The sequence below is a fragment of the Daucus carota genome, chromosome 7 (genome assembly GCF_001625215.2).
Source record: "Daucus carota subsp. sativus chromosome 7, DH1 v3.0, whole genome shotgun sequence".
NCBI lineage: Eukaryota > Viridiplantae > Streptophyta > Magnoliopsida > Apiales > Apiaceae > Daucus > Daucus carota.
In genome coordinates, this window is record NC_030387.2 from 5243548 (window position 1) to 5310505 (window position 66958).

The following is a 66958-nucleotide window of genomic DNA, read 5'->3' on the forward strand; positions in this document are numbered from 1 at the left end:
ACTTCTTGTGGGGGGTGATGCTGTGTTTGCACATTTCTTCGTCAAAGGTAATCCACATAACGCGGAGTTTTCTAGATAAGAATTATTGTTAAATGTGTTGAACTGTCCTTTCTGAGGAATCTCTCCTCTATATTGGTTTCCCGAGAGGTTCAAGACCTCTAAAAATATCAATGTAGTTAGCTGAGGTGGAATAGCCCCTGTCAGTTGATTTGAGGACAAATCTAAATATTGGAGTTCTTTCATATTTCTCAGCAATGATGGGATATGTCCTGTTAGACTATTATGAGATAAGTTGAGCAATGCAATCCATCTATGCTCTCCAGTAACTTTTGGAATTTTTCCTTGAAATTGGTTGCACGACAGATCAATGGCTATGTAAATATGAAGGTTATTTCTTACTTTATACTCTATTCCCTTCATAGTTAATGAGACTGATGTTCCATAAGAGTATAGTTGTTGTCCTTGTGTAAAACTGAAATAAGTTTTATACACGTTATTGGTTGCTTTGATATTTCTAAGGTATTGAATTGGCAAATGGCCCGTAAATTGGTTGTTAGAGAGATCCAAAATCCTCAAGTTGGGGAAGGAATGTTTTGTGATTTTTGCGCTTACTATCCCCTGAAGTCTATTTGATCGCAAAACTAGAACTTCCAACTCTCCAAGAGTATAAAGCCATGACGGAAATGTACCAAATGTACCACCTATTTTGTTGTTTCCGATATCAAGAATTTTCAAGTGCTTACAGTTTCCCAAAGATTGGGGCAACAGTCTGTTGAAGTAATTGTCGTACATATTTAAATATGTTAGCTGACACCTCTTGGAGAAAGTTTTCGGTATCAATCCTCCAAACTGATTATTAGCGATATTAACAGAAAGCAACTTATCATCAAAATTTCCCAGACAACGTGGGAGTGAACCGCTTAATTCATTATATGACAAAAAAAGAATTAAAAGGGAAGTGGCATTGCAAAACATTATTGGTAGCTTACCTGTAAAAATTGTTGAAGCTCTGGTAAAGTGTAATTTTTAGATTACTATCATTCAAGCATACAAATTAAAGGAAAATATATAGGGAAAAGCTGACTTGTAAAATAGTTTCCACTTAAATTGATGTATTAGTATAAACTTTAATCTCAAATTTGAAATTTGAAATTTCAATTGTTAAAGAATGAGAAAGTACAGCTGAGTGATGTACCTGCAGCCGACAGAGAGTTATCTTCTTGAGAAAGCTTGGTTTCAGTTTGAATTCGTAGTACTGCACATTCATTTGGGAGCAATAGCAGTAATTGTTTGTATTATATTTGTATTGTAATTGTTATTGTATCTATGTATACTTGTGTGTGTAACTTGCCAGTGCACATGAGTATAAGCTGGTAAAAGTACTACTCATTATGGTTGATAGGCTGAAAAGTGGAGGCAACATACGTGTCAACAGATGGAGACAGAGAAAGTAGTGGCAAGAACTGTAATATGAAGGAACTTGAAGGGCGGAAGTTAAGCTGTGAAAAGTTACTGTTCCAAAGAGACAACATGAACTATTATATGTTAAACCTGGAGGCATCAACGTGAAAGTTGTATATATCTAATATATATTTCTCAAATAACATGAAAAAGGAGTAAGCAAAGAAAGGAATACTACTAAACAATGCTTTATGAAAGAAAATTACATTAAAACTCACTTCATCCCTCACTGACTTTGTGACTTGTACCTCATTTCATTTCTAAGCATACACACTCTGGAAATAAATATGTAATTTCAAACCAACATACAAATACATGATCAACAAAATATTACATTACAATTAAAATCTACAAATATAGCCACATAAATATAAAACACACATAACCACATTATTATATTTGTTAAGAATATAAATGTTTAAATCATAAGAATTAATAAGCTCAATACGACAAAAGTAGCGTACCATATATAAAAGAAAGAGTTAAAAACGACCAATTTATCATTTTTCTCTTTTAGACAAATCATCAAACACCTTGCGAACGAAAGTTTAACCTGCAATTAAAAAACAAAGAAGTTTAGGAAAGTAAATTTTTCTGTCTTAGACAAATCATCAACATTTTATCAACGAAAGTTTAACCTGCAAACTAAAGAAAAAGAAATTGTTAGAAAAGTATTAGTTCAAATACAGATTATAGAGAAGAATTATTAGTAATAGAAATGAGAGAAATATAAAAAAGAATTAGAGATTACATGAAAAAAGTGAGAAGTGAATAAGAAGGAGCAGAAAATATGGAGAGAGCGTTAGTATAAACTTTAATTTCATATTTGAAAATTGAAATTTCAATTGTTAATGAATGAGAAAGTACAGCTGAGTGACGTACCTGCAGCCGATAGAGAGTTATCTTCTTGAGAAAGCTTGATTTTAGTTTGAATTCGTTGTACTGTACATTCATTTAGGAGCAACAGCAGTAACTGTTTGTATTATATTTGTATTGTAATTGTCATTGTATCTATGTATACTTGTGTGTGTACCTTGCACTACAAGAAAAATGGATTTTAGCGACCGACTATCAACGACTAGGCTTTAGCGACGGAACCCGATAGCTGAAAACTGTCGCATATAATCTCATCTCTAGCATGCACTCCAGCGACAACCTTCAGCGACGGACTGTTTAGCGACGGCTGTTGACGACCGAAGTTGTCGGTAGTCTGAGTCAGAACAGGGCTATCGAATTTCACGTCGCAGCGACCATTTTTGCGACCGATGGTCGCTGCTTTTTGCGAACGACATTAGCTACCGCCTGCCGTTGCTATCTGTTGCGACGGATTCGCTACAAAATTTGTCGCAAAAGTTAGCGACCGATTGGCTACGGATTGTCGTAGCTAATACAGCTACCGGTATTTGCGACTGCTTTTAGTCGCTAAATTTGGGAGCTTTTGCTACCAGCATTGGCTATTGCTTGCGGTCGCTAAATCCATTTTTTTTTATTATTTTTTTGTTTTTTGCAGATTTACATATAATTTCAGTTTGTACCTGCTTTTCCCACAAACAATAACAACTTTGTCTCAACAATTTCACGATGACCTGTATTTAAATTGATTGCATTGAATAACCCAACAATAGAAGAAATTAATCCTAATTAACATCAAAGTTTACATCAATATCCTTAAAATTTCAGCAACACAACCATATGTTCCAAATATCATCCAAGCAGTACAATATTAACAGCTAAATACTCGAAGATCCTCCAACATCAGCATCCTAATCAACATGATCACCCTGTCAATGTCATTTGAAGAAGTGAATCTACGTGGCATATAAACAACAGAATATGAAAAACAGATTTCAGCTGTTAATAACGCAATTGAAGTTTAACTATTAAATAGATAATATACCTTACGACCATCACTTTGTTGATACACTAAGATCCTCCAATATCATCATCCTGATCATAATCATCAGCATCCTAGTCATCACGATCACCCTGTCATTATCACATTATTTAAAGAAGTGACATCTCAGTTTTATATGAACAACAAAATATGAAAAACAGACTTCAAAAATTAATAACAAAGTTGCAGTTCACTACTAAAAAATTATATACCTGCCGACCATCACTTTGCTGCGATGCTGCAGCCTCAGCCATAGCACGAGCTAACTCATCAGGATCCATAAGCCCAAGATGTCCTCTGATCCTAATACACGAAGTAGCGCTCGATCCTGAAATATAGCTCGAACATAGTCAGCAGGAGTATGAACATGTGGATGACTTGGTGACTGTGAAGACTGTGTGCTACAGGTTGAGCCGTAGATAGATGGGCGTCTTTGTTGTCCCTGACCCTTGACATAGTTCTTCTTCACAACAGAGGTCATCTCCCAAAGCTCCTAATCAATATGCGGGGGCTGAGTGCCCTCTGGAAAGCGCTCAGCAAGTAAAGTGCGATACTTTTTCTGTCATCATATTTATGATTAGTTAGTTAAAACTCAATTTTGTAAAGTCTAGAGGATTATGCTAATATTATATGCTTAATTATATATCATACCTTTATGTTAATAACAACCATACTAATATCACCATAAATTATTTTTTCTTATATTCTATTATTTTGCCAGTGCATGTAAGTATAGGCCGGTAAAAGTACTACTCATTATGGTTGATAGGCTGAAAAGTGGAGGCAGCATACGTGTCAACAGCTGGAGACAAAGAAATAGTGGCAGGAACTGTAATATGAAGGAACTTGAAAGGCGAAAGTTAAGTTGGGAGAAGTTACTGTTCCAAAGAGGTAACATGAACTATTATATACATAGATATATAGAAGTATATATAATAATTAAGAAATATTAAAATCTTTACATAAAAATCTTTATGCGTACATTTTTTAATGCGTGTACATTTTTTGTTTGATGAGAAAGCAGAGGAAATTTCCTTTGCAAGAGGAGTGGAAACATCTCTATACTCCAGCAATTTCTTCCTAAGAAATTTTTTTTAATTAAAACATCATAGACCCTTTTTGTAACGCAAAATATTGTGATATAAAGGAATGTATGTAATATTCTCGCTAATCTCTAACTTTACAAGGGGAGTTCTATCTACAATTTTGAATCCGTTATTATAAGATCTAAAACTTCAAATAGAACCTCTAATTATTAGTTCTAGATCGTTCCTTCTTCGTGGACTTTAATCTTCTTGGGTTGGAAGTCCAAAAAGATGTATTTCCCTTGTTTTTTATTTTTTTTTTCCTATTCTCTGTTTTCACAGAACAACATTTTCATATTTTATGTTTTTTATTTTTAATAATTGCTTTATAAGGAAGCACAATATTTTTTCCGAAGCCTGTTTTCCTTTAACAGAAATAGAAAATAAATTTTAGTTATGAAATTGAACCTTGATTAAATTTTTTGCAGTATAAGGTTGGCCGGTCCGTACGGTTTTAAATTCCAATTTGATGAGTCTTGCAATGTCGGTAGAAACTAGAAAGTGATTCGCTTTTTATTCCACATTTAATGCAAATCTAAAAACGGCTCCCCATGCATTTGATTATCATAAACGTCGTACATTAAGCATATGCAGCACGGTAGGCACGCCTAGAATACATTTCCTTTGTTTCACAACAGATCTCAAGCTTTAATTATCATGCATAAACCTTAATCTTCATTTTTGATTGCAAGTACTTGGTTCTTTTCTCCATCATTCACAATTCAACTCCTGAGGTACAAGTGTTTGTTTTGTTTTGTTTTGAAATTATGCCTAAAGAGCTACACACTTGTCTCCTCTCTATACTATGCTTTGCATTATGGGCATTTCCATGCGACTCGTATAACGTGGTTCACTTTGGTGCAAAACCAAATGGACGATCTGACTCCTCACTTTCTTTCCTCCGCACGTGGATGGCCGCATGCAACTCAGTGCGGCCATCCACGGTGTACGTCCCGCGAGGAACGTATTTATTAAGGCCTGTTACCTTCAGTGGCTCATGCAAGAATAGGGTAACGTTCCAGATTGAAGGAACTCTTGTAGCTCCGTATGATTATTGGTCCATGGGAAACTCCGGCTACTGGATTTTGTTTAAAGAGGTTAGTAGAGTGTCAATTCTTGGTGGAAAAATAGATGGGAGAGGTGCTGGATTTTGGGGGTGCAGAAGAAAAGGTGGTAATTGCCCCGTTGGTGCAAGGGTAAGTACACTACTACTCCTGCATAACTCAATAATCAATACACAGTTCATTATACTTTTCCTTTGCCACGTCTACCTTATAACTTAGAGCAAGTCCAATAACTTATCTAAATTAACTCATAAACTTACATTAACGTAATGTATTAAAAAATATTACTCGAACCAAATTTGCTTGCCATTACCTATTTTTATGTAACCTCTGTTCATTACCTATTCAATATTTATGAATAAAAAATTCATCTACCTCCTTCTTTCTTTAACTTTTCTCTCCTTTCCCTCAAATTTATTATTAAAATAATATTTGGGAACAAAAACTTGGAATTGTTATTGAAATTGACACTAAAAATAGATTCTCTAAATCTGTAGAACATACTATGACTCGCTATTTTATATTATTAATAGACAATGAGATAGTACACGCACTAAGACTCATTATTAACAGGTAACCTATCGGACTAGCTATTGACTTTTACAGGCACTTTGTGAGACTTAAGTTACCTTAATTTGTAGTTAAATGCTAGCTAGTGTAACTAATTAGTTGCTTTGTTAAATCCCATAAATTGAGTGCCAAGAAAGCTGTAGTTGCTGCATGCATGAGATAAATTGAAAGAAAAGACAGCATAAGAATAATTATTTAAAATGAACGTACAAACTTGCATGATACTCCGTATAGAATATTGACTTGAACGAAATAGTAATATAGTGAATGGGCAATGTGTGTGTGAATGCAGTCGATATCATTCATGTGGTGTAAAGACATATACGTAAGGGGATTGACCTCAATCAACAGCCAAACCATTCATATGGCGATTGGACAAAGCAAAAACATGAGAATCGAGTACACGACCATCAGAGCCCCAAGTCGAAGCCCAAATACAGACGGCATTCATGTGCAACACTCTTCAGACATTAGCATCAGAAGAAGCATTATTAAAACCGGAGATGACTGCGTTTCAATTGGTCCAGGCACCACCAACATGTGGGTCGAACGCATCGGTTGCGGCCCTGGACACGGCATCAGGTACTTTTATTCATACTATATTAATGCACAAATACATGACCCTTGATCATCAATCTCCATACAATCATTTTATGATAACTATGTTTGGATATGTAGTGCTTTTGCTTTTACTTTTTTCAGGTAATTTTAAGAATTTTGAACACACACGTTTGAAAAATATTATATTTAAATTGTTTTTGTGAATAGAAGTTTTTTTTTTTTTGTTGTTGAGAAATGAGAACAGTGAATAGAAGTATTAGTGTCATATTTTTATTAACAAAAAAAGTTAAGCGACTAAAAGTTCCAAATAGAGGCAGTAGCAGACCGTAAAAAAAATGTTGTATATTAATGTGTCATTGTAATAATCTTACATAAATTCTTTTTTGTGAGACATTCAGAAAAAAATTGTAGGGGCCGTTTGGATGAGTTTAAAATAAGTGTTTTTTTCTTAAAATAAAAAAGTGAAGCAAGTTAAGACTTATAAGTGATTAAGGTGTTTGGGAATTCCTAATTTTTTATAAGTGCTTCTCGACTTTTTATACAAACGGATAAAAAAATTAAAACCGGATTTATTACGGAAAGAAGCACTTCTTTCCGGTTGTCCAACAGACATGAGAGCTAGAGTATAAGTTGTTTAATTGGTGATTTGAAGATTAATTTCAACATTTAGCTTATTACAAAACTTGGTGTTTGCAACATTGCAGCATTGGAAGTCTAGGAAATGGTATCCGGGAAAAAGGGGTGCAGAACGTGACCGTGACATCGTCGGTGTTCACAAAAACTGATAACGGGGTGCGGATAAAGTCATGGGCGAGACCCAGCAGCGGATACGCAACCGATATTCATTTCAGAAATCTTGTTATGCTAAATGTGATTAACCCTATTATTATTGATCAAACCTATTGCCCCAATTATCAATGCCCTCATCAGGTACGTATACTAATAACCCAAAAATATATATCTTTTTTTCCTGATTTAACCGATATTATAATGCACTTGAAAATTACTCCTTCCGTCCCCCTCATTTGTTTACATTGGGGAAGGGAGACTCGGCACGCATTCTAATCTCTCGTAAAATGTAGTTTGATAATAAAAATTTGATGTTTAAATTTTCAAATTTTTATAAAAAAAGAAAATTTTTAAAAATAAATTATAAAACTATGTTTTATATGCGCCTTAAAATGCGTGTTGAGTAGTGTAAAAAAACCGTAAGGAAATGAGTAACAGAGGGAGTACTTAACTGAAATGTGTTCGTTATGTAGAGTTCTGGAGTGAAGATAAGCAGAGTAACCTATACAAATATAAGAGGAAGTTCGTCAAGACCAGAAGCAATAACCCTGGATTGCAGTCCGACTAATCCCTGCACGGGAATAAAGCTGCACAACATTAGGCTTTCAACTCCGAATAGAGCCACCAGAGCAGTTTGTTTCAATGCAGGTGGGTATACTAGAGGCCTTGTTATCCCCAGGAGTTGCCTTCGAACATGATACATGGACGGGAATATAGTGTCAAGATAAGTTGTTGACACAAATTTTTCTTTATATTGGAAGTGGTGCAAGTGTTTGCAGCATATGAAAAAAGAAGTGTCCCCGAATCACTACTTTTCAAAACTTTTAAATCAAAAAATACTCGTTTTCCCCGACTCATTTTTTTTGGAATAAAACAGAGCTTGCATTCCTTAAATCATATCAGTGTCTAATACAGGTTTAATAAAATCAGGAGGGGTATCAAACCATTCTCCTCCGTCACGTACAATAGGCAGCTTTTGCTAAGGACTTATACATAAATCTAACTAGCACTGGATTTATGTGCTTCAACAACTGAATACAATCTTTTACAATTGTATCAAAATAAATTTCTCCTGGACCTCCCTTACACGCGTCAACAAGGACTTGTCTCAATAATACAATAGGTCGGCCTTCGAAATAGCACCCATGATAGGGCTTCCTTCATTCCCCTGGCTTCTACTCATTTATATATATATTTATATTGGCTACATATTTTAAGAAAAGTGCTCAAAATAGTATGAAGAGTTCTAAAACATTGGGGTTAAATATCAAATTGGCAGAGGTCATGCACTACTTTACTCAAAGGATGTAGGGTATCATTTGATTGACTTTATATCATTTGAATCACTAAAATCATAATAATTATTAAAATATATAATTTTAAAAATTTATTCGGAGACTAAAATAATATAAGGGGTGTATTCTTTTTTTCTTTTTCTTTTTTGTAGATGAGAATAAATCTCACAAATTTGAATCGGCAATTCACTGTGATAATTCTTTCATTCAAGAAAGCTTATTATCTAACCGTCGGACATGTAAGATGACCGGGGAAATTTAGACAATAAAACTTTAATGTCCGAAAAGAAAAACCTTTCATCTTCCAAGAATCCTGAAAATTAAAACAAGGGAAACAAGAATAATATAAGTCGATATATATAATAGATTATATATATTATAAATTAAAATATCCAATAATTAATTATAAATAAAATCACGTGTATGCATGCTGATCAAAATATACACACAATTATGACAACTCATAATTGAGACAATTAAACTCTTAATTAAGGCACAATTAATAAAATATTAACGCGCTTAATTAAGACACAATTAACGCCCTCAAATAAGGCACAATTAAAGCCCTCAATTAGGAGGCACAATTTACGCCTCAATTATGAGGCAAAATCAACGCCATCAATTATGAGGCACAATTAACGCCCTCAATTATGAGGCACAATTAACGACTTCCTTTGTGAGACCGGATCCATCCCGAAACTATCGTCGCTGTAACCCTCGGCCACCATTGCTACGCCATCTCTCCCACACACGACCGTGAAGAGGACGATGACCACCCGAAGTATATCCATCAGTAGATTTAACATACACCAAACCTCAAAGCCTCAAACGCAGACAACAAAAACCTCGAATCACTACCAAAAGAATCAATATCGAAAAATCAAAATAATCCCTACTTAAACAAAACTCCATCATCAATCTATTCGCATTATCATTGGTAACCACCCAACAAATTCGACAAAACCACGCTATGTGAAAATCATCCGCTTCATTAGCAAGCACAAAATCAGCATCAACTTCAACCAAGTAACTCAAAGAACGGATGTCGCAGCCACATATTGCATCCAGCACTCGAAACTTGTCGTTTATACTCTCTTTTAATAAAAGAGAAAAACTGAATAATAATTAGTTAATAAAAAATGGAAGAAAACATAACAAAATTTACCAAAAAAACAGGTTGAATAATAGATCGGGAAGGGGGTGTGTAAGCCAGAAAGAATACAAAATCTGGGAAAAGAGAACGAGAGAAAGGAGATATTGAGAGAGGGAGAGAAAGAGACTCTAGAGAAAAATTGTAATTTGTGTTTAATATAAGGGGTGTATTTAATTGAGATTTTAAAGAATTTTTTCATTCTATACCGCCTGGTTAGGGTCAAAGTGAGATGGAAGGAGCTTGACCTATGTGCATTAAGCTCCCAACCGTATCAATATTGTTAGTCACCTCCTACCTAATGGCTAACTTAGGGTCGATTGGATGACGACTCGTCCCGGACATCTTTGTCCTTTAAAGACATCAAGAAAGAATATAGAGAAACAAGATAGCAAGAAAAAGAAAATAAGAAGAAAGCACGTTACACACTCGCGACGGCACTCGTAGATGGGGGATTTGTGGTGGGGGGTGTTTGACTTAGTGAACCTGGGCTAAGGGATCGTGTGAGATAGTATCACTATTTCATAAGCTTGCCTAAAAATAATTATAGGCCTTGCTAAACGTCACTTACATCAACAAATATCTGAATCAATTATAGGTTGTATGATATAATGTGAGGAACATGCAAGTAATATATGCAAGCATCTCATAAGATCAAATACAATGACGAGATGAAGAGTCATTTACATCTTGTCATTTACCATGTTGTGATGGCGAGGATGAAGAATATTTTGTGGTTGTTGAATCGTCAGGATCGCGTGGCTTCATCAAACATACCGTGATAAGATAGAATCCGGATTCACTAAACCGGGGTCCTACACAAGGACTCCTATTCTGGAAAGCTACCAGCCACATCAGACAACTCCCAGTCCTGCCAGGACACACAACCCGGATAGAATTATGAACCTGGGTACCGTCTAACCTATCCGTCGCCCGGAGTCCATATAAGGCCAAACCGACACTTGCTGCGCAAGTCTCAGACTGACACAATATGGACCACTCGCAACGGTGAACTACTGAGAGATAGAAACAAATGGAGGAACATTTCAAAAGACTATTCTCACGCTGACACCTGGACACGTGTAGAGGATCGATCCCCTACACGTGTAGGACCAGGATCCAAGGTACATCCCCTTAAACCCTAATCCCTGGCCTATAAATAAACCAAGGAAGAAGGGTTTAGGGGTTACATTCTCTCTACACATTCATATATTGCACACACCTGAGCACTCAGCAAATACATAAACACAAAGCCACCCAGCCACCATAAACAACCACCATACACCACCCTTCCACACACATAGATGACTCATTTTCTAGTCTTGTCTCTTCCAAAGCCAACTCTTATTCTCACGCCGGAGGCGCCGCGGGGCTCAAACCCCCCTCCGGCGTTGTTTTGTAGGTGCCCTTCCAGCAGCGACACCTCAGAACAACCACCCACGGCGGAGGAAGGTCCAGACCGGGATTTGGCGTTATCATACCGTGTGAAGAATCGAATGTTACTAAATCATTAGGTAAAATACAAGAAAGATTGATGATTTGTTTTGAGAATGTGGACAACTGATTGAGAAATTTTCATATATTTGTAGATATATGAGAAAAAGTGTGGCTTCAAACACGTGTTGTGGCCTCATTAGCTGCCCATTCATAAATGGGTGGCAGTTTTCAAGCACTAACAGGTATATCGGGCTTTCCTCGCTAGGAAGCACAAAACATCGAAGAGTGGGCTCGCTCTAAACAAGCTTCGCTTCGTTCAGATCCACATTCATCGTGCCATCTTGATTCCACTTCGCACTGCTGATGGCGTCTAGAAATTGGGGATATATAATTGTTATACCTAAAATTGCACCATGACCTAGACAGGCCCCCACTTGAAGAATACACTCAAATGATGAATCTATCTACAAGCAATTTTAAATATCGTTTGGGCTTATAGTTATAATGAACCACACCATTTCATGATTGGGCAGCTATCCAGAATAAGATCTAGCCCCACTCATGGGATCAGTGACCGCTGCCAACAAGCTCGCTAGTCATTGGTTCGCAAGCCTCGGGCTCGCTTGTCTTGGGTACGGTGAACTCGGGCTCGTTAGCCTCGGGATTTTTATCCTTGGGCTCATCAGCATGGGGCTTGTTGACGGCGGGCTCATTATGATGGCATTGTTTCCATTTCAAGAAGGTCCTGACTGAGGGGTAGCATATTTTATACACTCTCCTATAGACTCCTCAAATGTATATTCTCTTTATTATTGGGTTGCTCATGACTAGTCCACCTTGGATCGCATGAGTATAACTTGGTCTTTTTGAAGGCATATGTTAGTTATCTCGAGGCCTCTGTCTCCTCTCATTGTATCACCATCCACTCTATTTGACATAATCCAAGGAACCTTTATAATTACCTAGGCTTGGATCATGTGAGTTGTGGGTTTCTTGATAGCAACTTCACTACATCATAAAATGCCTGCAAGAACACACAAAAAATGATATCATAATCGCAGAATATGTTGCAATAGCCCAAAAAATGGCTATTGCAACGTAAAATTCAAGTTGCCTTTTTCGATGTTGTCTTAGGCGCCCACTGCAATATGCTGCCCATCTAGGTTATTTGTTTCCGAAGAACTATGTGATAGCTTGAAACTCTGAAAATATTGAATACGTAAGCCTCTTGTTTCACTTCCATGATTTCTTGACTAGCAACTAGGGAATACTTATCTTGCTCTCTAAAGGATCAATTACAAGAACAACTACATTCTCCATCATTTTATGTCACGTGTTCTTAATGATATTCTCTTTCGAAGATAGATCCATCAATTGTTGTTAGACACTTTCTTGGTTAACATGTATAATTTTTTTTGATTTATTTGTATATGTGAAATTTAAATTTTATCTTAAATTAGAAAAAGTAGTTGAATAGTACTCGGTACATATTCATGGATAATACATCATTGACTCTTGAAACAGGGGGAGTACGGTGCAAGGAGAAGATGTTAATGATTGGCATGGCAAAAATGCGGTAGCTCCGCCGCTTTATGCTCATCCGCCGGAACCTCTCATGTCATGTGCCGTTGTCAACTCTAACTAGGATTTTTTATGCGACTCTATATATATAAGTCTAGTAACAAGTATTTTTTATCAACATCAGAAAAAAGTTAAAAGTCAAATCTGAGCAATAAACTTCAGGACAAGTGCATGCACTTATCTTTGCTTTCATTCGAAAAGATTAACTGAGATCCATTACTTTTGACGAAAAATCATAACTTTCCGTTTTTTCTGTTGATGAATATGATCAAAGTTGCAAGTTACGGTACATTATAGCCGGATATTCCTAAGCTTAAACTTTTTTCTGGAATATCTCCGATTATATGCTTAAAATTTTAGTCAAATGCTTAAAGAGTGATTAGTCACCCTAATACTACTTGAGTTAAGAAAAAATTCTGCAAAATGTAGTGCCATATTCTATCTTGTTCTCTTGTAGCAGAATCTAGCAATCATTTTTCTCTCCAGAATTGAAAATGCTCTGATCTTTCCCTTTTCATTGCTAACTGTTAAATGGGCTTATCGGTATCTTATTATATTTGAATATTCTTCCCACTTTCCCACTCGAAAACCCATTTTTCAAGGAGTCAAACTCGATTCTCTTGCGAATCTAAGCTTTGATATCATATTAAGTGATCAATTCTCCTAAAACCTCAAGGCGTAAGGATGGTTTTCCAGGATCACATTGTATTACAAGAATAATCTCGGCCATCATTATAAATGAGGATGTGCATTCTCGATCAAATAATAATCTGTGATAAAGTCACAGAAAATCTGAGCACCACATGTACCAATAAATTGAGGACGATTAGAAGCAGATCTTGATAAAGACAAAATAGATGAGCGGAATAATTATGCGTGAAGTAATCTCGTAACAATAGAATAAAACGCCTGATCATGGATCCAGAGATATATTATTATTATTGTTATTATTATTTCTTTCGTGAGGAACTCTGCGTTACTGCATGATATATGCGAACATGCTCTTCGTATTTCTGGGTTTATCACATGCACTCCCGTAGTACTTATCATAACGTGAATATGATAAGTCGATAACGTGAGAATTAATCATGACTTTATTCCCATTGTTTCATTTTTCAATTCTGTGTAACTGCAGAACAAGTCAGTTATAAATAGCCCTGTGAGCTTCATGAATCTTCACTACAATCCACTAGTACAAGATACAACTAAATTCCAAGAATGGCTAAGCTAATTCTCTCTTGCATTCTGTTTTTTACATTCACAGCCCTGTTTTCTCTCTCAAATGCAGCTAATACTATTAATGTGATCAAGTATGGAGCCAAGCCTGATGGCAAAACTGATTCTACGCAGGCATTCGTCAAGGCTTGGGTGGCGGTATGCAACTCGGCCCAGGCGGTGACGATGTATGTCCCACAAGGGCGTTTTGTCATTAGAGCGGTGGAGTTCAGAGGACCATGCAAGAGTAAAATTAATGTTCAGATAGATGGAACTATAGTTGCTCCTGGTGATTACCGCGCATTAGGCAATACCGGGAACTGGATATTGTTTATTAAAGTTAACAGAGTTAGTGTCAATGGGGGAACTCTTGATGCCAGAGGAGCTGCATTTTGGAATTGTAGGGAGTCTGGAAAGAATTGTCCTGAAGGAGCCAGGGTATGTTTTAGTAGATTATTAAATTATTTTGCATGTGGTTAACTAGACTTGCATTTTATAATAAACTTGCAATGAGTATGTGAGCCTGATAAACAGAACAAAAATTTCAGTCAATAACCTTCAACTGGGCGAATGACATAAAAATCAGTGGTCTGACATCGATAAACAGTCAGGCGGCTCACGTGGTGATCAATGGATGCAACAATGTGATGGTTAGTAATCTGCGGCTTAATGCCCCGGACCAAAGCCCAAACACTGATGGAATTCACGTCCAGACTTCAACAGGTGTTACTATTACCGGAACTACCATCAAAACGGGTGATGATTGTGTGTCAATTGGTCCTGGTACTAGAAATTTGTGGATGGAACGGATACAGTGCGGCCCTGGACACGGTGTCAGGTAATTCCTTCTTTATTTTTTGATGTTTTAGGCAAATACTTTTTGCTCTGACATAATTTGCAAAAAAAAAAAAATCTTCTAAATTTTAAAGTCCGCTGATGGCAATTCTTACAATTACAGCATTGGAAGTTTGGGAAAAGATGCGAATGAAGCTGGTGTCCAGAACATCACGTTGATAAACTCGGCATTTACAGGTTCAGACAATGGCCTGCGAATTAAATCATGGGCTAGGCCTACCACTTCCTTTGTCAGAAATGTTGTTTATCAAAATATTCAGATGAGAAATGTGGAGAACCCTATCATTATCGACCAGAACTACTGCCCCAACAATCAGAATTGTCCTCATCAGGTACCAATTTATATTTTTTACAATTCTAATAAATTTGGCTGATCATATAAGTTTCTTTCTATTGCTGCTTTGTAATAATAATGTCAAATAATTTTTCATTCGGCAGACTTCTGGGGTGAAGATAACTGGAGTGACGTATAAAAATGTTCAAGGCACGTCGGCTAGCAAAGTTGCAGTGGCTTTTGATTGCAGTCCTACCCAGAAGTGCACGGGGATTAAATTGCAAGACGTGAAACTCAGTTATCAGAATAGAGATGCACGCTCAACGTGTAAAAATAGTGGAGGAACAACCAGCGGAACTTCAATGCCAAATAGCTGCTTGAAATAGTTGTGTAGCACTTTCATAGTTATATATATACTAGTTAGCTAGGTAAGACTTCTGTTTGAGCTTCCCAAAGATGAGATATCTAACCGGTGAAGATCTGTAAAATTGCTTCCATTTGATGTGTCAGTTTGGCTGTTGAGACATTTTCTGATTGTGGAATATATGTCAACCTTGAGCCAGAGGCGCCAAGGATTAGTATCTTGTATCTCATGAAACAGTATACTTATAATTTAATCAGTTCACATTCAAGTGGTATGACTCAAATCAATTAATTAACTTTCAAGCTATTCATTTTGTCGAGTTTTATACCGAAGAGCCGGGAGGCAGAAACTAAAATATTTAGGAAGGACTCGACATTTAAAGCGATTCCTATGCCAAGTTTCTACACAGACCCTCTTCCAAAAGTTGAACTTTAACCACCTTCCTCTGAATGCACTACTCTAATGTTGTGTTTGTGGGATAAATGGAATGTAATGAGTGAAAATAAAAAGAAATAATAGAGCGTAGAAAGAAGAACTTGATAAAAATTGAGTGAAATGCAAATTTTATATGATGAGACATGGATTGAAACTAGGTATGATAAGAGTGCAACATTCCTTCATAAAATGAGGTGTTTGAGCTCTAGTTAAGGATCATCAGGAGCAAAACCAGGATTTGGAATCCACCTGGGCTCGTTAAAAAGAGACCGTAAACAATTGACAACCTAATACTTATGTATAACATATTTTTGCAAACCTGTATTAAAATATAAGTATAAAATTAAAACACTAGTTTATAAGCAACTCTAAAATAACATAAAGACATTGTAGACAAACTTCTAAATGCAAGTACTAAATAAAACAAAACAATAAGAAAATATTAAAGAAAAACAAATCTCAACAATGCAAAAGTGAGTATAACTGTCTAGTCAAGACAGAAAAGTGACTTCATTCCTGACAAACAACACATACAAACAATATAGTATGCAATCAGTTTATTACCTGAAACAAATGTAATCAATTTCTGGTTTTGAATTTTAAAAAACAAGTGTACTCACATTATTTAAAGTAAACTGATACTTAACGGTTGTGCTAACGGCAATTACAAAAATGCAAGTTTTTATTAGTTCAGTTTGTGGACTGCAAGTGAAATCTAGTTCAATGGTCCGTTTGCAAACTTTTTGAGTTCAGTGACCCAACTGCAAGTTAGCCGTGAGATCAGTGATCTTTTTGCCTATTCACCCCATTCTTTAAGGTGAACTCGTCGACTTTTTTTAGAATAACTCCCTAAGGATCAATCTCTTCAGCATACTCTCATTTAAATGTTAAGAACCATAGTGTCTCTCAAATACTCATCTTCCATTTTATTTCGAAGAATGGTCTTAACTAGTTTCATCGTTGAAAATGCTCGCTCTGTGGTAGCTGTAGAACCGAGAGAGTCAACACAAGATAGATTAACCTGTAGATCATACTATAATGTTCCAACTTACTTGTGTCAACTAGCTTGCAGACATAAATCAGTGAGAGTTGATAAATCCTGAAACTTCTCATGTATAATAACATCAATTTTGTAAAACTCAAGTTGTAGCCATAATTGGTGCAACTCTTATTGATCAAAATCAGCAGGACACTCATTCCATTATTGTGTGGGAAAGAACAACTTCCAACATGAATCAAAAATGCACATCTTTCACCTTGCAGTATCTTTTTCAAGTAAGAAGCATGGAAAACAAAAGGTTCCATCTTTCGAAACTGAATATTCCAACACTGAAAATTGATTGAATCAAGTGCATTCGTCGATGTTGAATTCCAAACACATTAGTTCGATACTTTTCTCTGCCCATTATAGATTTAAATTATCCCAACTTTATGTATGCACACCTAATCTCATCACGAGCATTGTAAGGATATTTTCAAATCGGAAGACGTAATCCCGGATCTCGTTCAAGAGATAATAGCCACTTCAATTCATTAAGAATCTGAAGTGTGAACGTGAGTTGGTTGATTATTACTTGCAACATTCCTTATTTTTTGATCATTTGTTGATGATAGAGATGTATCCGGAGCAACAATACTTGACTGATCATTTTTCAATTTAAAAATGAAAACAACGTTTTTGTTCTCTTTCGATCTTGAATCCTGCATAGATAATAATATTTCATAAATATATAACCTGAATCAACATGTATATCAATTCTAGATTTGAAAATTAAACCGAAATAAGTTTACAAATTTATATCAAATTAAACCCGATTGGACGGAGAGAGTATAAAATTATCAGCCACTTGTATATTTATTATCATTGACTAAACGCATTATATATTTATTGAGGAAAACTAAAAAGTCAAATTCGCGTATAGGCCATTTGCATGCACGAATTGTTTATTTCACTTGCAATTTTAAACACAGAAAAACTTTTTCCCGTGGAATCAATCAAGGTATCAAAGTGCAAGTTACAGTACATATAGTTAAAGCAAAATGTCCCAGAAGTTAATTACTCAATCTGAGGGCTAGACGTGTCCCGGAATCTTGTCAAGGAACCAGTTACTCTAAAACCTCAAAGTGGCGTTCATCTTTGGAGCATTAATTTGCCATTCGTGCCACTATAAATTGTGAGAATATTGGGGGTGGCAGGGGCTCGAACCCGAGACCTCCCAGAAGTTAATTACTCAATCTGAGGGCTAGACGTGTCCCGGAATCTTGTCAAGGAACCAGTTACTCTAAAACCTCAAGGTGGCGTTCATCTTTGGAGCATTAATTTGCCATTCGTGCCACTATAAATTGTGAGAATATTGGGGGTGGCAGGGGCTCGAACCCGAGACCTCCCAGAAGTTAATTACTCAATCTGAGGGCTAGACGTGTCCCGGAATCTTGTCAAGGAACCAGTTACTCTAAAACCTCAAGGTGGCGTTCATCTTTGGAGCATTAATTTGCCATTCGTGCCACTATAAATTGTGAGAATATTGGGGGTGGCAGGGGCTCGAACCCGAGACCTCCCACAAACCTGGCTCTGATACCATGTCAAGGAACCAGTTACTCTAAAACCTCAAATGTTAAAGAATGGCCCTTTCCGGGATCTTATATTCTAACATGCGCCTCCGTATGTCCGTCATAACCTCTGATGCAACTAAGATTCACTGCGCTTTACATATTAAGATTTTCAAGGTTTTCAGAAATCTTAGTTGCGCTTGCTAGAGCTCAGAACAAAGTGACCGTTTGGATAAGTTTCTTGCTTAAAGTAAAGAACTGAAGTAGAAGTTAGAAGCAAGTTAAGACTTATCAAACTTATAAATCAAGAAGCCGGACAACATTTTTTAAAATATGATACTAGGTGCCATCAACAATTTGGTCTAAACCAATAGGTGATTCTTCGAACAGTTAATACTCTGAAGACTACATAAGATTCCAGTTTCTGTCAGATTAATTATGCGTCCAGTGCTGTTGTAAAAATTGGTATAGAATGCCCGCTGACAATCCTTTCTTTCTTGAGAGGACCTCTGCACGACATATGCGAACATGCTCTTCGTATTTTCAGGTTCATCACATGCACCCTAGTACTTAAATAACATGAGCACTAATGATGACCTGTAATTCCCATTGTTTTGTTATTCAATTTAGAGCAACTGCATAACAAAACAGTTATATATACATTTCAGTCAGCCATGCATCTTCACTGCCATCCCCACTAGTTCAACAACTGCTCTTACATTTCCAAGTAATGAGTAAGTTCCTTCTTTCTTGGATTGTCCTTTTTTCATTCCTAGACTTCCTTAATCTCTCAGATGCAGCTAGCATTGTCAATGTGATTAAATACGGCGCCAAGCCTGATGGCAAAACCGACTCTACCCAAGCATTCGTCAAGGCATGGGTCATCGTCTGCAACTCGGCCCAGGCCGTGACAATGTATGTCCCTCAGGGACGTTTTTACATCAGAGCGGTGGTGTTTAGAGGACCATGCAAGAATAAAATTATTGTTCAAATAGATGGTACAATAGTTGCTCCTGCTGATTATCGCGCACTAGGCAGCACCGGAAGTTGGATACTGTTTACTAGAGTTAACAGAGTTGCTGTCATTGGGGGAACTCTTGATGCCAGAGGAGCTGCCTTTTGGAAATGTAGAAAATCTGGACAGAATTGTCCCCAAGGAGCTATAGTATGTTTCAGTACTTATGTGTGCATTATTAACTTTTCTATTATATGCTAATTCCAAATTGAAATGATTATTTGGCTGATAAACAAAAAAATTGCAGTCTATAACATTCGAGTGGGGGAATGACCTTAAACTCAGTGGTTTGACATCGATAAACAGTCAGGCGGCTCACCTCATGATTAAGAGATGCAACAATGTGATGGTTCGAAATGTGAGGCTTAATGCCCCGGATCAAAGTCCAAACACTGACGGAATTCACCTCCATACTGCAACAGGAGTTATCATAACTGGAACTACAATTCAAACTGGCGATGATTGTGTATCAATCGGTCCTGGTACTAGAAATTTGTGGATGGAGCGGATTCAGTGCGGCCCTGGACACGGAGTCAGGTAAATTGCTAAATAATCTGCTTTTATATATTTTTCTGTATAAATTCAGCATGCACAAACATCTACCACAAAAGAATGTATGTAATGTTCTGCACTTGTTCTGCCATATAATGAGCCGGGTTAGTGGTTTACAAGTTTATCTAATTGGAAAATGCTAGGTACTCCAAAAAGTGTTCTCAAATTTTTTTCCCAAATTTATTTGGCAACATATGATTTATTTAACTCACATTAATAATAATGGGATCACCTGTATGCACATCAATCACCCAATTAAAATTAGTCATTTGTCCGTCACGTCATTTGAAAACAAAATTTGGGATACGTAGCACTACACTTATCTCATATATCATATAATTTAATTACTTATTAGTATATGGCTTTCCCATGCTATATAAATAAGTCAACTGATGAAATTTCTTACAATTACAGCATTGGAAGTTTGGGAAAAAATGCGAATGAAGCTGGCGTTCAAAATATTACATTGATAGACTCTGCATTCACAGGTTCGGACAATGGCCTGCGAATCAAAACTTGGGCTAGGCCTACTAATTCTTTTGTCAGGAACGTTGTTTATCAGAATATTCAGATGAGAAATGTCAGAAATCCCATCGTCATCGACCAAAACTACTGCCCCCACCATCAGTGTCCTCATCAGGTACCGATAACTGATACTCCTATTACAAGATGTACCTGCTGGAACTGGAGATATTATCAGTTACCTCAATATCCCAATTGAATACTCTCAGATTTCATAAATGAAAAAAATACTTTAAAATCTCAATTGAATACACCGCCCTAAGTTTCTATCTGTTGCTGCTTTGTAATATAATGTCAAATAATTATTCATTCGGCAGACTTCTGGGGTAAAAATAACTGGAGTGACGTATAAAAATGTTCAAGGCACATCGGCTAGCAAAGTTGCAGTAGCTTTTGATTGCAGTCCTACTCAGCGGTGCACGGGGATCAAATTGCACGACGTGAAACTTAGTTATCTGGATAGAGATGCACGCTCAATGTGTAAAAATAGTGGAGGAAAAACCACTGGAATTTCTATGCCAAATAGTTGCTTGAAGAACTAGCTGTTTGTGTAGCCATGTAGCAAAAATATGTTCATTTGCGTTTGCCAAAGATGAGATATCTAACGGCTGAAGATTTGTAAAACTGCTTCCATTTGATATACATCAGTCTGGCTGTTCAAATTATACTGATCAACCTTTTGGCAAGGCCAAGGATTAGTCTATCTTGCGTGTACACCCTCGCTCCCTTTGATTACATCAGGAAGAAAGCAGATGATACTTATTTTTATATTATAGAGATTTATTAATCTTGAAAATTTTTGAATTTAAACAATTAGATGGGACATCATCATAAAAGAAAAGTGTAAATAATTTAATTGGATTGAGAGGATAGTTTTTTTTATATATATATTATATCAAGATTGAAAGTTACAATATTCGGATGGACAGAGTTTCTTTCATTCAATAAAGTATGACTAAAAGTAAGTTTTTACTTCAGATATTTAGATAACATTGCATCTCAAGTTAGAAGAGATAATCCACCAAAAAAGGAGCGAGGGAATAGTTGAAACCACCTCATCTACTTACTTCCTTTCAAATTTTTAATTTTTAGTACTAATAATAATTTTAGAGTTCATTCTTTTTTATTAATTTTAAAATTTTCATGTTTACTTTATTATTAGTTATATTAATCAACTCATCCACTTTTTAAGAGAAAAATTCTAATATTTTTCAACATGATCTAGACGTGCTTGTTTTAAAATTACCAATGTAATGATAACATTTATTAATTAATCTTGATCCAGATGTGTCTGTTTTACAATTCACCGGTATGTGATAACAATTGTATAATGATAACTTTTGTACCCCCTCTTTAATTTTCTTAAATATAAAACCTTAATCAGTGATTTATTAAAATTATAAATATAGTTATTATTTTAACATTATAACATGGATAAGTTCAAGCAAAAATATAACATCGTTTATTTTAAATGTATAAACAATATTATATATTAATGCAATTCAATTAGAAATAAATTAAATATTGTTTGTACTAATAAAATTTAAACAAATTCGTAAAAAATATTCATATTTTTAAATTTAGGGAAAATAGATTTTTTTACCACTCAACTTATAGCGTTTTTAGAAACTTACCACCCAACTAATTTATTTTTTCTTTTAGTCACTAATGTTAGGTTTGGTTTTTTTTTAGCCACTAACTTAGGTTCAGATTTGATTACTAGTATTATGATAATTTTTTTGTCACTAAACTTATTGCGTATTTAGAAACTAACCACTCAACTATAATTTTATTTATTTTACTCACTAGTGTTAGATTCAGCTTTTTTTTGTCACTGAAGTTACGTTCGGATTTAATTATTAGCATTACATATTATGTGTAGCATTATTAAAATATAGGAGTAGTCTGTAATATTTTGATAATTTGATATATGTTTGTATTTTTATATATAGTACTTTTTATGTCTCCAAGGCCATTTACCTTGGATGATAAGAATGTTACACGCATTTTATGGCCTTTAAAAGATGTAGTTTCAAATATAACTTTATTTTTTTTTCCGAATGAAAATTCAGCGTTTGAATTTTTACATACGAAAATAAGTTATGGAACTATGTTTTATAAGAGTCTTAAATACGTGCTAAGCAGTAGAAAAAACTGTAAACTGATGAGAGGGACGGAGGGAGTAATAATAATATAAAATGATGTATTATATATAGAGGACAATCATTGAAAATTAAGTTTTCCTCTCTATTTATTTATCTTGAAAATTGTAATAAGACAAAATTATTAAAATTTTTGAAGATAAATTTAAAAGAGATCTTAGACTGAGCTAGTCGATTGAAACTTTAATAGCGAAAGGTGATAGCGTCATATCACTCAATTACACTTTATCTTTTGAGAGAAGATCAATTGTTTGAAGTCATTAATTTCATATTCATGATTTATTGAATTTTTGGAATCTAATTACGATTTTTCCTGATTTTAATTTTCATCGGCTCATTTTATATTATTATTGCTATATATAAAGATATAAACATACGACACTTCATCAAAATATTACATACTATCACTATGTGTAAATGATGCTACAAAAAATTATTATAATGCTCGTAATCAAATCCGAACCTAAGTTGGTGGCTAAAAATAAAACCAAACCTAACATTAGTGACTAAAAGCAAAAATAAATAAGTTGGGGTGGTAAGTTTCTAAAAACGCTATAAGTTGAGTGGCAAAAAAATCTATTTTCCCTTAAATTTACTAGTTGAGAAACCGCGCGTTGCGGCGGCCTATAAAAATTATATTAATTATTCAATATTAATATTTGTAGAATAAAATAATTTTTTGGCTGTCTATAAAAAATATATTAATATTTCAAAATTAATATTTGTAGGATAAAATAAATTTTATATTATAAAATTTTTGATGTAGTACCAATACTAATATATAAGATTGCAAAATTGGACTATCATTCATGGTGAAAAATGAAAATAAATGTATACACGTAATTAACAATTTAAAGCACGACGAATCATAATTTTATTTGTGTTTTTTTTTAAAAGTAATCATGTTCTTACATTGTCACCTTACTACAATTTTTTTGGATTGATTGCGCACAAAAACATCTAACTTAAATCCGTGAGATAACGGTCTATAAATACCTTTACTTGTAACGATCCTTATATTTTAATACTATATAAACATCTTACTTAAAAGTTGCTTAAACGGAGCAAACTAGTAATGCATGAATAATTTTTTTTTCCTGTATACAAAATAAATCATAAAAAAATTAACAACAAACATGTCCGAAGAACAAAATAAATATTATAAAATAATAACCAATAAACATATATCAATAACAGTTAATTTATTGATATCATCCATCAATATCATGTCAAGACTATATTCTTTTCCCGTATTTGGATTTGTCGACTCCAACATAGCGGTCTATAACTACCTTTACTTGCAACAATCGTTATTTTTATTAATACTGTATAAACAGCCTTCACTTATCGTTGCAGAAGAATGGCACCACCGAGTTAGAAATCGAGCAAGAGAACTATCATCAGAGAGAGGTAGGGTTGTGGTATTGAGAGAGAGGAGATTGTGTTTGGATGATCCAAAACCGTACAATCTATAGGGGTATTTATAGGTGCGGAGAGACTTGTGTGCTACTCTTTTCCATAATTAAATAATCTGAAACAAAATCAGGCTACTCTTTTCCATAACTAAATAATCTGAAATAAAATCAGATTAAAACTTTTAAGCTACTATATTCCATAAATAATTTGAAACAAAATCAGATTATGAAATTTGCTTCTAATATATCCGAAATTAAAAAAGGTAGTTCTAATTTTTGATATTTTTCATCTAAAAATTCCAGAAAATTAGAAAAATAGAACTGAGCGATTTTAGAGGCGCCACCTACACGCCCCCCTTCTCCTTTATATATAGGGGTATTTATAGGTGCAGAGAGACTTGTGTACTACTCTTTTCCATAATTAAATAATCTGAAATAAAATCAGGCTACTCTTTTCCATAATTAAATAATCTGAAACAAAATCAGATTAAAACTTTCAAGCTACTATATTCCATAAATAATCTGAAACAAAATCAGATTATGAAACTTACATTCTAATATATCCGAAATTAAAAAAGGTAGTTCTAATTTTTGATTTTTTCATCTAAAAATTCCAGAAAATTAGAAAAATAGAACTAAGCGATGTGAGAGGCGCCACCTACACGCCCCCACTTCTCCTTTATATAAGTATATTGATGATGATTGATGATTTTAACAACTAAGATCGAAATTGTAACTGAGGTTGCAACACAGTTGATTTGCAATCAATTGATTTTCAGGTTACTACCATTGCAAACGAAATCACAGATGAGATTGCACAAAAATATTTCTCGAATTTGAATATTTTTGAAAAAATCCTAAAATTTAAGAATAATTAGTTGTCATTAATGTTGTGAAAAAACGAGAATCACATTTTATCGTTGAGTCACATGATAAGAATTAATTGATGATTAATTGGATTGATCCGGGATTAATCAGAAAATTAATCAAATAATCAAATATTTAATCAATTCGTTGATTTACGAGACAAGAATTATTTTGCGATTAATCACGATTCTTAGAACATCATTGTCATTGAATTAATATATTTATTATAGAGAACGAGAAACAGAACATATTCTTAATCATCTTCGTTGATTAATCAACTATATCGCTCGAATCTGTTTAAATTAAAAAGGTCAAAATGACATGTGCGAAGCCGCGAAGGAGTTAGCCAGTCCAATTAGTCCATGTTCTGTACCATGATTTGTTATCTTCCTCAACTTTCTTTCTCTGTGTCGTCTCTCTCTGACCCACTATCTTTTCCTTACGTAAGAATCCAAAATGTGGGTTCCACCACCCAGCATCCACCAAACGGTAATCATCCACCCCTCTCTCTTAAACAGTATCTGATGTTAACGTTAATGGCGGCTGCTATTTTATACTCCAATTAATGCATACTCTATCTATATTGTAATTGATAATTGTAAAATACCCAACAATTATATCATACACTTCATGTGTGGTGTTTTTTGTGCTTAATCATTTCCTGGGTTACTATTTTATATATGTCACTTTAGGAGATGATACTTTTGGTTTTTTGAGGAAAGATTATAGATGGGTTTTTAGTTTCAGCTTTATTTTATGATTTTGAGCTTTTGGGATTGATCTGGATTGAGATTTTGAGCTCTGAATTATATTCATCAATTTTAAGATTCAGGGGAGAAGTTGGATTCTTGTGAGTTTGAATTGGATTACAAGGACTATTGATATCTCGATTGGGTGGTTTATTATCATGGGAGTTTTTTTGATCTAGGGATCATAGGCAAAAGGTAGTGAGTTTGGTGAAGTTTTGTAGTGCTTGATTTTGGAGAAGCATCTTGTTGATTGGGATATCGAGTTGGTTCTGGAAGCAATCGTTGTTTGTATTGGTTTCAGATTTGGGAATAGTAATGGAGAAGCAGGTTAGTTTTCGGCTTGGGAAATTGGAAAAACAGACTAGTGTTAGAGGAGTGATGGAAAAACATTCGAGCTTTAGAGGGGAGAGGCATATGGAAAAGCAACAGAGTTTCCGTGGTGGGGGAATGGAGAAGCAGAAGAGTTTTCGAGGATTGATGGAAAAACAGAAGAGCTTTAGGATAGCTATGGAGAGACAGCTTAGCTTTGGTGGTGAGAGGAAGAAGAGCAAAGAATCACCTGGAAAGAGAGGAGATTCTCCACTTCATCTTGCTGCTCGAGGTGGGAATTTATTGAAGGTTATTGATATACTTCAGAGGTTTGATGCAAATGCTATAAGAGATTGGCTATCAAAGAAAAATCAAGAGGGTGAGACTGCTTTGTATGTTGCCGCGGAAAATGGGCATGCACTTGTTGTTGAAGAATTTTTGAAACATCTGGATCTTCAGACTGCCTCTATTGCAGCCAATAATGGTTATGATCCTTTCCATGTTGCAGCGAAGCAGGGCCAACTTGGTAAAAAATTTATAAATTAAGCATATCATTATTCTTGTGTGTTATTTTTGAAGAAAATGACTGATTTTTCATTGATGTCAACAAAGTTATAATCAACATAGACTTTTTCATTTGAGTTTGCATTTTTATCTTAGGAATGTCATACAGGAGTTCATTCCCAGGGTATGTACTGACCTGTGTACAAATTTTATTTTTGTGTGTTGCTTCCATGTTTTATTTTGGCCTGTTATAATTTAATATGCTGGAGAGGAAATGTTTCATATAATTCTACCTCTCCCCTGAAGTTACACTAAAAAACAGTATGCAGACCACTGAAATTACTTGAGAATTTTTCTTAGAGTACACTGTCCCCACGTGAGCGTGCTACTTGTATTTCTATCAATTGAAGGGAAAACGGCAAGAGGGAGACAAGGGCCCGGGAAGGGATGGTTCATACAAAGATATAGGGTTGTTCCAATAAGATATCAAACGATAAATATTAGGCTGCCAGTTCTAACAACCAGAACACGGGATAGTGTGTGCATATTCTTTCTTTAAAATGCAGTACCCAACTACATGTCTCCCTTCAGATAATTTATTCAAATGGTACTCATTCTTTGTCATTTGAGCTCCACAATGACCTTCCCAAGCTCGTGCGATGCAAAACATACTTTCTTTTGAGTATAAGTTGGATATCCAGTTATAAAATTATACACAGGTTTTGGTGGCTGAATGCTTTATGCTTGTCCACCTACTATAAGGGCCCTTGGTGACAAAGGATAACCTTGTTGGTAAAGGATCTTTGACTTCTTTCTTGACTTCCTCAATGCTAACTTCTGCTCATCACTTAGGGGGATGAAGGAATTCGTTAGATCTTCAGGAAAGGATATAGGTTTCATAGCTAAGCATACCTTGCCACTCAGAGATACAAATTACCACTCTAACCACCTTGTTTTCAATTTCTTACCCGTTCGCAAGGGTGTTGGACACCTGTTTGAAAGAACAGTTATCCTAATGGAATGGGAAATTTCAAAATTCTTAAGACTTGATTTCATACTTCAGACCTTTTGGTTTGCCCAGTAGAAAACGTAGCTTATCCGTAATTTTCATCAAGTTTTGTTTCTATTCAGCTGTATTTCTTGCTTTTTATTGTGAAACAGCTCAGTTGTCTCTTTCGTAATTATAGGTTGACTGTAAGTATCATCGTCCAAGCATATTATTTTAATCCCTTTTGTACTTGTTGGACACATCTTTTATGGGTACTTGAACTTCCTTAATGAATTGAGTGCCAACAGGACATTTTCAGCCGGGGGTTGGTGCATATCTTGACTTCTTGACTTGGATGATAAATAAAAAGAAACTAATTAATAACCTCATCACGGACCTTAATGCTCATGATGAGCATCTAATATAATTTTTGTGTTTAATAAAAATTGAGTTGTGCATCTGCTGGATGCTGATCACCCGATTTCAGAGTAAAAGGCGTCTGTCAGATGCCCAACCCAATTTTTTTTCTGTCGGCCTCTGCATGGCATCATGCATATCTTGTTAAAAAATAATACCATGTATCTAAATTTCATATATTGGTCTTCTCTTCTTCTTCTTTTTTTTTTTTTTTTGTCAAAATAAGGTATTTAGTGCCTTTGCCAGTAAATAAATGACTTATAGTTAGGGGTTATTGGATATATGAAGACTATGATACGGGAATTCAAAGATGAAAACATACCCACATTATATATTAACCCACAATATCTATTTCTAACAGATGCCGAACAAAATATGGTACCTTGCGTTTAGCCAAAAGATGCTTTTGGCTTTTAGTAAGGAGTAGTAGATTATTTCTTAAGTAGGAATCTGAAACCATGACACAAGTAGCGGGATTGCCTTCTCCACTAAGCTATTTCTAATTCCTTTAGTTTGCCTTTTTTTTAATTTACTTTATGTATGTTTTCTGTATCTCTTAGAAATCCTACTTTCACCAAATGATTCTGCAGATGTCCTAAAAGTACTTCTGCAATCTTTCCCCAACCTGGTTATGACTACTGATGCATCAAACTCTACTGCCTTGCACACTGCTGCAGCTCAAGGGCACATTGATGTAGTCAATTTGCTTCTTGATGCTGATTCCAACCTTGCCAAAATAGCTCGGAACAATGGAAAGACTGTGCTCCATACAGCAGCAAGGATGGGCCACTTGGAAGTTGCAAAATCTCTTTTAAGCAAAGATCCAAGCATTGGGTTCAGGGCTGATTTGAAAGGACAAACTGCACTGCATATGGCAGTGAAAGGAAAAAATGTTGAAATTGTGCAAGAACTAATTAAACCTGACCCCTCGGTACTTTGTTTAGAAGATAGCAAGGGAAACACACCGCTGCACATTGCAACAAGGAAGGGTTGTATTCAGGTTGTTTTCTAATTTTCTTCCCCTTGAGTTTTGGTTATTCGTATCTCTTGTCCCTACTTGCTACCTTCTGGCGTGCATTTAAAAGCCCGATATACCTTTATATTTCGAAAATACCATTGGAAGTCACTTTAGTAGTGCTATATGTCTGCCCTCTGAATTAATTTCCATGTTTTCATTTGTCTTGGCTATTTATCAGTTTCCATGTGCACCAATTTTCATCAATTTCAGGTCCTAAAGTATTTTATTATTTACAAAGGTTGCTAGAGCTTGTTATTATAACTTAGTTCATGTGAAGTTTTCTCCGGTAGGTAGCGGGTAGCTTGACATCGTAACCTTAGTTTGATTTACTGATAGTGAAGGATACCTAGAGCATAAGTGCTAAAAGTTTTGTTTTTGTTTTTATTGCAGATCGTGTCTTGCCTAGTATCCATTGACGGCATAAATGTTAATGCCGTAAACAAGGCAGGAGAAACCCCTCTTGATATTGCAGTGAAATTTGGAACACCTGAACTTGTTGCCGTTTTAAAAGAGGCAGGTGCCTGTAATGGAAAACCTCCAACTGCAGCAAAACAACTCAAGCAGACTGTCAGTGACATAAAGCATGACGTTGAGTCGCAAATCCAGCAGACTCGTCAAACTGGCTTCAGGGTAAAGAAAATTGTGAAGAGAATAAAGAAGCTCCACATCAGTGGTCTGAACAATGCCATAAATTCAGCAACTGTTGTTGCTGTCCTTATTGCTACAGTAGCTTTTGCAGCAATCTTTACCGTACCTGGTCAGTATGTTGAGGTTAACACTCCTGGAAACTCCCTCGGTGAAGCACATATAGCCAAGGATCCTGCTTTTATCATATTCTTTTTGTTTGATAGTTTGGCATTGTTTATCTCTCTGGCTGTTGTTGTAGTGCAGACTTCTGTGGTTGTGATAGAAGAAAAAGCAAAGAAGCAACTCATGTTTGTCATAAACAAGCTTATGTGGTTGGCCTGCGTTTCCATTTCAATTGCTTTTATTTCTCTCACGTATGTGGTTGTGGGTGCCCATGAACGGTGGCTTGCTGTGTATGCAACTGTTATTGGTAGCTCAATCATGCTTACTACCATTGGCTCCATGTGTTATTGTGTAGTTCGGCATAGGTTGGAGGAGTCAAAGATGAGGAGTATAAGAAGATCCGAGACCCCCCGTTCTGTTTCAATGTCATCAGATCCTGAGCTGTATAATGAAAAATATAAGAGGATGTATGCAGTTTAAGAGATGTTTGACAGCTTGACATCCACATATGACTGAAGAAGTGCAAATGAAGTTGAAACGGTCTCCTACTCTTCTAGGACCATATATATATAGATACAGATATATATTATTGAATAAAAGTTGAAATGTTCCCGGAAGTAGTTGGAAGACTTGCGTCTAGAGGACTATGATGCAAGATTGCTAACAGATAACGGTTATCATCACCTCATTGATTGTTTATGTTGTTGGTATACGGGGGAGGATGATATTAGATGGAATTAAGCCGATTCTACATGCTGTGGATCAAGTTGGATCTCCAGAGCAACAAGGTGATAATTTCTGATGTAGAATATAATTTTGCAAGAGTCTCAACAAGATCGATGGAAAAATGTATGAATGAATCTTTATGTATATATGTAAGTCATTTTCAATGAAATCCTGCTATCCTGTGGTTTCTCCATTACTGATTTTCAGTTTTTAGCAAGCCTTTTCCGGAATGTGTTGTTTTACAGTCCAATGACCTTGAGATGAGTCTAGAATTTGTACCATGTGTGTGTGTGGAGCGAGGGATAGAGTAGGCATAGTGCACTGTTGATTTTATCTTTTTACCATAGTTTACTTCAGCTGTAAACGACTGAGGAAAAGCCTCAGTCACAGAGTGTATAAAACACTGGAAAAGTTTGCATGTTAGTGTCAAAGTTAAGTGCAAAATTGATGAACAGTGTTGGATCTGCGTTGTGCTGGAACTGGAAAATGCATCTTCATTCTTTTTGTTCCAGCAACACATAATTTGCTTTAGGAAACTACCATTTGTTTGTTCTCCACTAAAGAAAGTTACAATGTAGAAGAATGGACCAATACTTTACAAGAGTGATGCACCAGAATGGATCCATAGATGCATACACCTATCAGATGTTAAGCTTTATAAATGTTATTTACAGTTGAGAAGTTACTTAGTCTTATCTAGAGAGTAACACAGCGTCATAATAACCTAATGACGCGCAAGTCGCTCTAAACTTATAAATCTTTTTTAAACCATGTACCGGGGTAGTCCATGCCTGATTCCAGATCGCTGATAAACATTTCCTTGACGATTTCTGGAACCACTACCCCTTTCCCTTTGGAGAAGAATCAGTCTGCGTCCCTTTGCTCGAGTAGCAGTGACGTACATGTACTGTATGGCTTCTTGTGTCCAACGAATAATTGCCTGTCACAATAATCTTCAGCAAAGCTTCCTTGTCACATTTGTCTTCAGACCACCAGGTCTGAACACCTTCAACCAATTGTTCCGTGGCATTCAAATCTTTATGGCGAACTAAAATATCTGCAACTTGGTCTGGTCCAATAACCCCACGCGCTGGGATGACCTAGATCACATAGAGATGGTGTGTTTCAGGTTAGAGATGAATTTGTTAATCTGACGGTGATCAGATAAAAGTTTCTATTCCGAGGCCACTAATCTGTATCCTAGATAATGACAAAAATGTTGTGTTTGGTTAGGATGAATAAAACTGGAGGGAATGAAATGAAATTTGAACTATAATTTAGTTGAATGTTCAATAATTTCATTCCTTCCACCTTTACATTCTTATCATCTTTAACTGGAGCTTAAACCCTCCATTTGTGAAGGAATGATCTATTCCTTATTATACCTGATTTCTATCCAAATCTCATCATACAAAATTTGCATCCACTCAATTTTTATCAAGTTTTTCCTTATGCCCTCTATTATTTCCCTTTATTTTCACTCATTTCATTCATCCCAACTAAACACTAACTTAAGTTTCCCAATTTCTGTCTTCTGTTTCTTTTTGTTGCTAGTATCAACTATCAAGTATAAAGACCATCTGTAAATACGAAAAAAGTGAAACCTTGTCCATCGAGTTTAAATACAGTAATAGATACCTCGAGCCAACGAGGAAAACCAGAGGCTCCTCTTGGCCTGTATACCAGTTCCTGCTCATCATCCATTTTAATGTTAGCTTGTCCCTCACATATAAACTGAAATATAGCTTTTTCCGTTGCACTTTTGTTTGTAATTTTGAAGCTGCCTGTTTCTTGGCTTTGGAGGCTTATATGAGTGGTACTAATCTCTGTTTCTGGAATACCACATAGCTCATGGCGCAAAGACTTTATAGTTTCGTGTGACTTGATGATTTTCCCAGTTTCTTGTCTCCGGATTGATCTATCAACATTCGCGATATTAACATTTAATATGCATCGGACAGGTTTATGATCACTTTCTAACACATCCATACAAGCCTCATACCTGCAAGATTAGTGGACCAATTTTTAAAAGGAAAAAAGAAAAGAAGCGAGCTAGAACTAATCGCCCTAAGCACCTACTGTAATATTGAAGCCACTACAGGAAACTCTAAACTGCACTCCAGACTTGTAGATGAGCGGCTGTCTCGATATAGTACCCTATCACACCAGGCAGGTATTCGCTTCTTCTCCCCCGAATCATATCCTAGAAATGGGAAAAATTAAATGAATAATTATAACTTGAGTTTCCAAAATTACATCCAACTCAAGAGGAAATAGCAGTAACATACCTCCTAATCCAGGTTTCCCTATGTCAAATTTGTAAGTGGGAGGAAATCTGATGATGGCTTCTCTCATTCCTTGAAAAACTTTACCTGCTTTCATTTCTGCTCTCAGCTGATCCCTTTCCCGTAACCAATCAAAACTTCTCTGAGACACAAGGTCTCTCGCGTCATCATATGATATTCCAAAAAGGCGATAATTTAAGTCACCACAAAAGATAACAAGGTCAGCCTCAGCTAAATCTGGTTTCCCTTTGGCAGGATTAATAGTCTCTTCCGTCTGTCAAAACAAAAGCTCTGTAGTTTAATCCATAATCTGAATTCGGATAAACATAAATATGAGCTCCAGATATGCATACTTCTGTACCACGAACTCCTTGAGCCGTTGATGAGACACCAGCTGCAAGACAGATGACCCATGGCAAGCCAGAAGTATAAAGCATCCAACATAAATACGTGGACAAGGCAAGAGAGCAAATCAAGAACAGGTATCGCAGCATACCAGAAGCATTGCTGAGGAGGTTAGACGATCTGCTGAAAGCCATCGAACGATATATATGACTGAAATCAGCATTGCGACGACTCACAGCTTCCAGATGCGCAGCAAAGTGACAGTTCACGAAACACATTATACGATCATACACTCTCAGTCGCAAACCAACACCACCCTGGATACAAAGACAGGGGCGAGATAAATGTTAAACCTCTTCAAATCAAAGTAATAGAATTGGGATCAAAGAAAAATATTTCTTTGTTGGAACCAAAACAAATATTTACTTCAATGGAGTTTTTCTTTATTGATTAAAGCTTAATTACTCGAGGTTCAACTCTAGACAAAGAAAATTGATAGATATGAGGTGATTTTTGTTTCTTTTTCTGCCAGAGAATAATTTGTTGCAAAGATTTTACGAGACAATATCCTAAAAATATTCTCTACAACATGTATTTACTATTTAATGAAAATATATTGGAATGTGATTTTCAAGATTTTGATTGATTTCCGAAAAATAAGACTTCCATTCTTCTATCAGTACAATAATAATGAGAAACAACGAGAAATTGTTCATTTTCAATAATGAATTTCGGTTAGATGATAAACTTTCTTGAAAGAAAGAAATCCAGGATGCAATTTATTATATTTCAATACAATTCATCTGCAAGGTATGGAGACCTTCCAAAAAAATATAAAAATGAATTTCATTTTCAACTGAAAGATAATTTTCATTATAATCTCAATATTTTCTTGATTTCCTTCGAAAGATTTAGAGTAATATAGAAAACCTTATATAAAACTAAAAAAAATACGCTTAAAACCTCAAAATCAAGAAAAAATTCCTGAATATAATATATATCCCAAAAAGATAATATTTTTTTATCAAAGGATTTTCGAAAAACTAATTAAGATATCATATAATATATTAGATTTAGTTACCACAAACATACCATTAAAATATGACCAAAAAAATTGAAACAAATAAAAATCAAAATTCAGGAATATAGTTAAAAGCAAACAAAAATCGAAAGTGAAAAAAATAGAATGGATATTATGGCTTACTTGGAAAAAATCCAACTAAGCCATAATTAACCGAGCTTCTACTTGTATATGTTTTGAATTATATCATATATACACAATTATATAATGAATAACTTAAAGATGAACAAATTTATTTGGATCCCATACTACCAGAGTTAAGAATTCCAAACACTTAAGAAAATAAACAGTTCTACCGGTTGCACAATCAAATCTAACATTTATAGTTTGGAAAAAGATATTGATACCTTATTACCAATGGTGCGACCCAAACCACATGCCACAGCACCAGCATCAAGGTCTCCAACAAATGTTCTAATACTAGTCCTTACCCTGGATCAATGATATGAAGAACACCACAACAGATAAATCTTAAAGTTAAGTCCTTGAGAGATATATTACACCTTGCAAAAGGTAGTTAAGGAAAATTATATAAATGCGAAGCTTATGCATATGAGATAAGCATAGTTTTTATAGATGAAGTACTTACCAGATAGCTATGAGCAAGCCTGCCAGCTGCCTCGAACCTACACGTTCAAAAGTTGATCCTTCATCCAATGCCTTTCCAATTGCATCTTGCCACCAGTTCCCAATTGAACTCCCTTCAAGTCCTACCTACAGTTGAGACAATAGCATTCAACTGTAATAGTAATCGGGGTAGAAAGCTTGCAGGGAGGGTGGTAAAGAAATGACCAGATTGAAAAAGAATTTACCTTTCCTGAACATATAAATTTTATCAAAAAAGAGTCACTGCCCAGGATTATATTAACAATTATAATGGTAAACATAATAAGATGATCCCTTGATCAAGCAAGAAAAATAGAAAGAGCTTGCTATAAAATATTACCACAAACAAAAAAGTAAAAAAATATAGGACACCTGATAAATAATTAAGGCAAGACCCCAATGCTTGCATAACTAATAGATCATCATAGCTCTTCCATCCCTTAGTCGGTTTAAGTACTTCAATATGTGTCAGAAAGCTCTCAAGAAGGAGAACACGCTCCAAATATAACTTGTTGCAAACACGCAAGCAAGGCCTCCTCAAATCGTATTTTAAAATGACTTAATAATGTTGGGCTAAAACCTACATTTCGATACATACTAAAAATATGGCAATGCTGCTCCAGTAGCAAATGTCTGACACTTCTTGTTTAGAAAATAATTTATAACTACTAAATACTTCATTGATAATAGAGTACTAAATACTTCATTGATACTCAGTTTCACTTCTATAGTTGTTAAAAGCTATCTAAAAAGATTATGTTGTAGTTTTGTCAAGAAAATGATACTCCTTAATAAATAGTAAAATGTATTTAAGTCCCATCTTTTTGCAAACGATCCAATAACTCCGATAAATGTGTAATTGCCTTGAGTTCATATTTTGATGGACCTTCTATAGTATCCGATGCGTTTAAACTCACCGTTTCTTTTGCAGCAGACATGGCTAGAAAACCTGCACCCATCTCCACTTCTTGCAGACCAACTACAATAATGCCAACATCGGATACTGCAGTACCTACCCAAGCTATAAGTGAATCATGTGAAGCTTTTCCCTGACCAACATTCCATGTCCCAACTAGAATTTTAACATTTTCCTGTCTTGTATAACTTAGTTCCTTCTTTGATAACTCAGGTCTTATAATCTGATCAATAGGTCCAGGAGATACAGTGCTCCATCCACGTATACCGCCATGGGTAGCCAAACTAAAAAAATGACCTCTTCCCACAACCAATTTTAATACAGGGCCATTATGAGCAACCCAACCTGCAATCAGATTTCCATCAAGATCAAGAACTTGAACAATGCCACTCACATATCCAACCCATATGCGCGACCCGTAAGTGCAAAAGCATAGCACAGCACAAGGACGATGATTAAATTCTTGCAAACGATTTCCATTTCCATCCCACTGAATAATTAAGCCATTTGTACATCCACTATAGATCATTCCATTTGAGGCAAGCACTGCAGCTTCAATTTTTAACTTTGACTCTTCCGTTACGCTCTTTGTTGTAGCTTTACGAACAACACCTGCAGCTCCCCTAATAGCATTACGTGACCGTTTCAAAAATCCATGGGGTTTTTCTTTTTTTGATTTGGAAGCCAACTTCGGATTCGTCTCATCGTCAACTCTTTGATCTTGCCCTAATGGCATATCAGCTCTATTCTCAATATTACCATCTACATTGTACACTTTAAGAAGTTCCTTTGTACGAGCATCCCTGCAATGCACTGACTATCAGGCTAATTAGGTCTTAAAAAATCTTCTAGATTCCATAAGTAACAAACACATAGATCACTCTGTTGTTCAAAGTTTCTATTTAAACTGCTGAATCAGATTTTATGAGGACTATATCATCATTTATAGGACCATTTTATAATAAATACATAAAACTTTGCTATCATATATCCGTGGAACACAAAGTAAATATGTACCAGAGCGAAATAGACGAGGTTCCAAATGCCCAGACTTTAGCTACAACCTTGTCACACAACAAAATCTTAACATCTTGAGAAGATAAATTACAGACACCATTCAGGGTAACTTTACTTCTGAGGCTAATACCGGACCTTTCCACTAGTAAAGAAGCCATGTGTCTTTCCTCCATTTTTAGAGACAGAGATTTATCAATAGCTTCCCAAGGCCAGACATGTATGGCACCACCTTCAGAACCTGACCATAGATCACCTGAATTCAAAGAATATTAAGTACATATTGGTGAGGATTCACTAATTAGTAGCTAACGACACCTACACAACTATTGCAGCAATACTGGAAAGCAACATACTTATATAATAAAAACTCACACGGTATGAAATTTCTCTTAATTGATTGATTTGGCAGCACAATTCGTTTAAACCCAAAAACGCAATACTAGATTATCATGCAATACCATGATAAGAGACAAAACATAAAACCTTACAGTGCAAAATTAAATATGAATCCTAATTAAAAGTCATTGTATAAGAGAAGTGACTTGTTGATCCTTGTATGCCTTTTCTTCAACAACAGTCAAATGTTATCTGATGCATCTACGTTATTGTGTTTTGAAGTTCTGGTATGAATCAGGCTACTACATTGTTTCAAGACATTTTGTGTTATCACTATTTCAGATTTCCCTAGTAAGGAACCTTACGATTACATTAAAAGGAGATATACTGTTTTTGCAATGCAGAACGATAACGATTACCATATGATGAAATGACCAAGGCAAGAACAGGAGCACGATAAGCCTGCCACGAAAAACCTTCTGGAAAAGGATCATCATTCAATTCCTCATCCATTTTCCAAGACCTAATTTTTCCATCTTTATGTCCACTCCAAACCAACCTAGTACCGCTATCAATCGCCAAACACATGGCAGGCGAAGTGCTGACGGACTCATAAAAAGGCGCCGCTTCTTCGTCTCCACGCCTGGCTCTTCCTCCAATCCCAATCCCTGGCTCAAACACATCCGGTAACTTCCAAACCCTAACTCCACACTCCTGTCCCGCCCATAATTGAGTATCGGTACTCGCAATTGTTCTCAAAAACTTTCCGACCTGAGTCTCGCGCAGCGGATGAGGCCGGAGCTCCAGAAACGTCGGCCTGTCGGGATGCACTGCGCCGCGCCGCGGCGCTTTCAGGATTCCCGGCGCGTTTTCAGCATTTCCGATAAATTCGGGGAGAGATTTCCCATCCGGCGGCGTGATGTACTCGTATGACGACTTCACCTGTTCTTCTTCGGAATCGGATTTGCCTTGGTTGTGTTCGTCCAGGCTGTGATTGTGTTGGAGCTGCGGACGATTGTGTTTTATTCGAGTCCCTGTGTTTGTGCGGAGCTGATGTGATTGTGTCTTTCTGGTGTTTTTTAATGCTGAATTGTTTTCGTCGTTTTGTAATTGTTGTTTTGATTGTTCTCCAGGCGTTTGTGATGAGATTGATCGTCCCGGTGGCAGTGGCAGTGGCAGCGAAGATTCTGATGCGTCGTCGTTGTTGCTGTTGTTCTTGTTGTTTACATTTTCTTCTCCCGTGTTGCCTAGAACGCACATTGATTGAGTATTCTCAATGGATGGCTGTCCACTTGATTTGTCGAGCACACACATTGATTGTGTATTATCTATGGATGGCTTTCCTGTTGATTTGTTCTGAGATTGTGAAGCATCGGAAGGCGCTGACTTACTGTCATGATCATCTGACAATTGTGAATTCCTGTTATTCCCTTCCTTCGTTGTTTTACTTTCTGTTCGTGGCGCTTTATCTAATATACACATTGAGGTATTGTCGCCCTCTGTTGATTTCTTGTCAGGTGGAGACCTATTCTCATTTTTGCCTTTATCGTCTAATTGATCTCTTGTTGTGCTTTTACTTGGTGCGTTGTTATCCTTGTTTGTAATATGATGTTTGCCTTCAGTTTCGTTCTCATTTTTACTCTGGCGATTGTCACGGTCACCTTCTATTCTCTTGTTACCCATTGTAGGCGCATTATCCAACTCACACCTTAGGTTCTTCTCATCCTTTGGGTGATTGTCACGGTCACCTTCTATTTTCTTATTATCCAATGAATGCACATCCTTTGGGTGATTGTCACGGTCACCTTCTATTTTCTTATTACCCTTTGAATGCACATTATCCAACTCAGACACCGGCTTCTTCTCATCCTTTGCAAATTGTTGGCGATTGTCACGGTCACCTTCTACTTTCTTATTAGCCTTTGAAGGCGCATTATCCAGCTGACACGCCGGGTTCTCACCCTTTGCAGATTGTTGGCTGACAGTATCATTGCGAGACGCTGGTGCATTGTCCACTGCACGTTCTGATTTATTCTCCTTATCCACGTTTTGCTTTCCCTTCATATTTTCATGTTGTGGTGGTGCATCAGAAACCTGTGGCCTATCACCGTCCTTCGCTATTTCTTTCTCAACAGGTCTCTTATTATGCTTATTCACATCATCTTCCACCTGCCCAGCTTTTCTAGCAGGTTGCACATTATCATTTCCCCTACGCGGCTCCCCAATTTTCTCATTCTGAGTCGAGGTTGTCGGGTTGTTGTCAATGTCCTTGGATCGCTCTCTAGACATATTGTTGTTAGCGGGTGGCCTGGTATGGTCTTCGTCCCCGCGAGATGACTCTCCCATTATAATTATAATGTACAGAGAGACAGAGCTTGGCAATTACAGTGGCTAGTAGCAGAAAGAGAAAATGGATGTAGACAGTGGGAGTCGGATTAGATAGGTTGAAAATTAGTGTTAAAAATGTGGCGTGTTCAAAGGCGAGACTTCCTGATGATGTGTGGGCAAGAATGTGTTTCTACATGCACAACAATAAGAATTATAAGGTCCACCCACCATTTGGAAAATTATTGTTTTTACACTTGTATATTTGTAAATTAATCTAGGGACACAGATGAGTTATCTAGATTTAGTATCCAAATCATGATATATTAGTAAAAATAAAAATGATCATAACCCGGTTAAGATGCATTTTGTTTTATGATTTGCTGTGTTATTTCAAGTGCTGAATACATGCACCACCAGATGATCAACTTTGTTCCAATTTAACCAAATTATTTAGCACCAACAGATCATCTACTATGATCCATTTTCACACATCATTGAACATGTTCCGTTGTCTAAAATGGGCTAACAACTTCAGATTGGTAACCATCTTGTTGTTAAGAATGAGATGGAGGGTCACTAAGATTGATCAGCAGTCTTTTTCATTTGTAAGAAACCATCACCCGCTGATCCTAACAAGTGATATGAACAGACTAAGGTTTAAAAGTACTGATACGATGTTCCACTTTCACAAATACTGCTGAGAACATTATTCTCGGCATCCTGTTCCTCGTGTTTGTGAACAGTCTACTTAACGAAAGGGCCCAAATTAGGAATAAAATTTATGAAAGCTTAATTATTTGATCATAAAATATAGAGTTAAATAAAATATAGAGTTATTTTTGTAAAAGAACATTTTAATGTATATATTTTAGGAAATTGCATTCCGCATCTTATTATTATTTTTTGCGGTTCAATATATATCGTTTTCGCCAAAAGTTAATGTGCCTTTAGAAAATTAAGAACAATTGAGACATAAAAAAAATTAAAGTATTAACCCACTTTAAAACTTTATTATCTTCTGATTATGAAGATGCCTCTTGATGAGTTACTAGCTATCAAGAGAATATAGGATCATGTGCAATCATGAATACCAGGGACGGATTTAGACCGGGGTAAGTGGGGTACTTACCCCCAGTAGGTTTTCTAGAGTTAATTAGTTTCTGTTATAAAAAATTGCCAGGTGATAGGCTTGCCCCCATGGTTAGAGCATCAGTATGTCCTGGAAGTAGCCGGAGCTCATCCCAGGCTCCGATCCTGGAAGTAGCCGGAGCTCATCCCAGGCTCCGAGCTACTTGTAGCAGCCAACAAACCAGAAGCAGTAAACATTGCTCCTGCCCTCCCCGCTTTATTCTCTTTTTACAAACAAAACAAACCTCCCTGCTTTAATCTTTGCCTCCCATGAGTTTGAATTCTTTAATCTTTGCCTCCCATGAGTTTGAATTCTTTAATCTTTGCGCCCCATGAGTTTGAATTCCTGGAGACGTCCCTGATGAATACCATGTGTTTTACCATATATCGTCATCATTTTACTATACTATTTAAAATTAAGTCCTAACATATTTTTAGTAATCAACCGAAGCTAAGTACATCTAACTAAGGCTGATTATTCGATAAAAACCGAACCGAATTACCGAATACCAAAATAACCGAAATACCGAATAAGCTCCAAAACCATAACCGAATAATGAACCGAATTTAATTTGATTATTTGAACCGAATTTTTTATTTCGGTCAAAACCGAATACCGAAATAAAAAACCGAAATTTTGTAGCAGTAAACAAAAATCAAAGAAATAAAGAAGAAATTCACAAAATAATGAAGAAAAACATCACATCATTTAAAGTTAGTTTAGTACTACATCAATAACATCATATATATCCCGGATTTGAGTTTTTTGGAACTTCCCCTTTCTGAAGGAGCGAACTTAATTACAGCAATTTACACACAGAAGGACACCTAGCAAGATCAATTTTAGCATGATATCATAAAGAGGGAACAAAATACAGTGGAGGAGTAATTAAGAGGGACGTAGCTACCTTTTGGATGATATATAGATGGAGCTCTCCTCTATATAATATAAAATATTAAGCTTTTAGGAAGTTAATACATTACTAAGAGTTTGAACTCCAATAATGCTCTCTGTACACACTCCTAACACTATATTTTATTATTACTTAAACTCCACTATGACAAAAGTTCAAGGTCACATGAGTGAGAGTGAATATTAAATTATAAAAAACAAGTTAAGCCATGTAGTGGCTCTTAAAAGAGAGGAGAGAGAAGGGGCTCCTAGTATTTTTAGGAGCTACTAAGAGCCTATTGGAGCTCCATTTTTTCTTATCCTCCTTATTTTTGGTTTTAAGAGCCAATTTAAGAGGCTATTGGAGATGGTGTTAGAATGTTGTTTGTTTCCTAGCTTAACCAATTGAACACTTACCAGAGATGTTCATCAGCATTCTTTAAAGGATAGAACCTAGACTTCCCTCTTTAAAGGAGCAAACTCGAGAAAAGTAAGAGAATAAAAACACACATATAAGATATTAAGATATATTAAAAAGTAAACTTTTATGTATATAATAAAATATATATTTTTTATTTTAAATATTTTGGTTATTCGGTTTTTTTCGATTAACTCGGTAAAAAAACCGAAATACCGAAATAGCCAGTAAACCATAACCGAATTAAAAATCGAAATATTTCGGTAATTTCGGTTCGGTATTCGGTTAACCGAACCGAATGCTCAGCCCTACATCTAACTTGGGGGTCATTTGAAAAATTTGAATGGGTTACATATGATTGATTAATATATTTGAACAATTTGAATTAATAAAATATCTGAATGATGAACAATAAATATTGTTTGGCATATAAATTTTAATAGTGTCCGAATGATGTTTTTTTTCATAAATTTGTTATTTAAATAGATAAATTTGTTTGAACTCATCATAAATGTACTTCAATTGTTTTTTAAGGGGTCCTTCAACTATTATTATTATTATGCTATTATATAGATATGATAATTATTAGATAAATTTTAAGAAATTTTTTTATAAAAAGACTTTATCAAATATATTAATAAATAATGAAAAATAATTTAATGACTTCATTGCAAATTATATATAAGAAATAGTTAATTCATGAATTATTGAAAAAGTTCACTATAGTATACACTGCCCCAAAAGTAGCTGGTTATAGATTTCAGAAACAGCTGAACTGGTAATTCAGGCTCAGCGGTATATGATTCGCTCTGAAATGAATAGCCTGAATTAGAAATGTTAAGCTATTTAAGCATTCATCGAGACCAAAACAAATGGGCCCTTAGTATCATCATGTTTCACTATCAATCTCATAAAAATATTATTTTTTATATTTCAGTTTTAAATATAAAAATATGAAACAATTATTTGATTTTTATAAAATTTTATTAACCAACACAACAATTTTTAACAATGTTCTCAGCCGGACGGATGTGGAAAATGGGGTAGTTTACGGTGGATTTTCTCAGAACTGCATAGCTAGCAATATTGGGTCAACGACCCAATGGAAACTCTTTTTCTAGCTTTTTCGTTGCCAGCTTCTGTCGTTATACTACCACTATCGGGTCCCTTGCCAAAAAGCCAGCACCCACAAATTAACACACCCATATCTATACCAACAAGCTAAATTCAGGTTTGCGCGTTTGCAACAAGAAAATTTTAATAGGCATTACTGTTAACATAATACTCCCTCCGTCCCCCTGAGTTGTATACATTGGGGGACGGGACGCGGCACGGACTTTAATGCTCCTGTTTTATATAGTTCTATAACTTATTTTTAAGATTTTTCTTTTCTGAATAAAAGTTTGAATGTTATATTTTTATTCAGAAAAATAAAATTTTAAAAATAAGTTATAGAACTATATTTTACAAGAGCATTGAAGTGCGTGTCGAGCAGTGAAAAAGAAACGTATAGAATTAAATGGGACAGAGGGAGTAAGTGTCAAACATCAAGTTAGAATCCATACACAAAACTTCTAGTTATTGATAGTGTTCTTCGTGGAAAATTACGCATGGAACCAAAATATAACACAGCTGGAAGTAAAGTAGCTAAAAAAAATTACTCTCTTCGTCCTATAATACATTTCCTGTTTCATTTTATTACGCTGATCAACACACACTTTTGATCGTTAATATTTTTAATTTTGTGTTAGTATTAAATATAAAACTTCACCGTATTAAAGTACTCGTAAATACGAATTCAACAATATCACTCGTGAATATATTTAATCTTATAAATTAGGCATAAATTAATAATTTATCTCATGAACAGTCCCGACATATTAAACGACAGAAATAACTACCAGGAAGCATCCAATTATGTCAAGCGTTCACATTATTTGTTCCTCGACAAGTTTGTCCGTGTTACGTGTATTGACCTAACCATACGCTGACCAAGTCAATGCAAAACTTATTTGTTTGGCTTCGGCTATTCGGGATTTTGCCAATGACGGTATTAATATTATAAAATATTGATTTCGAAAAAAATTAATCAATATCAGAGACAATTATATTTTTTCTTACAAGTTTTTATGGCAATCAGCGAAGTACCTACATTAACAGTTAGCAAAGAACAAAACTCAACAAATAAATAAATAATCGTTTAAGTGATTCTTTCGAACCAAATAATAAAATTTTATTATGGTCGTAAGTGATTGTCTCTTAGCTCTCAACTATTCGCTACTTTATTCGGCTGGGATATTCCATACATTTAAGTTCTATGTGAAATTATGGTCGCAAAACCAAGTCACTGGTATTTGGTTTAAAATCGGACTTATTCATCCTTATATTTATCTAATATATCTATCCATTAACAATAAGTGATTATACAATTCCGATTTCGTGTTGCCCTGCCGCTAACAGAACAATTCTGATTTGGTTGGTCGTTTATGACTTCTGCCTAATCAAGTTTAGTCGTTAACCAAATCTCTACTATAATCCGGCTTAAGTTGACTTTATCCATCCAAAAATTATCTATGCATTTATAACGTGAGAATATTAAACATTATTTATAGAGCATTTCGTAACCACGAAGCTTAAAATTAGTATTATCTTCATACTTACTGATCTCAAGTTAATATTTTAAAATAATTTTTCAGTCTCATCATATCAAAGATCATATATATATTAAGTTTTGATAATTGAATAATACTATCAGCACACAATTAAATTATAATATTTTGAGATATATACAAAACTCGCATCTATTTGAGATCGTAGCGATACTGCAAGAATCCATTTTTCATAATAGAAAATTGTTCATATTTTTAAGATATTTGTTGTTCCAGATGTAACTGATAGTCGATGTTATTATTTTTATATCTTTTTATAGACCTTGGGAATAATTTTTTGGTTGTGCAAACAACGGATGTAAGTTGATAATATTTTTTAGACTAAAAAATTTGAAGATTCTATATGACCATCTGAAAACAAAATGAATTTGCTTAACTCGTTCGTTATTAAACAATCAATAGTTCAAAAATTTGTCCCATTTGAATTTTTGTATTTATTTTGTTAGCTCCCTCCCTCTCATCAGATTCTTTACTGTTTTCTTATTTGGACGTCCCACTCATTTTTTTACATTACTGAACATTCCTAAAATAGTTATGGATCCCATCATTTTACCATTTTTCTTTCTCTTTCGCACTACTTTTACTTCACTGTCTTTGTTTATATATTAAAAACCAATGGATCCACTTTTCTTTCATTTCCTAACCTTTGTGTCCAAAATGGTAAATAATTAGTGTGTCCTAATGATATTATTTGTTCCTCAAAAACACATAGTTTTTTGAAATGACACCGTGAAACAAGTATACTTGATAAAATCAATCTTTTCCTTCCATGGTGGCATGATAGTAACAGTTGAAAGGAATATATGAATGTGCATCATTCAATGGTTACAATAAAAAAATTAATCAAATCATTCAGCACAAACAGTAGTTGAAGGAAACTACAAAAAGAACCTACCAACCCAAAGAAGGGTTGTTCAACAAGTCTTGAGTTTGAGTCTGAGTCTGGAACAGAGGAAGCAATTCGGGAGAAATGGAAGGGCTGATCCCGAAGATATTCAAGAGCTTGAAGAAGAGCAAGACTCTAAGGCCTCAACAAAATCCTCAGAAATCTCCTATCCATAATATACAAGACTTCTATCCTGACGGTTATAACCTCAAGTATGACATTCCAGCTCTGCAGCAGCAGCAGCAGCAAATGGTTGATGGTTTGAGTGCAGAAAGCACGTTTAGGCCACGACGACAGAAGTCGTTCAGCAACGCTCATTATGTCGATGGAAGGTATTCTTCGGAAGAGGCTAGAGATTCGTCTAAGCAAATTGTTCGATTTACAAGTCATAGAAGGATGTTTTCATGTATCACTGGTGCCTAAAACCAAATATTTTCCGCTGAATTTATGTTACTTGTTTCATCCGCCTTTTTTGTATTAAGTTGCAGGATTGTCGGGAAATATGATTCTCTGTTCATTTTTATGATTATTTTGCTCTCGAAAGTTGATGTCAGATAATTGTACATGACGTATAACAGAAAATTTTCAGGCCAGCATTAGTTCTGCAGATAGATCAATTGGAGCTTGGCCGTGATCCCTAATGAAGGCGATTGAATAAATGCGAAATTCAAAGTGAAAAACATCTAGAAATGCTTGTGTTGAATAAGTTTAAGGTTTCTGTAGAGTCTGCAGCTCTGATGTCATGATTTGGAAAAATTCTGAGTTCTTTTTATTAGTCACGACATATTTGTTTGTTGTTTCTCTTTGGTTTGATGTGTTGTATCTGGGTCAAATTGTTTAGGTATGTTACTTTAGTTGCCAATTGCAAGTTTTTGAGGTCATGCTTTTCCAGCCAGCCTTTGTTTTTACCTAACTTCAAAACAGACTGCAATTAACTTATTAGTGTAAAAACTAGTATTCCTGAATACACACAGAGCCACTAAATCATAATAGGATTTTATACGCTTCTGTTAAAATATAGCACAAGATCCATTTGGATCTTACTCTAACACGACTCTCCTCACCCTAGTATTCATAAGATCCAACCTTAAGATTTTAGATAAACTCGTTCTCAACAAATTCAAACCTTCGTTACATATTTCTACTAAAATTACCATTCTCTACGCATACGGAGAGCCTGGCTCAATTTTGCTTCATGTGCCGTTCCAGGTATTTAACTACTTATTATATTAAGGTTGTATAGATCATGTTTGAGAAAGTGTATCATTTATTTATTTCATTATGCACAACCTTTAGAATCATCTCCTTCTATAAGGATCTGCTACATTTACTATTTATTTTAAAATTTATCAATCACATGTAGACATTAATGCCTTATGTTTGTATCCCTGTAAGTTATATGGTGGTGATCCCAACTGGGGTCATTTATGACTTATTAGAGCATCTCCAAGGGAACAAAACCCTTAGCTAAATTGTCTACATGGCATTTAGATGGCATCTAGGTGTCAATTTTTAAAGAATATGTAAAAGTTTTGGACTCCAACCATATTCCCCTTGGGAAAAATTATAGATAATCATATTTTGATCGGCTATATTTGCTGAACCAACAAACCTCTTAGGTATAATTTTAGCTATCATATTATACATACCCTTCTCCTTAGGTAAAAATTTACATAATCATTATTTTATTATATTTTAGCTAACAGGTTTGGTTATCACCCTTGGAGATGCTCTTATGGGGTGTTTGGCCAATAGCATTTCGAAAAACTAACTAAGTATTATTTTTCCAGATTAAATAAGAATTTTTTTTGAGAATAGATCGACTTCCCTGGATGTCTGAACCTATTTTTCCAAAATACTCTTGGCTAACCAGGCTCAATATATTTTTTCTGATCACTGACGAAGGTGGTCCCTCACAAGTGATTGTTGTCAATAATATATACGTGCTTTTTTTATCACGGAAAGAAGAACAGTGGTTGTCTAAATCGCGGATAGAGTGATGAGCCCTCTCAAAGCACATAAAAAATCTAAGGTTAATGTTTTTCTGCTGTAAGAAATAGTCCATAGATTGGTACAACAATCACTTACCAAGGACCCGGACCCGATGAACAAAAGAGAGTAAAGAGAAAATTAATAACACGCCTAGTTTCATCTCTGAAACACAATGCATAAGTTAAAATTTTAAGCCTGCAATTTATTTTTTCTTATATGTTTCAGTTAACTAGTTGAACAGTTTTCTGAATACTACAAGTTAGGAAAACTGATAACATGATATTAGAGCTCGGATTAGGATATGTCTCATATTCTAACAGTCGTATTACTAATACCGTCAAATTTATTGTTTAATTTGGACATCTAAGGTTGATTATCTGATCAAGATTCAGTTCATGTGATTTTGCTATCATCTAAATGATCGTGTTATTCAGAATTTCACATCTGATCACCGTTTTCCATGAGGCTGAATTCAGGACTTAAACAAACTTACTTTTATAAGAGAACAAAAGAAGGCAAACTATACACCAAAATTTCACTTTATAAGAAAGTTCTTTTGCTTTTAAAATTGACTTTTTTTTAATAATTGGTAAGAATGGTCGATTTTCCCCACTTCAAAACTAAAACTGATATATAAAAATACATCAGTTTTGGTTGTTTTGTTAAAGTGTAAAAAAAACTGATAAATAAAAATGAGTAACAATCACAAATGTATTTACCATCTGTTTCATTATATTCACATGTACACAAAACTTCTACATTAATCAACTAACCAACCAGAAAAAAAGACTTCCTTGATAGCAGAAAACCAAGACATCTTAAAAATATCAAGGAAAGCAGCCAAGTGCTAAAACATCACAAATTAAGTGATTTCTGCTAGATCATTAGAAGCAGCAGATCTCAAGTGGATCACTAGATCCAAGTAATGGAAACAAGTTAAGCGGATGGTTGAATATGGATAGATGAACGTGTTTGCTGATGATCATCTAACCATAATTCCTACAGGCAGCTTCAAACACGAAAACCCGAAAAAATGTTTAGATGACCATCAACAAACAAATCCATATATGCAAAATATTATGCCTCCTGTAAAGAAAAGAGTCTGGGCAAAAAAGCCTTCAGAAGCATAGTCTGCAATGTGAGTATATATTTGAGGATATTTTTACAAGATAAGCATATTCTCAAGAATAAACCTTTAATCTAGCTGGCTATTGGTGACAAATGAAAGAGTGTTAACTACAACTTCTGACAAATTGCCTCATATACATACTTATCCAGGGAAAGTGACAGGTAGGAAAGGACTGTTGTGAACTATTATTTGATTCAGAATTCAAAATTCACTACCTGGTCTGATTAAGCACAGTAATTATAAACAAGAACCTACTAATAATCTAATATAATCCATACAGATTAGTAAATTACAAGGAACATGTGCAGATTTACCTGAGAGTTTTAGCACAAGCTCTTAGTGATTACGAAGAAATCTATAATTTCGGTGATTTACCCTTGCTTGAGGTTGCAACCTTATCGCCGCTATCTCCAGAGTTTACAGGAAAAACAGGTCATCCTGAAAAGAATTACTTAAGGATTCACACAGATATATGGGGGAAGGAGAATATTGGCACATACGCATATCTCTAATAGAAGCACTCACAATAGTGCCAATTTTTGTCATATGATCAGAAAGAGATCTTCTTTATTTTCTGGAAATTCTGTGTATATAGTATCACGTACCAACTGCGTATACAACTCTTGAATTGTAATTCTTACGACATGTGTTTTGAACAAATGTATATGCTTAAACCATTTGGCGGGTAACAAACATGGGAAACCTTTGTTGGGGATCTTTGAGCTCCTTTGCAACTCCAATAGGAAGGCAACTTTCTTCTGATTGGAAACTCGAGAAGAAAGTTGCCTTCCTATTGGAAAAAAACTGCAGACTTAAATCACTAAGATGCATAGTATAATCCTTCACTCTATTACATGGATCCATATATTTTTTTCTTTGGCAGAAGGAATAGCCTTATTAGGACATCCTGCAGTTGCTAAACAAGTTTGCTTTAATGCTCCATTTGCCATCATTTTCGACACCTCACTAACCTTTCTATTGCTGGACAGCAAAAAATATATAAGATAATCGGCCCTGAGAAAACCCAATTTACATAAATTTTATCTGTAAGTTTACCTTTTTCTCATAAAATCTTCCTGCTTTCATGTGGATAAGCTCCAAAACTAGAGAAACTTAAAGAGCAGACACTAAATCAAAATCAAGAACAGCATCAACAGCTGCTGACTTCATTTTCATACTGGCAAGAAACTGACAAGAAGAAAATAATTATACAGTTCATTTGCAGTTCCACATTCACCAATATATTAAATCTTTTCATTTTCATTTGGCCGTCATAGTCAAAGCTGCAAGTTATACTTGTAAATATCTCCGTTTCACGCTTTTGCTAGAATGTATTCTTCCTTCGTCGTCTTTTTATAAAATTCTATTTTAACATTCAGAAAAGTCCTGCATGAGTACCAACTACCATGTTGCGATCTTACAGAAAGCTATATCATTAATCCATGGAATTTCCCAGTCTATACATATATCAGGTAGCATATCATAAGAGAATCCCTCAACAACATAAATGTTGAGATTCACGTGACATTTTGTCTTAGAGAAAGAGACAATAAATGGTGCATCTTGTTGCTACTTAGCAGATCAGTCCTGTGCTAATAATCATAAGTCGCTCTTATTGAAATATAAGAGATAAGGGTTCTCCAATGTGCAAGCTGATACATTGAAGAGAACACTGTCTAAAGAGGAGATGTGAAGACAATTAGAATGCACACGCGAAGGATGATGAATTCCCCAAAACTTGATTTAGGTAGCCGTCAGAAGTCAAAAATTTTGATCTTATTCGAACTATGAAAATTGAAATCACAAGGGATTAGGCAGTGGCGGTGCCACAAGGACACCTGGGGCTCGTGCCATGCAACTTTTAAAATAACAGTTATATTTTTGTGGGTCTCACATGTATTATTAATGCCCCCAGCTGAACTATGTGATTAGGGTTATGGTGTCCCTTTATGTATTTGGTCCTGCTCCGCCCATGATTAGGGAGCATCAATATAATAATGTCAGCATCAATATGAGAATCAGTGTCTGATTTCCAAACGAAAAGGCCAGCACGAGCGCCATGCGTTGTTAAAGGTTGTTCGGCTCTCCATGTTTACTCTCAAGGTTGACGTTGTCCATATATAGAATCCTCATTAAACACTTTTTGCATTCTTTTTCGGGTGTCGGTCATGGCTGTGGACCTTTTAGCCGGCCATAATTGTTTGACCATTAAATATCCGTGATTAGGATTATAATATTTTTTTTTAATATATCTAATGCTTAAAAAGCGAGATCATATTTCTCATTTAGCTGTCAAAAAACGTAAAATATATTAAAGATGTATTATCTCAGAAAAAATACATAGATATGAATCTATTTGTGTAAATAATATTGAGTTATATAAAAAGAAAAGATAATAAACATTTTTTAAACATTTTATTCTGTAATATAGTATGTAAATATAAGAAAAGTCAAATAAAACCTTACTTTTGTATAATATGTACAAACAAACACCTTTACCGTAAATAGCTTCTATTCTCTTTTTTACATCTGATTTTAGATATACTTGTTAACTTATAAACTCCGGTCCATACTATAAAAAGAAGGGTTTTGGTCCCTGACAACTGATTGTCAAGAATGCTTTATCTAACACAGCTCCATTACTATCAGATCTGTATTTCAAGGGTCTGGATTGAAATTTGTTTTTTTAAGTATCCGCTATAATGTCCTATCCGCGGAAAATTATAACGGATACTTAAAAAAATGAAGTTTTAACCTAGACCCTTGAAATATAGATCCGATGTCTCTGGAAGTGTGTGTTAAATAGCATGTCCCTGACAACCATGACCCTAAAAAGAAATGGGAAAAAGCATACGTGAATTTTTTTTTTTTTTTTTTTGAAAATGAGAATAAATCTCAACGAGAATCGGCAATTCACGGTGATAATTCTTTCATACGTGAATTTTGTATTATATTTGTGTGAATTATATTTTCCAAATTGGTGTTTAAAAAGATACAGCGAGATATTTTATTATTTTTTGACAATTGAAAATTCCATATGAAGAATAAAAAAACAGAGGTCCGGTCCGACATAAACACGAATATACCTAGTTTTCGAACATAGAATAAAAGATACGGGCGTGCAACAATAAAATTTGGCATTTAGCAAAAAAAAGTTAAAAATCTTGGCAATCTCCAGCTGTTTTTTCTTCTTAAACCATTCTTTAATCTGCATTTTTAATCAGCGTGATACTCGATCATTTTTAATCTGCTTTCACCATTGGAGGTAAGCTGTGAGCTGTTAAACCACTGATGATTTTTATGATCACACTTTATTTGACATGTATCATCTTTTATTATTTTTGAATTCATTAGTTTCAAGTTTCTTTAGTGTGCATTTCCTTTTTATGTATATATAAATTGTATCTTCATGCTTTCTGCATCCGATTATCACTGTTACTGATTTCATTATTATTTCAGAAATGGTCAATCACAGTAAAAGGCGTAACTTTTAATTACTTTTTTTTTTTTGTTTCCTCGAAAAGAAGAGAGGTATCTGCTAGGCTAAGCCTAGTGAATAGCTATTTAGTATCAATGTTTGCAGCTCATAAGATCACATAATTACATGCACATGCAATTGATATCAGTTTCTTATTCTACGAGATGATAAATTCTTATGTACAGGACTCTTTTTTTTTTTTTTGGTTTCGGTTGAAGAGGGGGGTATCTGCTAAGCTAATCCTTTTACTTAATGCTTAGTTATTTGGTATTGATGTCTGCAGCTCATAAGATCACATAATTACATGCACATTAAATTGATATCAGTTTTTCATTCTCTCGAATTTGTTTCCAGTAAGATATGTCTACATCTGGTGAGCCTGTGAAAATTGAAAGGGCTGTCAAGGTTGAAGAAGACAAAGAAGGACAGAATGGATTCTTCGGGACTATTAAGGGGTTTATCCATGATATAGGAGAGAAGTTGGAGGATAAAGTAGGATTCGGGAAACCAACTGCAGATTTTGTAGCGATTCATATCCCTAAAATGAACCTTAAAATGGCTGAAATTGTTGTTGATGTGCTTGTGAAGAATCCAAATCCTATTCCAATCCCTCTTGTTGACATAAACTACTTGATTGAAAGTGATGGAAGGAAACTGCTTTCTGGCTTAATCCCTGATGCTGGAACCATCCATTCACATGGTTCAGAGACTATTAAGATCCCAGTGTGTCTTATTTACGATGACATTAAGAGTACGTATGGAGACATACATCCTGGAAACAGAATTCCTTACAAGGTCAAGATTGACCTCATTATGGATGTGCCTGTCTTTGGCAGGCTAACTTTACCAATGGAGAAAAGTGGAGAGATCCCTGTGCCATATAAACCTGATATTGATGTTGAGAAAATAAAATTTGAAAGCTTCTCGATGGAAGAAACGGTTGCAAACATCCATTTGAAACTGGAGAACAAGAACGATTTTGATTTGGCACTGAATTCATTAGACTATCAGGTTTGGTTGGGTGACATTAATGTTGGTGGTGCAAAATTGTCTAAATCTGCCAAGATCGATACATGTGGTATAACTTACATTGAACTTCCCATCAGCTTTAGGCCTAAGGATTTTGGATCAGCTCTCTGGGATATGATTAGGGGAAGGGGTACTGGTTACACAATGAAAGGAAACATTGAAGTGGACACACCCTTCGGACCAATGAAGTTACCTATTAGCAGGGAGGGTGGCACCACACGCCTTAAAAAGAACAAAGAAAACGGATGCAATGATGAAGATCAAGATGATGATGATGAGGTACACCTGAATTGCTGCTTTTCTTATTAAGCCATACTTATATCCTCCTTTATTGTAATTGTGTAATTGTTGCAAGTTCTAGTTTAGTTAAATAATTGCTTAAAGACTAAACAACATAGATTTCAAACTATTTACCATAGAAACTGGCGAGCATGCAGTTCAATAAATCTTTGTGCTTATGTACATGGGCACAACTTTAACCTAGTATCATCTTTTTTACGTCTGACAGACAATTCTTTGGTGACAGTAACTATCACCTTGAGAATACAGTACTTTGTTAATTAGAATACTCCCTCACTCCGTCCCATCCCCATTTCCTTGTTTCTTTGTCACAAAAAGGTTGTCCGTGTTAAGTTATCTGGTAGATTACATGTTAAATTTTTAAATTTTTCTAAAAAACAATACAAATATTTGGTAACATATAGCATATTTACCATGACTGAATAAAAAGGTGGGTTTATATAGTAGTACTAGAAAAACGGGACAGAGGTCAGGAGTACTGAAGAACAGTCGAAATTATGAGATCAAAATAGAAATAGTGTTAGGATAGATAGGCTGATCAGGATTTGGGTGTATGCAGTATATTATAGGAGTTATTCTGATATCTGGACTTGGTATCGAGCAATTTGGCTTATTATGCACTTTTGAAAATTTATTTGAGAATATAGGGTAAATGTGAATGAAAATAACTAGAGGGCCTCCATATGTTTTTATTATCAATATGAATTTTATGCTAATGGGATAACCTTAAAAAAGACCTGGTTACACTGGTACAGAGCAAGAGCAAAAACCTACAAACAATATAGCAAGCATTCCTACTTGTGCAATCATATTGATTATGCTATACACCGGATCTTGGTTGTACTTAACGTTCTGGTTTCTTTTCTATGCAGGACTGAACTGATTGCAGTCTCGGGACAGTCGCCTTTGTCTTCTGTGGCTGATGAAGGTTTGATATATTTGCAAAATTGCAAGAATTTGAACTTGAGCCATTATTTCCAGACTATAAATTTTGTCAACTAGCCTTGTTTTGGATTACAATTTTTTAATCTTTTGATGAGTACTGGGATGTTAAATGTATTGCCATTTGCGGTTTCTTTTTTTATTCAAGACATTCATGTGCTGACAATCTGACATCAGGAGTGAGCATGATGCTTATAATTTTGTTAAGGTGGCAAGTAGTAATCTGATTTATGTTCTAATGCTCCCGAGTTTTTAAATATAGAAGAGAAAAGAAGTGATATAAAAGTTTGATTAGAATTTGCAGGGGCTCCGAATCATTAGTTTGGAAGGATAGAAATTTTATTCTTAAAGAAAGATTTATGAAAATATGGAAAATGCTATGTGTGAGGATCCTTTGCGATCTCTCCAAAATCGATGAGAAACCTTTTGATAGAAAAAAATCAAAATTATCCCGCTTCTCTTCCCTTCCTCCCAGAAAAACTCGGGAGCACTTCTAAAAATTTCTCTCCTCTTCGTTTAAAAACTTGGGAGCACAACGTAGGAGGAGCATTCTTCAAAAAATTATGAGCAGGATGATATACTTTCCCAGAATCAACAATTTTCAGGATTGTTTGCAGAATTACAAATGAAAAAATAGTTGTTCTTTGAACTTTGAAGCCATTAATTAAATAATTACAAGATGAAATATCCGTAACATGTTTTGACAGGGGACATGTAATCTGCCAAAACAACCACCAGATCTGGTCAACCTCAAATCTCTTCTGGGATTTGATTATGCACAGTATTCATTGAACACTATTTATCATCCCAGATCCACCCGTCCAATGGATCATCAACTAGTCTTCTTTAGCAATTTCAATTCTTGTTCAGAGCATAAGAACGTATCTTTATCGAATTTACTTCCACCACTAAAAAGCGAGAGAGATAATTTTGACGTTTGTTCAGAAGAAAATATCAAAACGTAGTAAACACCGTATGTGGCAGATTGGGGGGGAAGAAATTGAGCTGTAAATGCCCGCATGAGTTGGTTCAAGTTCAACTGATTAAAAAAGAGACTCTTGTCATTGGTTCGACTTCCGAAGGGAGCGAAATTGGTTTACCTTGCTCACTTGGAAGGTAGCGGCTGCAAAGTACGAGAGTTTCGGACAGGGGCGGTAAGAAGTTAAAAAATGACAAGCGAAAATAATTGACCATCGAAAATATTTTGGTCATGAACATGCACGTTGTCACAAATTTGACCACTCGTCGTAACGCATGGTAGAATAAATCCATGTGTTACATGTGCTCAGTATTCCACCTCACGCTTTTGTTAGGAAAAAACCAAAGTTATACGAAGTACCATTTAAATGATTGAATTAAAATTAAATATGACGGGCGGTTAAAAAAAAAAAAGCAAAACTTTGAAAATGGGAAATGCCATACGATATTGGAAATAACACAAGTAACACAATGTATATTTTATACATTCGAAAAGATTTTCGATGGTGTTCACTTTAATATTAAGTTACTCCCTCTGTCCCATTTAATTGTATACGTTTCTTTTTAACTGCTCGATACGCATTTCAATGCTCTTGTGAAACATAGTTCCGTAACTTATTTTTGAGATTTTCTTTTTTTGAATAAAAATATAACATCTAAACTTTAATTCAAAAAAATAAAATTTTAAAAATAAATTATACAACTACACTTTAGAGGAGCATTAAAGTCCGTGCCGCGTCCCCGTCCCCCAATGTATACTACTCAGGGGGACGGAGGGAGTAATATATATACACTCCCTCTGTCCCATTTTAACTGATGTTTGACTTTTTAACACGTATATTGAGATGTAAAAAAATAATATCTACACTCAATAAAAAATTTCAATTCTTATATCAAATAAAAGTTTAGACTCTAAACTTTTATTTGATATAAGTTTTATAAAAAATAATCATGTTTAGATGTAATTTTTTTAACATCTTAAAATACGTGTAAAAAAGTCAAAAGCAGTTAAAATGGGACGGAGGGAGTATATATATATATATATATATAATTTATTACATCTATATATGATTGTTATAGTGTAACAATAATATGTTTTTGTTATTTCAAATTATTATAAATAAATTATATTTTTTAAATAATATGACTAGATGATTCGAAGAATTGTCTGCTGAAATTAAGAAAGTTTTACATATTTCTTATATATATATTATTTATGATATTTTGTATATGACACTAATTACACCCTAATTTTGAAACAAATAGTGAGTTTAACATATAATCGTTTCATTCTGAAATCGTTTAACATATAAAATATAAAAATTTATAAAATTATTATAATGACATTGACAATTAACACCCTTTTAGTATCATCGATTTTACTCCAAACATATACCCGTCCTCATTATGCACAAAATATTAAGTAGCCGTTTGTTATAAAATTTAAATAATATAACTTTTAATATAAATAAAACTAATAAGATCGAAAACTATAAAATTTGTTATAGATAATTTATCGATAATTAATCCTGTGAGAAACACACCCCCTGTTACGAGGGAGATGGTGGTTGCGGTTTTCGATTTTAAAAACCGAAGATATATGGTTGCGGTTCCGGTTTTATCCCAAAATCGAGCCGAACCGGCTACAAGGGAGATGGCGAGAAAAACAATGTGCCGAACTAGATTTGGGCAGGGGAGAAGAACCCTGGGAAACATCCCCCACTCTCCCTCTTGCAACTTGTTTTTTACTACTAAATTTTGGGCATACACCCCCCACTTGAATACACCCCCTTTCCACTTTGAATTAAAATACATGGTTACATATTCATTGCACTTGGAGTACTCTTTCATCTCCTCATATTCCAACCTAAAGCTACCCAACTCAAATGCCATCATCAATTCAAACTCTTCTTTCATCCCCTTTCTTATATATCTGCTCCACCATCATTCTTTCTTTTACCCTTCTTTTCTCTCTTAAAGTAAACCAAAGATTAAGAAATTAATATATTTAGAGCTTCTTCTCTTCTTTGCCAGAAACTAAAGATTCTGTTTTGACCCATCACAGGTAAATCATTTTTAACGTCTTTGATTGTGTTGTAGTGTTGTTTTTATTGATGATCTTGCATCTTAATAGTTTTTGGTTATGGTGATTGTATGATTAATGATGTAATTCTTGAATTTCTTGTTTTCTTCACCAAGTTTACCATAAAAATAGGTTCTTCATTATATGTGGGTAATTCTTGAAGGGGGGGTTTGACAACAGGGTGCCCGTGGGCACATGCTAAGCGCGAAATTTGATATATTTAGCTTGTTTTGGTCGGTGGAGTTTTTATATATGCAGGGGTCTACCGTTATTAATAAGTAGCAGCTAATCAAAATGAGTTTATAAAATCGATTCTTGAATCTTGTATGTATTGACTGGAGTTTATAAAATTGCTGCAATATATACTGATGATCATGTTATTCTTTGTTGTCCTGCAGATCAGTAGCTTCAGACAAGATCTTAAAGTTCAAAGTGAAAGTATTGGATTAGTATACTAAATTTTAGAGATTGTATTAGTAACTTGCTAAGGTGAATTATGATGGATGTTAGAACATTGCATAACAATGCTTCTAGTTTCTCTAGAAATGATAATGGTGGATATCATCGTAATGGAACAACGTTTGTGCAAAGGAGAAAGATAGAACATCAGAGGTCTTTCTCACAAGGGCTTGACAGAAAATTGTTGTCTTCCAAGAGCTATTTCACATTGCAGTCATTGTTTGTGCTCATTTGTCTAGCGGCTTCATTGCTGCTACTGCCGCTGATTCTGCCCCCATTGCCGCCTCCGCCGCCATTCATGTTGCTGCTGTTGCCGGTTTGCTTGGCGGTTGTGCTCATGTTCTTGGCGTTCATGCCTTCTAACGTTAGGGATGTAACTAATAACTATTCTTATATGTAATTAGGGGTGGTTGAACAGAGGTTCTTGTGCTCCTGCAAGCTTATTGTTATTGTTTATATATACCAAAGGAACTATACTTTCATTTTACCTTCTTGGATTGGATCAGTGTCATGAAAAATGATCAAGTGGATAAAGGGACTTAATCAAAGGATGAATTGAACTCAAAATTGAACTTCATCGATGAACAATAACAACGAAGATTAATAGAATGGTTAATTAGATAATGAGATTTAGGAACTTCATCGATGAACAATAACAAGGAAGATTAATAGATTGGTTAATTTGATAATGAGATTTAGGGCCGGTTTGTTTTAGCTTAAAACTAGGGATTAGAGCTATTTCTAACTACTTTAAGCTGAAAATTTTTTGCTTGTGTAATAAGATGTAAGTCGTCTTAAAGTTAAATAAGTCATAAACTCACTTAGAGCCAACTTAAAATTAGAAATAAGCCAGAAACTGGCTTGTAGCGATAAGTTAGTTCAGTGACTTACTTTTTAAAAAAAAATTTTGATAAAATTGAATCTCGGGTCATAAATTACCATAAATCACCTTTACCTTGATTATTATCTTTGTAATAACTCACAAATCATTAATAGCCAAAAATTATCCAAACAAACAGTTTAAGCTCTCAGCTTAAATCATAAATCATATTAAGTCATAAGTCATAAACTCAGCTGAGTCATAAGTCATATTAAGAGGGATGTATTCGATTGAGATTGTTTAAAATCCATAAATCTATATCAACTCTGTGACTTTTTATCATGAACCCGTATAAGATCAAAATCACACACAATCTATTAAAATTCATACACTAAAAATAATCCATTAAATCTCAGTTGAATACCCTTGATTCATAAGTTCGGCCAAAAGACTTCTTAATCAGTTCAATAATTTATTAGAATTCAATCAATTCTAATACAAGTAATCAATGATCAACGATTAATCACTTAACTATGAATTGGATCATCATAACCTTTCCTCTTACTTATATTGAACACAAAATGGGTTTTTCAAATTTTTTGAAGAATTGACCTTTTTAAGTTACATTGTTAAGATTTTAGGAAACTTAGAAAATCTAGACCGATAGGGAAGCAAAAGATAAATTTCAAACGATAAAGCATACATTTTTCAATCACCTTTAATCTCTCTATATTATGTTATTAACATCCATGCGAGCTGGAGGAGATAAGATGAAATCCATGAGTACAAAATTTAAGATATGATAATCTTGATTAAGCACACTTTGCCTCGTACAAAAAAAACTGAGGAAGATGATGCTCCAAAACAGCCAAGAGTTCTTTTTCTTGTCCAGCTTCATCCAATTTTTTACCTCCCAATCTTCTTGCAGCTTCCACAAGTTGTCCCCTCAGTCTCTGTGACAGCAAACACCCCCCTGCCTCAACACACTCCCTGTACAATGGCAGGTACGCTATAGCCACCTTTAGAGCAGACGGAAGATCTCCTAAACAAATAGGAGATTCACCCCACTTCAAAATCCTCACTAAATTTAAGTAGTTATCTTCGCCTTCTCTCAACCCATCCAAGAAAGCACCTTCTGACCAGTGTTCCCGCAGAAAGTCCCTGAGCTGGGGTGCAACACCGTCGTCATCAGATTTAGAAATGCTCTCAGCCACAGCGTATGTGGCTGCAGGATCTCCAAGAAAATCAGACTTGAGGAGAAATGCTACCCCGTCAAGTGACCCACTGCTTCTTTCACCAGCAGCCTTTAGAATTTCAACGCTAAGAGCTGAAAGCACATGATGCGGGACATGAGGTAGGAGATAGGCAGCGATCTCAACTTGACTACTGGAAGTGGCAGCTGTAAGAGCTAGACAAAGTTCCATGTCTCGGCAGCCTCTCTTAACAAACCATTGAACAACCAGCAGACAACCCCTCTCAGCTGCCCTCATGAGAGGACCCAAAAAGGTCATTGCATTCCCTTCTTCGACTAGACATTCCATAGTTCCAATCTTGCCATAATGAGAAGCAAAGCCCAAAGCCAGATCAACATCAACATCCAAACTATTCCTTTGGGCGATCTGCCAAATACAAAACCAACCAAACATAAGCCCAGTATTGTAGAGAGAGAAAAGATGAAAAATCAAATTAGTGCCAACATGTTCTAAACCTATTTTAATGTCTAAGCACCAAACTCATCAATAACCTGCCAAAATATAAAGACATACACTTGTATAATCATATCCTACAATATCGCATATAATCTATCAAGTACCAGGCACCTCCATTACCAAAAAAATAGAGCCAAATTAAAACAATCATAGATTCACATTTGGCAAAATAACTGTAATCATACGTAAAAGCAACACAACAGTGTATATCAGATAACACAATTACTTCATATTGGCATATTTTATATTATCAAGAAATACTTTTTCTAATAGAAAATGCTACCAAGTAAATTTAAGTTGTCCTGGTTTGCTAAAATTTGATGCAGGATTGCAGGTCATACATAATGGCTATACGAAATTTATTTTAGTGGACCTCGTATGCAGTGAGTCGATCACTGTATGTGTAACTATGAAACTGAAGGAATGTTCACTTACTGTTTCTATGACATCATATAAACATTTTAGCATATTTGATATTCTCTAAGAAGCACCTTTTTTATAGCAACGCTAAGTTGTCCTAGTTGCTAAGATTTAATGCATGTAGCAGTCTCACACTCAAAATCCTATGTGCAGTTTTCGACTTTCTCCACCAAACATCTAAAATTGTTTCAGCTTCTAACATAAGAAAGGGGAGAAAATAAATTTTAGACTGAAAACCATACTGCCCAACTGATAGTGTCCATAACACAGGTTGTGACTTGATTATAATCTCACTTCGAACATTTGTTCACAAGGTGATTATCATAATGCTGCATCACTTTAGCAATGAGGAAAACATCACAAGACCGTATATGGCTACAATACACAAGAAATACAAAATATGGCATAAAACCTGAGAGCACAAACCGCAAGTCGGTTGCCTTGTAATCATGCAGTAAAATTACATTGCCTACAAATATAGCTTTTAACATCTCACTTATTTTTTATACTAGATTGTTGTGTTTAATTTTTACTCTGAAAAGGCGCCACAATCAAGACCAGTAAATTGAAGAGAGAAGTCCATCATTCTTAGATTGCAGATTACAACGTTGGTTCCCTATATCAAGAACATAAGCAGACCAATTAAGTTTCAAAACCAGCTACTTGGTTTTGAATACTGTTAAATATTCTATTAAGCCCACAATAGCAACACAAAATAATATCTAATGTTCCCATTAAAGAATGTGTCCACTATTTATAGGTCTGATAATTGCAAATGCAGAATGGAGATAGATATATGACATCATTCAAGTCACTAGAAACTACCACATTTGTGCTTCTAATGTCAAGTGATACTTTACTTTTTATCTGTACAAATCGAATAAAATGTGAGCAGGACAATATAGTACAAGGACTAAATTTAAAAGAAAAGTAAAAGAATTTCGCAAGTTCCAATTGTTATATTACTTGAAGAGGACTAAACAAGCCAAATTTGACTCCAAAAAAAAAAATTCTTACAAACTCTGAATAAAATTTAAAACAATATACATAGAGAAAAAAGAAAAAGAAAAAAAAGCACGCTTTCAATGGCCTGATAAGAAAACATACCTGCAAAAGGATGCGGACAAGCTCTGTACTCCCGAAACGTGAGGCTTCAAGAAAACATTGATTGACATTGTCTGCACCCCCATCTACGAGCATACTCAGCAACCCTTGGATGGCAGTCGCTGATATGCCTGATGCCCAACCGGGATCAAATGAACTAGAAAACAGAGTAAGAGGGAAACACGCTGCATCAAAGGCTTCCGTAAAGTCCTTTCCAGATAGATTGTTTCCCGCCAAATCAAGAAAAATCTTGAATGCGGATAATTGAAGTTGAATCTGAACGGGTGAGTTTTGATAGATGTCATCTCCATTACCCTGGCAACGAGAATGAAAACCTATACATTTCAGAGCCCATTCAGTGAACTTTTGGACCTTGGCACCAGCCTCAGCTTTCAAAACCTCATCCCCGTTACATTCCTGGAGACGTTCGTGCAACCTATTAAACAGTAAGACAACCTTGCGCATCATTTTAAATGATAAACTATTATTAACAATTACATCTAAAAGATCTTTATCTACACAACAAGAGCTGGTAACGAGCATTTCCATTCACACTAGCATTATTATAAAAGTGATCACATAACATAACTGAAGAACTGCTTGAGATAGAACTATATCCCTAAAACATACAATTGTAAGACCAGAGAGATGGAGAAATAAAGAGGTGGTTAAGAAAAGAAAACAATCTTCAATTTCTCAAGTCTACTTTCATAGTATGGAATTTGATGGTGTTTAGTAGCTTGAATGAGGATTCAGCATTCCATCTATACTCCACTACTATAGACAGTTGTCGAAGGATGGTAATCCACCCATTACCATATCGACAGATGTTTAAAAAAGAGGAGCTATATGGAACCAGGTGTGTCGATGATAGAAACTATGGGGGTATTCCAGTTCATTATAAATGACCCAGTTAACAGGAATTGGCACCTTAATCCCATGGACCAGCGCTTAGATGAGCAATTTCATTGATTGGAATGGGAACATCAAATAGAAATTATCAGGATAATCATTCCCGGGAATTATACTCTAATTTGGTCCGCCAAAGATTAGTAACACTATATGCAAATACGGAATAAATTGTTTTGACAATTATAAATAAAAGCACCCCACCTTAACTTGTATACCAAGAAGAAATCCCAAATTAATGGAATCAATCAAGTAGCATGCATGAATTTAGAATTACCTGACAATTTTTTTAAAGCTTTTCAGTGCGAAAAAGTGAGGTCTATATGCTAACACTATATGCAAATATCGAATAAAATGTTTTGATATTATAAATAAAAGCACCCCACTTTAACTTGTGAGGTAAAAATGAATACCAAATTAACAGAATGAAATTAAGTATCATGCATGAATCTAGAAATACCCAAAAGATTTTTCTAAAGCTTTTCAGCTTGAAAAAGTGATACAGCTGCATGCTACTAGTATCTAAGCAAGTTCACGAAACTTAATACCCATAAACTGTACAAGGTCTCAAACTTATCTATTTTATATAATGAGATCTTATTTTAATATGATAGGTTTCCTTTATTAGAATGAATTGGAGTGACAACAGCAAAGCAGGGATTTACTGCTTAGACCTCTCCAGAATAGTTTAAGCGTGTTTGACTAGAGAATAATGGATCCATTTTACAGGATATCTTACTAGTTACTCCCAGTGTCCTGGTTTTTGGTTGAACAATTTTTTTGATTAAATTGGGTAATATGTTAATATGTGTCAGATAATCATATATCTGGTAAGGATCAAATTATTCAAACTGTACATAGATCATTTCCTTGCAACACCAGACACAGGTATCTACTCGAAAGTGAATTTTTATTTTATTTTTGCTTAGAAAAAAAACCAATTGATATGACAAAAAGATTATAAGGATCAGGTTTCCTTCAATGTAAACTGTATCAGAGTAAGAGGCGACATATAAAAGAAATTAAACTTTTTTTATTACCGTTCTGCCATTACAGAAACAGTATCCGCCAGGCTCATTGTTCGGCTTTGGCATGCAGAAACACAGGATGCAAGGAATGAAGTTCTGAGAGCAGCTCTAGTAAAGTCATAAGCACCATTAGCAATAACTTTTTTGATTATTCCTGTTATACCAAATAGCTCCTCCTCTGTGCTCAAAAACCAAACTGAATCGAGCGAAATACACAAGGAATCATTTAGTGTCTGGGGATCCGCCAACAAAATCAGACTTTCCGCAAGTTCCCAGTCACGACAACTCACAGCAGCCTGAAACATTCTCCCCAGCTCAATCCTGTCTTGTCTGCTGAGTTTCTTTGCAGGCACGCCATTATCAGTACTTCCAGTTTCAGAATCTGAAGTCGCCAGTGTAGATTTCATCTTTTTAGATGCTCCGCAAGTGCAAGTATTTTCAAGCATTCCTATATGTCCGTCACTTGCCAATGGACCTTCCCTTGAAAACACTACATCACCATCACTTGCCTCTCCTCCTTCATTTTTCATACTACCATTCTCATTTTCATCAATTTCCATGTCAGTACACTCATCAAGAGGCATAAATTCATTTCTCAAATCGAGCTCCATCAACGCTTTCTTATCCTCCATATCTGTTCCTTTCTGACTTCCGGGACCGTCCCAAATCTCAAATACTCAGTTCTCCCAAGTACAACAATCAGATCTCCAAAGTCAAAATCTTTGTGCCAGACTAAAAAAATTTATTAAAAAACACCTAAAATCTCAATATTATCCCCTTTAGCCAAAAAAGGCAAGTAACCCCCCACCACTATCAATTGACAAATGAAGCCCTGAATCTGGAAAAATAAAACAGCTATAAGTACAATTATACAGAACATAAAAATCAAGAAAATAGGCATAATCGTTTTTTACAAACTGAAATTTACATAAATTCATTAATGGGTAATAAAATCAATCAAATAATCTGCATACCCATCAACAGAAAAAGATCAGATTCAAACTTTGTTAATGGATTCATGTATAATCATCTATAACTGCTGAAACCCTAAAACCCTAAGAAAAGAAATTGGAAATTGACTGAGCAAGAACATCAATTACATACACACAAACATCAAAACAGCTACAGATTCAGCACAAACATACAAATAATTGATGGGTTGCAAGCAGGAATAAATTAATTAAAAAAAAGATACAAAAAAGATGAAGGGGATGCATAAAAATACCAAGAGAAGGGGGGTTGCAAAATATAGCAAGGAATCTGATGAACGAGAGAGAGAAATGAAAGCAAACCTCTTGATGAATTAGTGGGGGAGAAAGGTGTTAATGTTGGTGTGTGTTGTTATTGAGTGAGAGAGAAATTTGAGACCCACAATGTCCCTCATGGACCTGCTGCTTACACTACTATTTTCGATTCCTAATTAATTTCAACCTTTCGCACACAATATTGTAATGTAACCTATCCGAGTGCCCGCTTGTAATAACCATCTTACGTAAATTGACAAAAATTCAATATTTTACGACTTTAATAAAGCTTGCGGAAAAACTCGCGCAAATCACATTCTAAATTTGGTTATTTATTTTATTTGATGATTTTAAATTTTAAATTAAATATTTTTATTTTTATTTTAAATTATATTTTTTATAAAAATATTAAAACTTTTGTAATTAGAAATATAATGACTGTTAGACGTGAATTATTGACAAAATTTATAAATCAATTAAACAGATGAAACTTGATTTGGCATTTTTACAAGGATGAATTATATAACATATATGTGGAGTTGAAGTGACTTTGAGATGACTCTAGCATTTCAAATCTTTCGGATCCACCGTCGCCGATGAGTCTCCCGCACCGGCGCCATCTCCGATGTCCTCCGCCGGATCTTTCTCGCCGTCGGTTGCTGCCGTTGGATGCGCAGTCGCTGTTCTTGTCTTCGGTTCTTCTCTCCGGATCTAAAGAATCTGGATTTGTTAACTTGAATTCCTACACTTGTTGATTTTGTTGATGCTCAACTCACTGGGTGAACTCGTAACTCGATACCAACAACTCGTTCCAGGCTTAATTTGGTCCTGTATCTGTAGCTGGATGATACAGGTAAGTTCATGTGAGACCCGACCATCGCTCAGGTGAGGGGTTTCAAAAACCCTAAGTGATTTGTTACATTATTAATTCGATTGAATCTAGTATTGATCCCAAATTTGTTGGATACGAGTTACTTGTGTGATTAATTCTTTATGCAAGTGTGAAGAGATATTGATTATTAATGTTGGATGAACTGTCTTATTGATTCTCTTGCACTGTTTTATTAGAAATGTCTCCATGTTGTTTTTGTCATGAATTTTTTTAATCAATATTAGTATTAGTTATTCTTTATATATTGATATTCATCCATATTTATATATATTTGTTTTGTTCTGGTATTGCTACTTGTTATGAATGTAGGAGCTTCCTGCCTAACAAGGTCACATTCATGGTGGTTATGGAGAGATCCAGAAGATGTGGAGAAAAAGGGTGCAAATTTGGCGATAATTGTGCCTTAATTAAAAATATTAATTATTCTTAATTAAGGTTTTTAGTACCATTTATGGCGACCATGATTGGGGCATTATTAGCCCATAGAGGCATTTAAGTGCCATAATGTTGGCTCGTTTATGTCTTTATTTTAATTTTTTTCAAATTCGCTCATATTCGTTTCATTCTGTTTTGTCTTATTTTCAGGATGTTTGAAAAAGATTTTAAGAATTATTTATTAAGGCTGCTTCCGAGAAGACGCGAACCTTGATGTACAAGACCGTTGAGCTACAAACATCGATAGAAAGGATTGAAGAAGACATCTATTTTTAGTCTGCTTTATAATCGATGTAATTTTTGTAGAGCACTTTTTTTCCCCTTGAGTTTTTTCCAACAGGGTTTTACTCTTAAGGGGTTTTAACGAGGCCCTTTTTTTGTGGGTTATCTCTTCTGACTTGAAAGGCTATGTTATCTAAACATCCGGAGGATTTACATACTTTTGGTTAGATGATATACCTTCTTGAACGATGGAAACTCTGTCCATCCAGATTTGTAACTTTCGATCTTGGTTTAATACAATCGT

At 35.1% G+C, this 66958-nt stretch overlaps 8 protein-coding genes and 1 long non-coding RNA gene across 11 annotated transcripts; 6 read left to right on the forward strand and 3 right to left on the reverse strand.

Annotated features, from left to right (window-relative positions):
* Nucleotides 1-5042: 5042 nt before the first annotated feature.
* Nucleotides 5043-8267, forward strand: LOC108194527 (polygalacturonase). Its single transcript, XM_017361488.2, has 4 exons — nucleotides 5043-5636; nucleotides 6367-6656; nucleotides 7340-7565; nucleotides 7898-8267. Exons 1-4 carry the CDS (start codon nucleotides 5208-5210, stop codon nucleotides 8120-8122), a joined length of 1170 nt encoding a protein of 389 aa, XP_017216977.1. The 5' UTR covers nucleotides 5043-5207; the 3' UTR covers nucleotides 8123-8267.
* A 5642-nt stretch (nucleotides 8268-13909) lies between these two features.
* Nucleotides 13910-15845, forward strand: LOC108195614 (polygalacturonase). Its single transcript, XM_017362595.2, has 4 exons — nucleotides 13910-14540; nucleotides 14651-14940; nucleotides 15061-15289; nucleotides 15396-15845. The coding sequence occupies exons 1-4, from the start codon at nucleotides 14106-14108 to the stop codon at nucleotides 15615-15617; spliced, it is 1176 nt and encodes a 391-aa protein (XP_017218084.1). The 5' UTR covers nucleotides 13910-14105; the 3' UTR covers nucleotides 15618-15845.
* A 3435-nt stretch (nucleotides 15846-19280) lies between these two features.
* LOC108194528 (polygalacturonase) lies at nucleotides 19281-21311 on the forward strand. Its single transcript, XM_017361489.2, has 4 exons — nucleotides 19281-19745; nucleotides 19843-20132; nucleotides 20562-20787; nucleotides 20987-21311. Exons 1-4 carry the CDS (start codon nucleotides 19311-19313, stop codon nucleotides 21209-21211), a joined length of 1176 nt encoding a protein of 391 aa, XP_017216978.1. The 5' UTR covers nucleotides 19281-19310; the 3' UTR covers nucleotides 21212-21311.
* A 4276-nt stretch (nucleotides 21312-25587) lies between these two features.
* LOC108195988 (ankyrin repeat-containing protein At5g02620) lies at nucleotides 25588-30767 on the forward strand. Its single transcript, XM_017363031.2, has 3 exons — nucleotides 25588-26697; nucleotides 28671-29080; nucleotides 29489-30767. Exons 1-3 carry the CDS (start codon nucleotides 26178-26180, stop codon nucleotides 30326-30328), a joined length of 1770 nt encoding a protein of 589 aa, XP_017218520.1. The 5' UTR covers nucleotides 25588-26177; the 3' UTR covers nucleotides 30329-30767.
* A 329-nt stretch (nucleotides 30768-31096) lies between these two features.
* Nucleotides 31097-39831, reverse strand: LOC108195987 (type I inositol polyphosphate 5-phosphatase 13). 2 transcript variants are annotated; one of them, XM_017363030.2, is made up of 11 exons: nucleotides 37580-39829; nucleotides 36825-37077; nucleotides 35809-36610; nucleotides 34875-34999; nucleotides 34633-34717; nucleotides 33356-33521; nucleotides 33213-33253; nucleotides 32863-33133; nucleotides 32654-32777; nucleotides 32213-32576; nucleotides 31097-31674 (listed from the first exon to the last, which is right to left on the reverse strand). In XM_017363030.2, exons 1-11 carry the CDS (start codon nucleotides 39504-39506, stop codon nucleotides 31414-31416), a joined length of 4419 nt encoding a protein of 1472 aa, XP_017218519.1. In that variant the 5' UTR covers nucleotides 39507-39829; the 3' UTR covers nucleotides 31097-31413. The 2 variants fall into 2 exon arrangements, with proteins under 2 accessions (XP_017218519.1, XP_017218518.1); XM_017363029.2 differs by having other exon boundaries at nucleotides 33213-33521; nucleotides 37580-39831.
* An 8339-nt stretch (nucleotides 39832-48170) lies between these two features.
* On the reverse strand, nucleotides 48171-49609 carry LOC135147676 (uncharacterized). The gene is made up of 2 exons (XR_010285399.1): nucleotides 49128-49609; nucleotides 48171-49040 (listed from the first exon to the last, which is right to left on the reverse strand). It is a non-coding gene; the product is annotated as an uncharacterized LOC135147676 (long non-coding RNA).
* Nucleotides 49610-51814: 2205 nt separating this feature from the next.
* On the forward strand, nucleotides 51815-54524 carry LOC108195693 (desiccation-related protein At2g46140). The gene is made up of 2 exons (XM_017362668.2): nucleotides 51815-53388; nucleotides 54282-54524. Exons 1-2 carry the CDS (start codon nucleotides 52441-52443, stop codon nucleotides 54285-54287), a joined length of 954 nt encoding a protein of 317 aa, XP_017218157.1. The 5' UTR covers nucleotides 51815-52440; the 3' UTR covers nucleotides 54288-54524.
* Nucleotides 54525-57253: 2729 nt separating this feature from the next.
* Nucleotides 57254-58358, forward strand: LOC108194241 (protein AUXIN-REGULATED GENE INVOLVED IN ORGAN SIZE). Its single transcript, XM_017361174.2, has 2 exons — nucleotides 57254-57394; nucleotides 57811-58358. The coding sequence occupies exon 2, from the start codon at nucleotides 57909-57911 to the stop codon at nucleotides 58269-58271; it is 363 nt and encodes a 120-aa protein (XP_017216663.1). The 5' UTR covers nucleotides 57254-57394; nucleotides 57811-57908; the 3' UTR covers nucleotides 58272-58358.
* Nucleotides 58359-59353: 995 nt separating this feature from the next.
* On the reverse strand, nucleotides 59354-65297 carry LOC108196341 (ankyrin repeat protein SKIP35). Of its 2 annotated transcripts, none has more exons than XM_017363588.2 (4): nucleotides 65154-65297; nucleotides 63874-64699; nucleotides 61928-62360; nucleotides 59354-60310 (listed from the first exon to the last, which is right to left on the reverse strand). In XM_017363588.2, exons 2-4 carry the CDS (start codon nucleotides 64491-64493, stop codon nucleotides 59504-59506), a joined length of 1860 nt encoding a protein of 619 aa, XP_017219077.1. In that variant the 5' UTR covers nucleotides 64494-64699; nucleotides 65154-65297; the 3' UTR covers nucleotides 59354-59503. The 2 variants fall into 2 exon arrangements, with proteins under 2 accessions (XP_017219077.1, XP_017219075.1); XM_017363586.2 differs by having other exon boundaries at nucleotides 65087-65227.
* Nucleotides 65298-66958: the final 1661 nt, after the last annotated feature.

What these genes read in the sequence shown, in the direction of transcription:
- LOC108195988 (XM_017363031.2), top strand. Translation starts at nt 26,178, where the DNA reads ATGGAGAAGCAGGTTAGTTTTCGGCTTGGGAAATTGGAAAAACAGACT. An exon ending in AGCGAAGCAGGGCCAACTTG is followed by an intron (nt 26,698 to 28,670) that starts GTAAAAAATTTA and finishes ATGATTCTGCAG; the next exon opens with ATGTCCTAAAAGTACTTCTG. An exon ending in CAAGGAAGGGTTGTATTCAG is followed by an intron (nt 29,081 to 29,488) that starts GTTGTTTTCTAA and finishes TTTTTATTGCAG; the next exon opens with ATCGTGTCTTGCCTAGTATC.
- LOC108195987 (XM_017363029.2), bottom strand. Translation starts at nt 39,506, where the DNA reads ATGGGAGAGTCATCTCGCGGGGACGAAGACCATACCAGGCCACCCGCT. An exon ending in GTAGTGGCTTCAATATTACA is followed by an intron (nt 32,577 to 32,653) that starts GTAGGTGCTTAG and finishes CTAATCTTGCAG; the next exon opens with GTATGAGGCTTGTATGGATG. An exon ending in GTTTTCCTCGTTGGCTCGAG is followed by an intron (nt 31,675 to 32,212) that starts GTATCTATTACT and finishes TATGTGATCTAG; the next exon opens with GTCATCCCAGCGCGTGGGGT.
- LOC108195693 (XM_017362668.2), top strand. Translation starts at nt 52,441, where the DNA reads ATGTCTACATCTGGTGAGCCTGTGAAAATTGAAAGGGCTGTCAAGGTT.
- LOC108196341 (XM_017363588.2), bottom strand. Translation starts at nt 64,493, where the DNA reads ATGGAGGATAAGAAAGCGTTGATGGAGCTCGATTTGAGAAATGAATTT. An exon ending in GTTTCTGTAATGGCAGAACG is followed by an intron (nt 62,361 to 63,873) that starts GTAATAAAAAAA and finishes ACTGTTTAATAG; the next exon opens with GTTGCACGAACGTCTCCAGG. An exon ending in TTGTCCGCATCCTTTTGCAG is followed by an intron (nt 60,311 to 61,927) that starts GTATGTTTTCTT and finishes TGTATTTGGCAG; the next exon opens with ATCGCCCAAAGGAATAGTTT.
- LOC108194241 (XM_017361174.2), top strand. Translation starts at nt 57,909, where the DNA reads ATGATGGATGTTAGAACATTGCATAACAATGCTTCTAGTTTCTCTAGA.
- LOC108195614 (XM_017362595.2), top strand. Translation starts at nt 14,106, where the DNA reads ATGGCTAAGCTAATTCTCTCTTGCATTCTGTTTTTTACATTCACAGCC. An exon ending in ATTGTCCTGAAGGAGCCAGG is followed by an intron (nt 14,541 to 14,650) that starts GTATGTTTTAGT and finishes CAAAAATTTCAG; the next exon opens with TCAATAACCTTCAACTGGGC. An exon ending in ATCAGAATTGTCCTCATCAG is followed by an intron (nt 15,290 to 15,395) that starts GTACCAATTTAT and finishes TTCATTCGGCAG; the next exon opens with ACTTCTGGGGTGAAGATAAC.
- LOC108194528 (XM_017361489.2), top strand. Translation starts at nt 19,311, where the DNA reads ATGAGTAAGTTCCTTCTTTCTTGGATTGTCCTTTTTTCATTCCTAGAC. An exon ending in ATTGTCCCCAAGGAGCTATA is followed by an intron (nt 19,746 to 19,842) that starts GTATGTTTCAGT and finishes AAAAAATTGCAG; the next exon opens with TCTATAACATTCGAGTGGGG. An exon ending in ACCATCAGTGTCCTCATCAG is followed by an intron (nt 20,788 to 20,986) that starts GTACCGATAACT and finishes TTCATTCGGCAG; the next exon opens with ACTTCTGGGGTAAAAATAAC.
- LOC108194527 (XM_017361488.2), top strand. Translation starts at nt 5,208, where the DNA reads ATGCCTAAAGAGCTACACACTTGTCTCCTCTCTATACTATGCTTTGCA. An exon ending in ATTGCCCCGTTGGTGCAAGG is followed by an intron (nt 5,637 to 6,366) that starts GTAAGTACACTA and finishes GTGTGAATGCAG; the next exon opens with TCGATATCATTCATGTGGTG. An exon ending in ATTATCAATGCCCTCATCAG is followed by an intron (nt 7,566 to 7,897) that starts GTACGTATACTA and finishes TTCGTTATGTAG; the next exon opens with AGTTCTGGAGTGAAGATAAG.